This window comes from Carcharodon carcharias, chromosome 10, assembly GCF_017639515.1.
Source record: "Carcharodon carcharias isolate sCarCar2 chromosome 10, sCarCar2.pri, whole genome shotgun sequence".
NCBI lineage: Eukaryota > Metazoa > Chordata > Chondrichthyes > Lamniformes > Lamnidae > Carcharodon > Carcharodon carcharias.
The window spans coordinates 128,199,996-128,257,819 of NC_054476.1; the positions used below are offsets into that span (position 1 = coordinate 128,199,996).

The following is a 57,824-nucleotide window of genomic DNA, read 5'->3' on the forward strand; positions in this document are numbered from 1 at the left end:
ATGCAAAATAAATCTAAAAACATAATTAATGATAAAGGCTTCATTCAGCAATGTTATTTACAGGGAGGTGGTGGTATAGTGGTCTTGTCAATGGGCTAGTCCATAGATCCTAGAGATCCTAGATCCTCTAGATGCTCTAGATCCTAGAGATGACAAAAGATATTCGCTTAACAGAGTTGTTAGAAAACATGCTTCAGAATTGCCGGTTCTATGTTGAACTAGGTGGGAAGCGCAGCAGGTGGTGTATTCAGAAGAATGGTCTTCCTCAGGGAAGCGTGCTTGCACCGCTGCTGTACAACATCTACACGAATGACCAACCTATTGACGGTCTCACACACTGTTTTATATATGCTGATGACTTATGTGTCACTGCCCAAAGCACTGAAAGAACGGTATCCAGCAAGAAAGAGTGACTCCATCAAACATCAGATGAGAGGCACCCTCTGTATGGTCATACACCTACACCCAGCCGTCTAAAGTCAAGGAAGAGCTTCATGAACAGTGTTGTTCCATTACAATCAACCCCAACTGAAGCCTGTATCGCCTTGTGGAAAGACCGGCTCGCCAGCCTCGAACAACCCCCAGCGATGGAAATTCTATCAGATGAAAGCCTTCCCCCAGGAACTAATTGCAACTGGGCAACCCGGAAGTCCCTTAACAGACGTGGAATGGTGTAGGTTGTTCAAAGGTGTCACTAAGCAAATGGGGATATACAACCCGCCCGACAAGTTGTGAATGTGGAACTGAGCCACAGACTATGCAATATCTCCTGCAATGTCTATCGTTAGAGGAACCCTGCACTGTTGCAGACCATGGCCGAATTCAACAACAAGGTGCAAAAATGCGTCCAGTCCTGGCTGGGCCATGTATAGACTGTCCATGGACATGATAAGAAGAATGGGCTAGTATTCCAGAGATGCAGAATAATGGTCTGGGGACCTGGCTTTGAATTCCACCATCATAGATGGTGAAATTTGAATTCAATAAGAATCTGGAATGAAACGTCTGATGGTGACCATTGTTGATCATTGTAAAAACCCACCTGGTTCACTAATGCCTTTTAGGGAAGGAAATCTGCTGTCCTTACCTGGTTTGGCCTACACATTGCTCCAAAACTGCATTTAGGGGTGGGCAATAAATGCTGGCCTGGAATGAATTAAAAATTTAGCTGGTGTGCTAAACTTTTCTGACATTGATACTTTCCAAATACTTTTCTGACATTGGCATTCACCCCAAAACATTGACCCAAATCTTCCAGTCAGCATCAGAACCACTGCATCCCACTTACCCAGATACCCTTAAAAAGGCCAAACCTCCAATGCAGGATCCCCTCAGCACAGGAATCCACGGAGAGACCTGTGAAGAGAATCTGCGCAGAGAACACACCTTTTTTTCATGACATCAGCTCCCATATTCAGGTAAGTGTTTCAAGATCCCAAAGCTTTTTGGTGTGTTAGGAAATGAGCTTGTGAGTGAAAATATGCATGAATGGGTGAATGAATGAATGAATAAAAGGGGGAGTAAGTGAATGCATAGGTGGATGAGGTCTTAAGGTGGGTAGGTGGATGAGTGGGTAACTGGGTCAGGAAGGTTTTCTGGTGGCTGGAGGTCAATCAGTTAGCCAGGAGGGCAGCGAGCTGGTTGGGGAAGAGAGCATTGATAGGGAGGAGTGGGGTGGGGTGTTGGTTATGGAGTTACCCAGCTGTTAGACTGTCTAACATTTTCTGGGGAACTATTAAGGTAAGTCATGCATAGCTGTCTAAAATCTCCAACTGCATCTCAGAGTCAGAGGCATTAGTGCAGGGTTCCAAGCAGCAGGAATTGCCCATCAACAGTTTAAACTTCCTGGGCAATTTCAACGTAAATCGGCATGTCAAGACCTCTGAAGAGTCCTGACATGCATCTTCGGTCTCCGATGATCCAAGACCAGTAGATTTGGGCCAATGTTATGATACACAGGAGAAACTTTAGTCCAATTTAAACCATGTTATATTTAACTTGAAAATGTTCACGGCTGACACTGGGTTGAAAAGTCAAAAAATTTACGTTCCTCAATGTTGATGTCATTCAATTGAAGACAAATTCTCCAAGCATGTAAAGTTAACAGTCTTGTTTAATCACTTAACAGTTTTCCTAATGTAAAAATGACTAGAAGATTGTTTATGATGAAACTTTCTGTTATTATTCTTTGCTGTAGCCCCCATTAAATATGTACAGGTGAAGACCATTTTTTTGGACTGCACAGATCAACTGGATACTGACCTGGGGTCATTTTGACTTTGTGTGCTAATGTGGAATGGGTGACAGTGTATGGAGAGAGGTAAAATAGACTGCCAATTCATTATAAACCAGCCCAAAAAGTCAAAACTTCCTCTGATGAGTTCCAATTCAATGCTGGTAAAATGAAATGTTTCTTTCTTTGAACTTCTGTTGACTTTTCTTCCTCATATATAACTATAAATAAAACAACTAATGAACCAGAGTATGTTTGAACCTGACATGTCATTCATAACATTCCTTACTAGAATCATCTGAAAATCCGACAAGATAAAAATAAGTCTTTTATACTCTCACAATATTCACCTAAGGAATGTAACATGTTGAGATTTTTAATCAAGTCCATCTCTTTACCCTCATTATGTTTTCATTTTCGTGTGTGGAATGTTAATCACAATAAGAGTTTGTTGTGGAAAAATTAATCCAGGCTGGTCTCTTGGTTAAAATTGGTTTACTTCCTAGTAGCTTTCACACAAAGTGTTCCAGTTGTACCTTTTTATTCTATTTAAATTGGATAATTATTGCCCATCACCTATTTAACCAACAATTGGTTTTAACAAGATGATTGCCATATTAACATGGAACTCACCTTGTAGCTTTGTGACAATGGTGCAAATCAATTAGGAAGAATTTTCTCTCTGCTTCTGTTCTTTTGGAAACAAATTCAAAAGTCATTTTTCACACCTAAAGGCACAGTAAATGGCAAAGAGTAGAGAAATGACCAGCTAGTGGCACAAAATGTAATAATGTGGCAAAATATAGACAAGAGATACGTTGCCATGGTGCAATGTTAAGATGTGTTATGTGAATACAATACAGGCAACATCTACATAGCTTTCTACCTGCCTATACCTATCATTGCTGTGTGTGTCCATGCTATTGTTGGTTGCAAGTAGGAAGGGGAAGGCCAACATTGGGAAGCCAGTTGAAGACGACCAGCACCTGTTAAAGGCAGTGCATTCTGCTGGGAAGAGCTGCAGTGTTACCTCATAAGCTAATAGCTGAAGCAGGGAGAAAGCAAGCACCAAGGTTCACTGACACAACACTAAAGACATTGGTGCAGGAAGTGGAGAGGACAGCATCATCCTTTTTGCTAGGAGCTTGGGGAAGGCGGAAATGGCACACAAGGTGTCAGTTTGCTGGACCATGAGGTTGCAGAGGACTCAAATATGGACTGTGGTCGGCCAAGATGCCAAAAAACCGGATGGACATCCATCAGAGACGGCTGGTACACTGGACAGTCTGCCAGACTGTTTGCCCACAATGTGGTGGAGCATAGAGGAGTTTATTTCCAACTTGGCACTTCAAGCTTGCTCTGTCATTCAATAAGATCAAGGCTGACCTTTTATCTCAAACTCCACTTTCCTGCTCTATCCCCGAATCCCTTGATTCCCTGAGAGATTAATCAAATCTATTGATCTCAGTCTTGAATTTACCTAATCAGTGAACATCCTCAGTCCATGAACCAAATGATGTGAGGAAGGAAATACTAAGTGAAAGAAGTCATTGAGATGGAGGTTGTAAGAAGCTGTGGACTTTTGGAACTTGGTGAATGGGGAATGAGGGATTTGACAGTGGAACTGTTCTTTGATTAGTTGGCCTCTGAGAGCTCGGCAGATACGGGTTTTCTTGGTTGCTGACACTCTTCCCGCTCTTCTTATTCACTCTTTTCATCCTCTTCCTGTTCCACCTCCTGAATTTCTTGTTTCAGGGATGATTATAAGGGCTAAACCCTGGTGATAGTGAAGTTGTTGAGCTCAGGATATGATGAAATATCTGAATGACAGCAGTCTGGGCTTCCATCAGAACTGTAACCACAGATTCCATAATTAAGGATCCTGTTTACTGAGTACTGATCAACCATGATCAAACAGGCTGAATGACCTATTCCGTTTCTTATTCTATTTTCCAACCTCCTCTCCAAGATACCTGCCAGAGTTTCCTGTAGCGTGGGACAGACATGTACCCAAGATGCATGTGATGTAGGTGTTTGCCAGACATATGCAAATAAGGTGCTCACCCATTGACCCCACAAACACCAGCAGGACAATTGTTAAAAACTACCGGTGGGTTTAATCCCACTATTACGCTTGTTAATTTTGACCCCACTATGTTCAATAATATTTCCTCCTATTGAAGCTTAGGATCCCATTTCATCACAGCTAGATGCACCTCTCTCTCTCTTCAGGTACCATGTTGGTGACCATGGACCTCCATATTTTGATCCATGTTTATGTTTGCCAGTATGCCTTCTGTAGCTGCAGGAGACTTTCCCATCCTTGTTGCTGCCACAGTGTATTGGAAGAATTTACAGTCTAATAATCAACCTGTTTGGCTGTGGTATGAGCGCACCTTCTGTGGTTACCAAGTCCTGGAGTGAGACTTGAACCCAGAGCTTCTCACTCACAGGTACAGACACTATCCACTGCACCACAAGACAACCCAGATGTGCCTTTATCTCTTCCAAGATACTATAATGGCATATTTTTTTCCATAAGGTTTTTTAACTGCTGGGGAAGTCTTTGCATGTATAAACTGAATGTTACAGTGTCAGTCTATATAGTTTCCACCAACATTTTCAACATTAACCTTCCCTCATTATGCTTACTGTTTCAGAGTCTTTAGCTACAAACCTTGGTTCCGTCACAACAGTGGTTTTGGCACTACTGGAGCTGGTTGAGATGAAAAATAGTTGGAGTGCTCCTGTTTACTTGCAGTGTGGCCCATGCCCATGCCCATCACCATGTTTTGAGGTCGATAGAATGGGTGTCATGTGTGTGCATGCAGGAAGTATATAGAATGGGCAGACTGTAATATCAATCAACATCAAATGCTGATTTAATGCCTGACCTATCATTTTTGATCTCACAGGTGCTGTCAATGCCCCCATTTAAACACAGAGCTGAACACATGAGGCATCCCTCACTATTTAAAGGCATCACTATTCAGCTTGCAGATTAGCAGCTTTAGACTATCTACTTGCTGTTACAGACTAATGGAGGTGCTGGGTTTTTGAGAGTAGGAAGTGTTGATCAGTAAATAAGAGTAAATCAATAGGAAGTGTTGCTGGATGTTGGGAAGACATCTGTGTGCTTCTGAGTATACTACTTGCTCCCAGTCATGGAGGCTATATTTGCAGTTTTCCTAAAACTGCAGCATCAGAGAGAGATGAGGCAACAAAGACAATAAGCTGCTCACAGAGGAAGAAGAGAGTGGATTTTCAACTGGAAGCCTTACCCACCTAGGGCCATCAGGAAGCACTTCTACCTGCACCTAAGCCAGAGCAGTACATTCATTGGCTACATTTCACTAAAGGTGCACTCCCAGAACTGTGCCACCTCTTTGATCTGGATCTGCAGCCTCAGAGTAGGACAAGGACAGTGCTGCTCGTGGTCATCAAGATGGTCAGTAGATCCACTGAAACATTTTGCGGTTTATGATGCATCGCTGCTCCTGGGAGGTCACAGAGTCCAGAGGGGATGGCACTGCCTTCTCTCTCAATGGAAAAGCGAGATGGTGGAGTGTCCCATGGTGCAAAGAGCCATCAGCTGCATGCACATGATCCTGAGAGTGTGACACCTCAGTGGGGAGATGTACTGAAACTGCCAAGGTCACCGCTCACTCAATTTGCATTTCGTGTGTGACCACACCTAGAACATCCTCTTGGTAAATGTTTGCAATCCTGGCAGCAGTGATGATGCTTTCATCTTGCTTCAGTCTGCAATCCTGTAATTTTCCAGCCAGAAGATGGCCGCTTGGTGACAAGGTCCATCCGTTGTATACATGGATAATGATTTCCGTCAGCAACAAATGACCAGCACTCAAACAAGAGGCCCATGTTCCAATGAGGAATGTTGTTGAATAGACCATTAGGGTGATGAAGCAATGGTTCCGCTCCTTGCACTGCTCGGTGGAGCCACCCAGTAGTCACCAGATTGGGTGACCCAATCCATGGTGGTCTGTTCCATCATCCACTACCTGGGCAGCATGAGGGTGCAGCCCTTGCCACTTAGGCTTTGATGATAGGAACATAGGGGCAGCAGTAGGCCATTCAGCCCATCGAACCTGCTCCACTATTCACTTAGATCACGGCTGATCATCTGCCTCAAGACCGCTTTCCTGCGCTATCTCCAAATCCCTTGATGTCATTAGTCTCCAGAAATATATTGATTTCTGTTTTGAACATGCTCAGTGATTGAGCTTCCACAGCCCTCTGGGGTAGAGAATTCCAAAGATTCACCACCCTCTGACCGAAGATATTCCTTCTGATCTCAGTCTTAAATGGCCTACCCATTAACCTTGAGATTATAAACAAAAACAGAATTACCTGGAAAAACTCAGCAGGTCTGGCAGCATCGGTGGAGAAGAAAAGAGTTGACGTTTCGAGTCCTCATGACCCTTCGACAGAACTTGAGTTCGAGTCCAAGAAAGAGTTGAAATATAAGCTGGTTTAAGGTGTGTGGTGGGGGGTGGGGGGGTGGTGCTGGGGGTGGAGAGAGAGAGAGAGAAGTGGAGGGGGTTGGTGTGGTTGTAGGGACAAACAAGCAGTGATAGAAGCAGATCATCAAAAGATGTCACCAACAATGGAACAAAAGAACACATAGGTGTTAAAGTTGATGATATTATCTAAACGAATGTGCTAATTAAGAATGGATGGTAGGGCACTCAAGGTATAGCTCTAGTGGGGGTGGGGAGAGCACAAGAGATTTAAAAATATTTAAAAATAATGGAAATAGGTGGGAAAAAAAAATCTATATAATTTATTGGAAAAAAACAAAAGGAAGGGTGAAGCAGAAAGTGGGTGGGGATGGGGGAGGGAGCTCAAGACCTAAAGTTGTTGAATTCAATATTCAGTCCGGAAGGCTGTAAAGTGCCTAGTCGGAAGATGAGGTGTTGTTCCTCCAGTTTGAGTTGGGCTTCACTGGAACAATGCAGCAAGCCAAGGACAGACATGTGGGCCAGAGAGCAGGGTGGAGTGTTAAAATGGCAAGCGACAGGGAGTTTTGGGTCATTCTTGCAGACAGACCACAGGTGTTCTGCAAAGCGGTCGCCCAGTTTACGTTTGGTCTCTCCAATGTAGAGGAGACCACATTGGGAGCAACGAATGCAGTAGACTAAGTTAGGGGAAATGCAAGTGAAATGCTGCTTCACTTGAAAGGAGTGTTTGGGCCCTTGGACGGTGAGGAGAAGAAGTGAAGGGGCAGGTGTTGCATCTTTTGCGTGGGCATGGGGTGGTGCCATAGGAGGGGGTTGAGGAGTAGGGGGTGAAGGAGGAGTGGACCAGGGTGTCCCGGAGGGAGCGATCCCTACGGAATGCCGATAAGGGGGATGAAGGGAAGATGTGTTTGGTGGTGGCATCATGTTGGAGTTGGCGGAAATGGCGGAGGATGATCCTTTGAATGCGGAGGCTGGTGGGGTGATAAGTGAGGACAAGGGGGACCCTATTATGTTTCTGGGAGGGAGGAAAAGGCGTGAGGGTGGATGCGCGGGAGATGGGCCGGACACGGTCCCCTCCCCTTTCTGCTTCCCCCTTCCTTTTGTTTTTTTCCAATAAATTATATAGATTTTTCTTTTCTTTTCCCACCTATTTCCATTATTTTTAAATATTTTTAAATCTTTTATGCTCTCCCCACCCCCACTAAAGCTATACCTTGAGTGCCCTACCATCCATTCTTAACTAGCGCATTCGTTTAGATAATATCACCAACTTTAACACCTATGTGTTCTTTTGTTCTATTGTTGGTGACATCTTTTGATGATCTGCTTCTATCACTGTTTGTTTGTCCCTACAACCACACCAACCCCCTCCACTTCTCTCTCTCTCTCTCTCCGCCCCCCCCCACACACCTTAAACCAGCTTATATTTCAACTCTTTCTTGGACTCGAACTCAAGTTCTGTCGAAGGGTCATGAGGACTCGAAACGTCAACTCTTTTCTTCTCCACCGATGCTGCCAGACCTGCTGAGTTTTTCCAGGTAATTCTGTTTTTGTTTTGGATTTCCAGCATCCGCAGTTGATTTGTTTTTAACCTTGAGATTATGTTCCCTTGTTTTAGACTTTCCAGCCAGGGGAGACATCTTTTCTATATCCACCCTGTCATGCCATGTAAGAATTTTGTAAGTTTCAAACAGGTCACCCCTCATTCTTCGAAACTCTAGAGAATACAGACCCAGTCTCCCCAATCTCTCCTCATAAGACAGTCCCACCATCACAGGGATTAATCTGGTGAACCTCCATTGCACTCCCTCTATGGTAAGTGTATCCCTCCTTAGATAAGTAGACTAAAACTGTACACAATACTCCAGGTGAGGTCTCACCAAGGCTCTATACAATTGTAGCAAAACATTTTTACTTCTGTACTCAAATGCCCTTGTGATGAAGACCAACATACCATTTGCCTTCCTAATTGCTTGCTGCACCTGCATGCTAGCTTTTAGTGACTCATGAGCAAGGACACCCAGGTCCCTTTGAACATCCACACTTCCCAACCTCTCACCATTTAAGAAATATTCTGCCTTTCTATTTTTTTCTACCAACGTAAATAATTTCACACTTAGTCACATTATATTCCATCTGCCATGTTCTAGCCCATTCACTTAGCCTGTCCAAGTCCTGTTGAAGACTCCCTGCATCCTCCTCACAACTTATATTCCTACGCAGTCAACCCAGTAGAAAAAGGAAGAGGAGGAGGAAGAGAAGAGGCAGCCAGCATATCCGTGGTCCGGGTGGGCTGTCAATGAGTTTATCATCAGACTGTAATTTCCCAGAATAAAACCCCAGATGGCCACTGCTCAAAACTTGCCCACCTTCCCATCCCCTGTTACAGACCATCACTGCATCCTCTTGGCACAGTCCTGATATACAAACACCACAAACAACTAGTCCACACTAACTTTATTCAATGACACATCCAATACTCAATATAATAATCAATTTATCACCCATGTACATTCCTTTAGTGGCTGCCTTGCGTGGACCTTTGCTTGGCTTACTTCTCCTGCACATTGCCTCCCCACAGGCTTCAGTATGGCTAGTGGAAGGCTACTGATCCACTCACCCTATATCTTTACTTCCTGCCCATCAGCAAACTTTCTACACACGCTGCTACATTTGCTCATATCCTTAGTTGGATTATGAATTGTGACCCTGCCACCTGGGCATTAAAAACGTCCTGGTCTCTCAGCATAATGTCCCATGGCCCATTAAACCACAAACATATAGTAAAATGCATGAAGTAACAGACACATAGGGTGGAATCATCGCAGATTTACACTAAGTGCAGAAGCGGTCGGATAAGACACGCCAGCCGCAGTGTCGTGTTTCATACCATCTCATTCCAAACCTGTCGGATTAATTATGCGTTCCTGGGAAACACACTATTTCCATGGCAGGCGGGCTCTCATTTGTCCACCACAGCATCACCTCACTGCTTCATCATACCGGGCACCATATTTAAAGTGCAGCCACGCACACACATCTCAGTGCTTCCAGCCCACAACTACTGCAGGGAAGATGTCCACGAAAGGCAAAAAGACTGCAGCCCCCAGGTTTAGTGACGCGTCAATGGAATGCCATTTGGATGCCATGGAGGCCTGCCATGATGTCCTTTATCCCTGCTCTGGCCACAGGATGGGCAACGGCGTGATCAACTAGGCTTGGGAGATGGTGGCAGTGGTGGTCAGTGCCAATGCTGCACAGAAGAGGTTGGCCATCCAATGCAGGTAGGATGAATGATCTCATCCATGCAGCCAGGGTAAGGCAACCATCTCATCAACCTAAATGCACACACTCAAGCTCATCACACATTCACTGGCATCTCACTCACTGTCAGCTCAAGGGACGTCGCCACCCATTCTCTCACACACACCCTCACATCTCCATCTAGCCACATCTCCTCTGGAGACTGCCTCCTCAGCCCTCACCATCTTGCAGCCACTTGCACAGATCAATATGTGCCCCCACACACACCCTGGGATACCCTCCTTCCCCAGTACAGCACTCGTCCTTTAGCCTCTTCCCTTGCCTGAGACCACTTCTCCCCCTTCACCAAGCAAGAGCTTGCTGTGCAGCCATTGCTGATCTGGTAGGTAGAGTCCTGCTGTGAGTCCCCTTAAAAGTGATGTGGTGCTGTCTGTAAAGCCTGGTGCTGATGACTACGAGTGCTGAACGGAGTGAGGTATGCAAACAAACCTTGAAGTCCTGAGCAAAGTGAAGCCCACCAGGTGCACATTGCTTATGTGCTGTTGTGAAGCACATTGGTGTGTTTTCCTGCCAGCATTGGCAGACGATCCGAGGGGGTGGGGCAGGAGGGGTGGGATGGTGGCAAGGGGGTGCAGTTCCGGCGGGCGGGCCTAATAATATTACAGTGAGGTTCCCGATATCTGACGGTGGAGAACACAGTCCGCCATGCGTGGACTGAGCGGACAATCACGAACTGGTTTCACACCATTGTGAAACCAATCACACCATCTTGTCCGCTAACGCCACTGAAGACACCTGACGCCAGCAGGCACAGAAAATCTGAATGCTTACACAGCCTTAATAATAAAGCACATCAAATCAGAATATAATGTGCTCCATATTTTCACAGAGGCGAACAGGGGGAAACCCTGGACACTGATCCAGTAGGCCTTTCTGATAATTCAAACCTGTTTATAATATTTCCTGCAAATTTTCAACAAGTCTATCATGCTACATTTTATTCAGCACCAGAAAAGTCCATAGAACATCTTGTATTCAGAACCATTGCCCTGTATTCACACTCAGTCCTTGTCTTGTGGATCACCGTCATTGTGCTCATACTCAGGCTTATTGTTGAGGCTCGCCAGCCTTGTATTGAGATCACCACATTTGTATTCAAACTATTTGTTGTACTAGAAAATCAACTCCCTTGTAACTCTTTCGAGTACAAACACATTTCCATCTGTTCCTATTCAGATGAAGTTACATTGTTTCATAGTTTGCCATTGTGAGATTTGAACTCTTGATGTTACAAGCCCAGTACCATAACCACTTGGCTATTTAGGCCATTCACACTCTGTTCACAGCTTCTGATTTTGTTTTTCTTCTCGTGTTACATAAGCTGGGGTGTTGAGCGTTTGAAGAAAATGAAAATAGTATCACATATGCAACTGATAAACTGCCCATTAACTCTGTGTCTTTTTTTACAAAAGCAATATATTAATAAATATGGATGACACACATTAAGGCATAACAACATAAAACGAGATTAAATTAGCCTATCTATCTTACCTTCAATTTACCCTGCATTAGAATTGTATTCATGTTGCTCTCTTCTCTCCTCAAACTTAATCATTGATTCCTTGTGCGACATGATCTTTTTCATATGTCAACGACTCCAGAGCAAAGGAATCAAGTGATACAAAGTCGTAAAGTTCTCAGTTATAATCACATCACTGCATAACTGGTTTTCTTCATCTAATACTCCATGAGGGTTATTTTTGCCACATATTAAGGCACTAAATGGGTGTAGTGTTAATATGACGAATGTTTGAAAGTTGGGATTTAACACGTGATTTGGGTCCTAATTGCAGATTTGAACTTGCCTGGGAGTGCTAACCAGAAACCTGCAGGTTTAGTACTCAAATGCTGACAAGGCATAGTTTACTTGGAGTATCTGTACTGCTTTATCTGACACACAGCAGCAGGTTGCTAGATGGCTCAGGGGCCGAGGGAGAGGGCGAACAGGTTCTTGGATGCTGCACTGGAGGCCCTGGTGGAGATAGTCCAGCGAAGAAGAGATTCCTTATACTTGCAGTGGGATGACAGAAGCCACCTCATCCTTCAGCCCTCTCTCCTGCAGCAGCTGGTGCTGTTCTGTTGACCTCATGTCCTCCTCCCATTCCTCATCCAGACCAAAGGGGACCGGTCCCAAGCAAAATGCTCTTGACCAAGTATTCCCTTTCTCCTGGTGACTCCCATGAGGTGTCCAATAAGGTAGAATAACACACCACTAACTCTTTTTAGGTAAGGTACTCAAAGAACTTCCAGAATAAATGCTGTTCGAATGTTGGTGAAGTTTTGACTAAAGTGTCCCAGTAAATCTCCCGATGGGTTGCAGAGGTTCTCTTCACAGCTCCAGCTGTGAGCGAACATGAAATGGTGAGTGCCCCTTTAAGTAGAACTTGGAAATCAACATTGATACTGTGTTCACTCCCAACCAGCAGGTCACTGTGAGGAGAGCATTAGATCATAAGACCATAAGACCACAAGACTATTTTTAGTGGAAACTACCAAAATTCGACGCATCCTCTTCAATGGATTCCAGCAGGCATTTCAAGTGGCAATCAGCTATTTAATAAGCCTCTGGATGGCTGTCCACATCCCTGATATAAACGGCTCTATAAAGATGGCCCCTTGTGCCAAATACAGGCTAAACCAGCATTTCAGCTCAAGACTCAATCTCGGCTACCTGGTTGCTTCTTTAATTCCTAAAGTATTGAGTGATGATTTCCACCATGAATCCAACCATATGCTTCCCAAACTATTTATTCCAATAAGAGATTTCACTTCTTAGTCATGTGTGTGTGAGACAGCAAAAGGTGTCTGGTACCCTGAAGCTGAGCAAATATCAGCCAGAGATAAAGAGAAGAATGGGAAAAATATAGTAATCATGACTGCAGTGCTTAAAGGGTTAATCAGGCATTCTAGTTTAAAAAATGTTTAGCATGTTCTGTCCCAGTGTCAATATCAAATTACTAAATATCTCAAGCATGTGCATCGAGCAGGCTGCTGGAAGTACTGTGTAGGTGTGTCTATGCAAATATATTCAATGCTGCTACACACTGGGTTCCTTTGGAAGTCCTGACCTGTACACCGATGCAGTAAATGCCAGAGTGTCAAAGGCTTGGGCCTTCTTTGTGATACTTACCCGGACACTTATCCTATATTGTCCCGCTGTTAATTTCTGTTATAGGTCAGTGACTATCGGCAGAGCCCACCCCACCACACCACCTGCACACATCCCCCTCCCCACCACATATACCCAACCACCCCGCCAAACCCCAAGCTGACTATCCATCCACCTAACTAGGCTGCAAGGACAAAAAACGTTATGGCCCTAATTATGCAATATTGACAGGGGTGGGTTTTCTGAGCAGGGATGCAAGTTTTCTATCTGGAAACCCAGAAGACCAGGTTTCCCCGCATGCTGCCAAGCCTGGAAGACACAATGTGAATATTCTTTTGTCAGGAATCCCTGCTCAGAAGTTAGGATGATTGATGGACGAATATGAACACACAAGTGGACATATGAATTAGGAACAGGATTAGTCCTTTCGGCCACTCGAGCCTTCTCCGCCATTTGATAAGATCGTGACTGATCTGATTGTGGCCTCAATTGTACTTTCCTGTTACTCTATATCCTATTACTCCCATGTCAATCAAGAATCTATCTAACACTGTCTTAATTTAAACATTCCAGTGAGATAGGGAGCCTTCCAGAGCAAGCCACAGTTGCAGGTATGGAGTCTGCAGCTGCTCATGGGAGTTTTGGGGGAGGTCGATCTCATCATTTGTAATGCTGTCTCATTATTTGTAATGCTGTTTGTTTTGTAAATCTCAGGTTGTGCTTTCACTGCAATCATTTTTCTTGCATTGGGTGCTGTAAAATGTGAAGAGGAAATTGCTAACATGCATGTGTTGCATAACGAAGAAAGGTTCACCCAAGCTCTCACACCAAGACCTGGATCTGGTTAGTATTTGAGGTCAATATTTTCCCTTATGATCTCTGCTAAGAGTTAATCACCAAACTTGGCTGGCTTGATCCAAAAACTAGTTGTGAGAATAGAGTCAGGCTCCATCCCTCTCCCTGGCAACAGCCTGAGGTTAATTCAGTTTGTTTGCAATATTAGTGTCACTTTTGACCCCAATATGAGATTCTACCTCATATTCATGCCATCACTGAAACCATTTATTTCCACCTCAGTAACACTGCCTGACTTGGCCTTTGTCTCAGCTCATCTGCTGCACAAACTCTTAGTCACAGTGTTACCCCTAGAGTTGACAATTACAATGTACTCATGCTGGTCTATCCTCCATAAACTTGAGTTCATCCAAAACTCTGCTGCCCATGTCTTAATTAATACCAAGTCTTGATGTTAAAATTCTCATCAATATTCCTCTAAGCCTGGTCTTGAGCATCCCCAGTTTTAATCGCTCCGCCATTGGCTGTCATGTCTCCAGTTGCCTAGGCCCCAAGCTCTGGAATTCCCTCCCTACACTTCTTTGCCCCTCTATATCGCTTTCCTCCTTTAAGACACTCCTTAAGTCTTATCTCTTTGGCCAAGTTTTTGGTCATCTGTCCCGAAATCTCCTTAAGTGGTTCAGTGTCATACATTATTTTATAATGCTTCTGTGAAGAACTTTGGGACATTTTATTACGTTAAAGGAAATATATGAGTATAAATTATTGCTGTTATTGAATAGATCAGAAGTACATTGCTAATAGCTCTACTACTGCAAGACATTAGAATTACACCACAGGATAACATCGTATGAAAACAACACAATTGAAATCCCTGTCCTCCACTATTAGGCAAGATATAACCCATGCACTCTAAATAGGTTAATACCTCCATTAAAATAGTGAATAAAGACTTTCAAACAAATGCAAAAAGTTTTTCTACTTAATTATCCAACATTTCAAAGTTGACTCTTCAAAAGACATTACCAGATGATAATGACTCTTTGTAGCTCTTTCGAGTACAAACCCGTTTCCATCTGTTTCAGATGAAGTTACATTGTTTCATAGTTTGCCATTGTGAGATTTGAACTCTTGATACTCCTTTGAGTAAACCTGTTTCCATCTGTTTCAGATGAAGTTACATTGTTTCATAGTTTGCCATTGTGAGATATGAACTCTTGATCTTGGGGTTACAAACCCAGTACCATAACCACTTGGCTATTTAGGCCAAGCATGACTCTTTGTAGGCTGCACTGCCATGTGTAGTACACTAAATAGCTGCAGCTGTCAAACATGCCAACGAATGCTGCAGTGCTGGTGTCTCATACTAAATGGAGCAGAAGAAATTAGAGAGATAGACCATCACTAGCAAATGTCAACATCTTTCTCAAATGGTTGAAAACTACAGTGACAAAGCAGAATTTCGAGTACTTAGGCTCCCTCCAGTTCTCTTTGAAATAAAGGACAAGAACAGGAATGCACTGCACCCAAAAAGATCACTGCTGTTCACATGGAGTGATCCCAACTTTCAGAAAATTGGATCCTATCCTAAGCTGTTAATCGAACACACTGTAGGAGAGAGAGGAGTGATTATTGAAATGTTCTCCAAATTGAGGAATGTGACAGTAAGTTTCCCTTGGATGAAGGAGTAGTGAGTTGGTTATCCAAGTTTGCAAATGGCCCTAAGCTATGTGACACAGATTGCTGCAGCCACTGTGAAAGATCCCTGGAACTTGAAAAAAAAATCAACCACAGTGAAAACCTTGGCCAGAGGTGGGTTTGTGAATATGAAACCATGGCGTACCACATTGGTGATGCACAAATTGGGTCCTAGTCCTTCAGTGAAATCATTCACTGGCACCCATCTCCCTACTGAGGTCCAAACTAATACTGGCAGCCCCTTCCCCTTTAATTAAATAGGCTGCAGATTGTTGCTGAGGTAGACTCTCCCTTTCCACTTTCACCTCTCCTCCCTTGGTCACCTCCTACATGCTATTGCCCTCCCCTTTCCATTTCAACTCACCTCTCTTCTCATTTTCCCCATTCCACAATCCTTTCTGCCAATTCCTTTGCTCAGCCATCCTCACCATTCTATGTTATTCCATTTTCCTGTTCTATCCTCCTTATCCCCGTCCCGCATCACCCCATTCTTTCCCCAATCCCTGTTCTTCCCTCCTGTCTTGGTTCCAGCCAACCGCTCACCCTATCCCCTTTACTCTTCCCCATCCCTCATTCCCTTAATTCTGCCCTCATTTCCCCTTCAACAGTTTTCCTACCCTTCATGTGCTACCTGTTTCCCTCCACCCTGATCCTGTCCCTCTTTCTGTACACCGATCCTCTTCATTTACCATTCTCTCCCCACCCCATTTTTCTTCCTCTTTCTCCCTTCCTTGGTCATCTTTCCCTATCCCTTCCACCTCTTAGTCTGTTCCCATTCCTCCTCCTTTTCTCCCACACTTTGTGACTTTCTCACCCTCCACAACAGCAACACCCCCACTCCCGACTCCCGGCTTTGCCTTTTCTTCCTCCTTACCTTGTTCCAGTCATCTCCAGTCTCGCACTTCCTTCCATTCCTCTGCACTCTCCTCCTCATCATCTTTCCACAACCCTTTCTCCTTTCAGCATCAAATCAATAAAACAATCTTACATATTGCATGTTATCCTAAGGATTGCAGTGGTGTCAGTGGTAAAAGCGGACCTCACATTATCAAACCTAACGGATCCCCCCCACTTGTTATGTATTGCGACATGAGTACAGACGGTGGTGGATGGACCATGATTCAAAGGAACAATCAGCCTACAGAAATTAACTGGGCAGAATGCTGGACAGCCTACAAGTATGGTTTTGGCAATATCCTTCGGGATCACTGGCTGGGAAATGAATATGTATACAAGATCATAAAGCAGAGAAATTACAAAATAAAGTTTTTGCTGAGGGATAGGTACAATAGACTGCGTATTGCTAATTATGACTCATTTGCTATCGGAAATGAAGTAAGTGGTTACAGATTGAGATTAGGTAGATACTCAGAAAATGCCGGCAATGCTATGGTAGGAAATCAGAACACCGTTGTACATGATAATATGAAGTTTTCAACATTGGACCGAGACCAGGATAGGTCATCGTCGAACTGTGTAAAATCTTGCAAGGGCGGCTTCTGGTTTAATAATTGTTACAGGGTTAACCTGAATGTAAAGACATCAATCTACTGGTATGGCTTGTGCAATGGCAACTGCAAGTCTTCCCAGATTCTGATCAAACCTGACAATGTGTGTAAGCAGTATAATTAACACAAGTGACATAGAACTGATGAGTTCCAGATGATCCTTCATCCTGATGATTGGAAAGAAGTCCTGAGTGCTTTACACAGGCATGGCTCTCAACTTTATGTCTGTGCATCACTCTGGCCCACCTTGGTGCTCTCCGTTTGAAAATTATTTCTGGCCTGTCTTCAAAACAAGAAAGCAAAATAATTGGGGTAGATTTTTCTTGTGTATTTGGATTTACCTAAATTCTCTTTTGGGGAGCTGAATTTGTGTGTGAAATGCCTGATTTAGAATGAAGTGAAATCAAACCTGTGAACTGACAGCTAGCTGTAAGTATAATTGCTCAAAAAATCAGAAATCATCACAAACAAAACAAATTCGAAGGCTACTCTCAGGTTTCTACCAATTTGGATCTTTGTTATAAATGCAAATCTGTAATTTCTCAAAACTATCTTCAAATGTTTTGACACATTCAATGAGCAGTGCAATTTTGTGATGGTTGTTTGACTGTGTTCATTTTTGTCACCATAAATACCAGCTGTGGGCAGGAATAAGATCCAGATTGAAGATCAGATGATGCGTGAAAATGTAGAGCTACAAGTCTGACTATTTACAGAAATTGGTGTTTCATTCTGTATTTAATACTGATTAAAATGCTTATGGTTACAATAAAATCGACTTCAATATTTCCGCAGGACTGGGGTACACGAATTAACTAGTTAAAACTAGTTAAAAACCATTCATTAAAAGAGTGCACCCTTCTTCTGGCATTAAATTGGCATTCCCACTCAAAGAAGGCACTGAATAGCTGATGTGAGAACTGGAACCAAATCACATTCAGAGACAGCCTTGGGATTTTTGTGATCCCAAGTGGGATTAGACATGTGATGTCCCAGGTGACTGTGTGGAGTTTGCATGTTCCCCCTGTGTCTGTGTGAGTTTCCATCGGGTGCTCCGGTTTCCTCCTACTGTTCAAAGACGCACTGGTTCAGTGGACTGGCTGCAGTAAATTGTCCCCCACTGTGTGCTTGTGAGTGTGTGCCCTGTGATGGACTGGCGTACCGCCCTGGGTGTACCCCGCCTAGCACCCATTGCCTGTCAGGATAGGCTCCGACTCCCCGTGATCCTGAATTGGATGAAACAGTTCTGGAAAAGCGAGAGTGTCCCAGGTGAACACTGCCCAATTCCATTCTGTCACACAAATTATTTTTATGCAACTCAACATACAACATCACACCAAATACTGGACATATATTCATCCGCTAATGGGAAAGTAGTAGAAAAGGTGCTGGAGAAAAAAGCAACATCTCACAGTTTGCAATGCACTGCTAAATAAGGGAGGTCACTGAGGTTCTCTCAAAGAGACACAGCTTTCTCTCATTCCCTCTTCCCAGAGACAAGCATGCAAAGCAAGCACCAGAGTTTGCAGATTGCAGGCTTTTCAGTAGTGTGGAGTACCACTGACTGCATGCACAATGCATGCACCTGTATCATTAACTGAAAGGGATTCTATTCCCTCAATGTGCTGCTGGTGAGTGACCACAGGCATTGCATCATGCCCGTTACACTGAAGTCACAATGCCCCCATTTTGTGATAGTGCTCTGTGCATTTGAAGCACCACAACAAGTCAAATCCTGGCTATTGAATGACAGGTGTTACCCCTGATGATAAGGCCATGATTCTGGTCTAGAATCCACACACAAATATAATGAAACTTCCCTCACATGTGTCCTGGAAATCTACATCATGTACAAAAGAAGTGAAAATCTTGCATTTTAGCTTCTATTCCTCTTTTCCCATGCACTTTCATCCCATGAATTGGTGCACATTGGCATAAGGACACAAAGTGACCGTTGAACTCTGGACTGCACTGAGATATCATTTGTTCGCATCTCACAGGTCAACCAAGAGACAAGCCTTACTATTTCACATACAATTCTTTTCTATTTTTCTATATGACTTCTTGTGAATCAATTCTAATTTCATTTTTTACATAGCTGCTACTCAGCATGCTAATCTATCCTTTTTGCTTGCCTACATTATGTCTTCTGTAAATTAACTCATCCGTGTACCCTGCACCAATTGACTTTTTTTTTCCAGATTTCAAAAGACATGTGTGGGCAGTTTGTCCCATATGCATCAAATCTAATGAATCAAGGTTGTTAAACTTGGGCACATATCCCAAATATGGTATAGAAATGGTTGCTGGTTTCCTTCATAGCAGACTTGCACTGTTTATGAACATTACTTTTACTGTGACTACAAGACAGAAACATTTGAAAAAGCTACAAGTCATTCAACAAGCCTTGGCCTTGTCCTGCAGGTTGATTTGAGTAGGAACAGATTTGGCCTGAGAGGAAGAAGTTGGTCTTGATTTTCCTCGATCTGAATTATTTCTTTCTCACTCATTTTGGAGTAAATTTGGTGCAGTAAACAGAGTAAAATATGTACTTAAAGAGAACCATCTTGAATTTTTTCCCAGCCCAAAAAAATTGCCGCCATATTCCCTCCACAGATTCCTTTAAGGCCCTCTGGGTGCCAATTCTACCCTTAAATGAGGCCAAGAGTAACTCCTTCATCCCATTTCCTTCCACTTGCATCCCAAACCATTACAACTGCTATATCAGTTATCCCTGAGGCAGACACCATGTTAAGGAGGCTGTTTAAGTTGCTGCTATTGAAGGTTGGTGTTTCTTTGCCTGCATAGTGATATTTTAGGCATTAAGTCAGTACTTTTGCAGCTTTCTTTACTCAGTTCTACTCAAAGTAGAGCTTTGTACCTTATTCATGGATTTTTCAATGGAATAAGATTACTTTGATGTTATGCAGAGGAGAGAAAAATGCATGGAACAGACAAGTTTAGATACTCAAAATCAGGCGCTACCAAAGTTGTCCTCCCTATCATGGTTTATAGACCAAATAATTCTTACTTGGGCCCATTTACAGTTTAATAAAGGAGCATAAGCAAGAGAAGAAGTGGAAATTAGGAGTCAGTACAACTTATAGTCAGGTTTTCAAGAGATAAATGTTGACAAACCAAATAAAGTCACTTCCCTCATGCATGTGCTTCTCTCCGCTCCCTTGAACAAGCTCATATACTCCAACTGTGTGTGATCAAGCTTCCTTCATGTGAAAGCATTGGAAGGGGCACAATGGGAGACAGTCAATTGCCACACTTTGGAGAGACAGCTAAATCTGCACCCATTCCTTTTAGTCCATTTATGAGGGACACAGGTTCAGAGATTCAAGTGGCTGAATTATCACAGACCAAATGGTCCCATTCAGGCCTTGGAAGCCCTGTGCAGGTGAAGCTATCCCTCACCCATAAGGCACCTACTGAAGAATGAATAATGTTCCTTGAAGTTTTTCCTGCTATCTTGATGCTGCAGCAATTTCTCAGACTGTCAGCATCTTAAGGAGGCCTGCTTGTCCTGAGGACCATGGAGCAATGTGCTGTGGATACATGTAGTAGACTCCTCCTATTTGTCCATATACGTGGGAATTGTAAGAGGTTCTCATTCCTTCTTTACAAACAGTTCTTATGCCCACTAAATCCCTAGTACAGATACCTCTACAATTCGTTGAAATAACACAGAAACCACACCCTCCATAAAAATAAACAATCCCTCCCCAAAACGCCCTGGGGTTTGATTGTCAGACCACAAGCTCACAAAAAAAGACCTTATACAAAAATTCCCTAAAATTAATGCAAGTACCCCATTTCAAATCCTCCTGCGGCTGGTGGAGTTAGCACCTTCAATTCCCAGCTGAAACGTTCTGCGAGTTGACCGCTGTCCCCCTTTAGCAAAAATGAAGTCACTACGATTTGTTTAAATCTGGTAAAATGCAGCCAAAAATGCTACGCTTTTGCCCCAGAACCTTTCAAAACCCTCAGACCAATATCACTATGATTTGGGTGCAATAAAACAATAAACTTATGGTTGAGCCAAATCTTGTGTCTGTGTATTTTTGTTCTTCATAAATCCTAAAGTCCAAGAACTGCGTGTAAGGAGGAATAGGGACCTCTTACAGAAAACCCTCCACTGCTTCCACAAGAAATCAATGTTCCCAATTCATGGACCTCTTGAAAATTGAGCACTGAATACTGGGTCCATTGGCACCCCAGCTGAGGGAAGTAGTTTCTCCCCACTTGTGGAGGAACACTCTCTCCTTATACTCACAGTGCTCACTCATCCACAGAAACTCCTCTGACTAAGTCCTCACTAGTGGGTGTTGCTGTGCTGATCCTTGGCAAAGTAAAATGCCAGGACAGAATTGGTGAGGACATGGCAGCAACTTTGAAGCTGGAAGTGCTTGGGCAGTAATTAGAGTGGTTGGCCTCTTGATCTCAAAGACAGGAAAGTTTGTTTAGCTAAGTAAGCAGGGACATTTCTCCTTGAATAAACAGAGGTGATTGAAAGGGCATCATAATTCTTCAAGGTAGGCCATGAGGCTGAAACTACGTAGGAATATTTTCAAACTGTACCAACTGTTTCTTGCCAGCACACATCCAACAAGTCAACAAATGCCAAGTGAACTGGGAGAGGTAACTGATTAGAGGAGATGTGCAAGTTTTTGGAGAGATGGCCCTTTGCAGAGTTGGGTTTGCCTGACACGCAGAACTGAGATAGAAAATTGTTTTTTTCATTCTTTCACAGGATATGAGTATCACTGGCAAGGCCAGCATTTAATGCCCATCCCGAATTGTCCTGGAGGTGTGGAGATGAGTCACCTTCTTGAACCACTGTACTTCATGTGGTGTAGGTAGACCCACAGTGCTGTTGGGTAAGAACCTCTAGGATCTTGACCAGGTAGTGATGAAGGAACAATGATACTTTTCTAAGCCAGTTGCAACTTGGACCAAAACTTGCAGGTGGAGGTTTCTCCATTCAACAGTTGCCCTTGTTTATCTAGGCTGTAGAGGTCACAAGTTTGAAATGTACTGTTGCTGCTGCATATATTGTAGATGGTACACATGCTGTGATTGCCCCAGTCTTGGAGGGGGTGAAAGCTTAATCTGGTGGATGGGGCACCAATTAAGCAGGATGCTTTGTCCTAAATGGTGTCAAGATTCTTGAGTCTTGTTGGGGCTTCATTCATCCAGGCAAGTGGGGAGGAACTGGATTAACGTGCCCCTGTCAGGCCTGTTTTCCAAGGGGTGGGAGGCAGGTTAAATAGAGCGGGTGCCTACACCAACACTTGCCTGCGAATCCCTGAGCTCTCCCCCATAACACAGTATGTGGACGGGTGCTGAAATTAGCAGCCCATCCGTCATATTTAAATAAATAATCAAGGGTTAATTGAGTTTGTTACAAGCCAATTGAGCCCAATAATATGCTGCCCACATCATAATATGGTTGGCATGGACATTGGGTGGGAGTGGGCAGAGCATTTTTATTAAAAAGTTTATAAAAGGATGGGAAAGAAGGAGCGGGTACTATATTTCGGTGTTGCCCTTTGCGCATCGGCGGGGGGGGGTGGGGGGGCAGCCCCCCCTAAGATAGTATACCACTTTCTATCTTACCCACCTGGTCTCTAAAACCCAACCCCCAAACCTCTGCCCCTCCCTAAACTGGCAATCACTCCTCACCCTGTACCCTGGACTTACCTCATTCTGGGATCCATTGGGTTTTTATCTTGGAACTGATTGTAGTCCCAGCCACGCCACTGCTGAGTATTGGCTCTGCTGGAGATGTTGGCCAATCGGATAGGACAGCAGCTCCTGAGGCCAGGGCTTCCTCCCCACTGAGGGGCAGAAATCCCACTGTGAGGTAATTTAGGCCACCCACAATGCGTAATGGCTGTGTGGCAGGCTAGCGTGGAGGGAGTCAGCCTCCAGCCAACTTTACTTCCAGGTGGTCAAGTCGTCACAACTCCCCCTGTAATATACAGCCTGGGGAGTTAGGAACTGATTAATTCACTGCAGAATTCTCAGCCTCTGACCTGCTCTTGTAGCCACAGTGTTTAAATGACTGTTCTAGTTAAGATTCTGGCCAGTGATGACCCTCAGAATGCTAATGGCATGGAATCCAGCGGTGGCGACATCGTGAAAGTCAATGGGAGCTGTTTAGTCTCTGTCTTAGTATAGGTGACCATTACCTGGCACCTGTGTGGCGCAAATCTCACTTTCTATTTATCAGCCCAAGCCTGGATGTTGCTCAGGTCCTGCTGCAAGTTTGCACAAATTGCTTCATTATCTGAAAAGTTGGAAATGGAGCTGAATCTCATAACATCTGACTTTCTGACAGAGACAAAGCCATTGATGAAACAGCTGAAGTTTGTTGGGCCTAGGACACTGCCTGAATTCCTACAGTAACATCCTAGAGTTGAGATAATTGGCCTCAAGCATCTTCTCCAAACATCTTCCTTTGTGCTAGGTATGACTCCAACCTGTGGGCAGTTTCCCCTGGTTCCCAGTGACTTCAAGTTTATCAGGGCCTCTTGATGGCACATTCAGTCAAATGCTGCCTTGATGTCACAGACAGCCACTCTCACAATTGGAATTCAGCTCTTTTATCCATGTTTGAACCAGGACTGTAATGAGGTCTGAAGCTATGTGGTCTTGGTGGAACCCATTCCCCGCAGTAGTGAGCAGGTTTTCGGTGAGTAGCTGCTGTTTGATAGCTCTGTCAACAATATCACTTTACTGATGATTCACAGTAGATTGATGGGATGGAAATTGACCAGATTGGTTTTGCCCTGCTTTTTGTGGCAGGACAGAACTGGGCACCCACATTGTCAGGTTAATGCCAGTGTTGTAGTTGTGCTGGCTAAAAGCGGGACTTATTTGTTTTTTATTCATGGATGGGATGTGGGCATCACTGACTAGGCCAGATTTATTGCCCATCCCTAATTGCCCTTAAAAAGATGGTGGTGAGCTGCCTTCTTGAACCACTGCAGTCCCTAAGGTGCACTAGCAATTTTCCACATAGCCGGGTAGATGCCAGTGTTGTAGCTGTACTGGAACAACTTGGCTAGGAGTGCGGCAAGTTCTGGAGCACAAGTCGTTAGTAATATTGCTAGGATATTGTCAAGGTCTAATTCATTGGTTGTGGAATCACTTAGCTCTGTCCATCACTTTACTGTTGGTAATCAGTACTATCGTCAGAATATTGCCAGGGCCCATAGCCTTTGCAGCATCCAATGCTTTCAGCCATTTCTTGATATAACGTGGAGTGAATTAAATTGGCTGAAGACACCTTGAGGTGCTGGGGACCTCTTGAGGAGGCCAAGATGGATCATCCATTCGACACTTCTGGCTGAAGATTGTTGCAAATGCTTCAGCCTTATCTTTTGCACTGATGCGCTGGCCTCCACGATCATAGAGGATGGGGATATTGGTGGAGCTTTCTCCTCCAGTGGGTTATTTAATTGTCTACCACCATTCACGACTGGATGTAGCCAGACTGCAGAGCTTAGGTCTGATCTGTAGGTTGTGGAATTGATTAGCTCTGTCTACCACTTGCTGCTTATGCTATTTGGCATGCAAGTAGTCCTGAACTTTAGCTTCACCATGTTGACACCTCATTTTTAGGTATATCTGGTGCTGCTCCTGGCATGCCCTCCTGCACTCTTCATTGAACCAGGGTTGATCCTCTGGCCTGGTGGTAATGTTAGAGTGGGGGATGTGCTGGGCCATGAGGTTACAGATTATGGTCGAGTGCAATTCTGCTGCTGCTGATAGTCCACAGCATCTCATGATTGCCCAGTCTTGAGTTGCTAGATCTGTTTGAAATCTATCCCATCTAGCACAGTGGCAGTGCCACACAGCACGATGGAGGGTATCCTCAATGTGAAGATGGGACTTCGTCCCCACAAGCGCTGTGTGGTGATCAATCCTACTGATACTGTCATGGACAGATGCATCTGCGGCAGGCAGGTTGGTGAGGATGAGGTCAAGTGTGTTTTTCCCTCTTGTTGGTTCTCTCACCACCTGCTGCAGACACAGTCTAGCAGTTCTGTCCTTTAGGGCTCAGCCCGCTCAGTCTCTGATGGTGCTACCAAGCCACCCTTGGTGATGGACATTGAAGTTCCCCACCCAGTGTACATTTTGCATCCTTGCCGCCCTCAGTGCTTTCTCCAAGTGGTGTTCAATGTGAAGATGTATTGATTCATCAGCTAAGGGAGGGCAGTAGGTGGAAATCAGCAGGAGGTTTCCTCATCCATGTCTGACCTGATACCATGGCACTTAATGAGCTCCCAGGGCCACTCCCTCCTGTATGTACACACTGTGCTGCCATTTCTGGTGGGGCTGTCCCGCCAATGGGACAGGACATCACTAGGGATTGTGATGGAAGGATCTGGGATATTGATTTGAGAAGCTTGATGCTGTGGATATGAATATGTCAGGCTGTTGCTTGACTGATCTGTACGGGAGCTTTCCCAATGTTGGCACAAACTTGCAGATGTTAAATGAGGAAACTTTGTAGGGTCAACTGGGCCGGGCGTACCTTTGTCATATCTGGTGCCTAGGTCAAGGCGGGGTGTTCCATCTTTTTTTTTAGAGTTTGTATAATAGTTTGACACAACAGCTCAGCCATTAAAGGACAGTTAAGAGCAACCGCATAGCTGTGGGCCTAAAGTCACTGAAAATCCAGGGGAAGGGCGGCAAATCTCCTTTCCTAAAGGAAATTCATGAACTAGGTGAGCTTTTTAACAATTCTGTCGTTTGTATTCTTACAGCTGCTGCTACTCATGGCTGTTTCTCCTTCAGCCATCTTGCTGAGAAGTGATGCTGCTTGTTAATCAACGAGGGTTCTGGGAGGAAATTGCCATTTCACATTGGTGAATTTCAGGATTATTCCCCCAATGAGGTGAATCTAGCTAGATATTGTTGTGATGAAGCTCTATGTGATAGGTGACTCTCATCATCTTATGTTGCAGGCTTCAGATTTTAGATTATAAGAATTGATAGGGGAACGCTGGGATTGTGAGACAAGGAAAGGATCCAGTGTCCATGGCAGAAAGCAGGCTGCAAGATGCAGTTGTATATTGGCAGGTGAAGAATTATAGACGAACAATTTGGGAGTTATGATATTGACCCCTGTATCAGGTAGCTTTTTTTTCTCAAGAGCAGGGTAAAAGTACATCAGAGTTAGACTCCGAGGTAGGACAAAGTTAGAGGTGAGAGAGAAAAGTTTGAGACAGTAGGTGGTGGCTTATTGTAGAATAGTACGGTAGGATTGGCCACACTGCTACAATCAGTGACACTGAAATGGTAAATCCAATGAGAGGAGAGCTGGGAAAAATGGAAATGGAGAAGGAGAAGAAGAGAAGTGAAAGAGAAAGAGAAGGGCAGAGAAGAGAAGTAGAGTACAGAACAAGCAAGGAAGAGGGGGAAGGTACAAAAAGGGCGTAGGGGAGTGAAAGAGGGGTAAATTACATAGGTAAATGCATAGATTAGATGTGGCCAGGGTGACTACAAGGATATCAAGGTTTAATGCAGCCAGCCGAGGGACGGAGCAGGGGAGGGGGAGTTACTTGGAAACCAAAACCGCAGCACCAGCTGCTCCCTTAGTTTACAGCACTTTCTATTTCTGATCATTGCAGCAACACCAATGGAGAAAGGTCTTACATCAACACAATGATAAGCAACTGGTTCCATGGTAAGTCATTAATGTTTGCAAATCAGGAAACAGTTAAAGATATTAGATACAGCAAAGGCCATGGGCCTTCACAACATCCTGGCTGTGGTACTGAACACTTGTGCGCCAAAACTACATTCAACTGTAGCCAAGCTGTTCGCGTACAGCTTTAAAATCAGCATCTGCCTGACATTGCGTGGCATTGCCCATGTATGTACCGTCCTTTAAAAGAATAAATCCAACATGGGGAATTACTGCCCAAGCTGTCAACTATCAATCATCAGTAAAGTGATGGAAGGTTCCGTCAACAGTGCTATCAAGCAGCATTTACATAACAATAACCTACTCATTGATGCTCTATCTGGATTCTGCCTGGGCTATTCAGCTCCAGATCTCATTACAGCCTTGATCCAAGCACAGACAAAAAAGCAGAATTCAAATGGTTATGTGAAAGTTACTGCCCTTGACATTAAGGCAGCACTTGACTGAGTTTAACACAATGAAGCACTAACAAAATTGAAGTCAATGGGAATCTGGGAGAAAACTCTCCACTTCACTGGTTGGTGTCATACCCAACACAAAAGAAGATGATTGTGGTTGTGGAAGGCCAATTGCCTTAACCTGAGGACTTTGCTCCAGAAGTCCTAAGGGTGGTGTTTGAGTTACACACATCTTCAGCTGCTGCATCAATGACCTTATCCCCATCATAAGGTCAGAAGTGGGATGTTCACTGATGATTGCACAATGTTCAATACCTTATTCACAATACCTTAGATAGTGAAGCAGTCAGTGTCTGCATGCAGCAAGACTTGGACATTGTTCAGGATTGGGCTGTTAGTGGCAAATAACATTCACATCACATGGTGCCAGGCAATGACCATATACAGAAAGAATCTAGCCATGTCCTCATTCAATGCCATTACCATTGCTGAATCCCACCCCCACCCCACCACCACCAACCACCACCCCCCGCCCCCCCCACTCCACACACACACACACATCCCCCCCCCCCCCCCCCCCCCCCCCACCGCCCCCCCCCCCCCCCCCAATCTATATCCTGGGAGATACCATTGACCAAATACTGGACCAGCCATATTGTGGCTCCAAGGGGTCAAAGGTTGGGACTTCTGTGGCAAGTAATTCACTTCTTGATTCCCCAAAAACTTTCCACAATCTACAAGACATGAGGCAGGTGTGTGATGAGTGAGTGCAGCTCACAGTCAAGAACCAAAAAAGCTGAAACTGCTCAGCAGGTCACGCAGCCTCTATGGAAAGAAACAGAGTTAACATTTAAGGTTGATGACCTTTCAGTCCTGTTTCCCTCCACAGATGCTGCCTGACCTGCTGAACTTTTCCAGCTTTTTTTGCTCTTACTACTTATTGCCTTGAGGTCTATTACTCGAGAGACTAATCATTCTGAGTCCGTTACCTTCGGAACAATTGACCTGTAATCCATTTATCTGACAGTCATTGTCTCAAGGCCCATCAACCTCAGTCCCACTGATCTGAGACCAGTTGTCCTCAGATCAGTTGACTCAATTATCAATCAGAGACGCATTATCTGGGGATTCACTGACCTAAGACTGATTATCCCATGATCCATCATCCTGTAGTTGTTTCACCAGAGACATCTTGAGATGACTGATCAGAGACCCATATCCTGAGATTGGCTCATATTAATTAGAGTTAATTGTGTTTGATTTTAAATGTGTCAGAAGATTCATTTCCAGGGCATTCTGGTACTCTGCTAATGACTACTCCTGCAGGAACATTATTTGATCACTTCATAGAATTGAACGGGGAGTGCGAGAAGGGGAACCTGAGACAAGCAGTCAGCACCACCTAGAGGAGAGTGTGAGAGGAGGACCCCAAGTCAGGCAGTCTACAGCACCTAGAGGAGGGTATGAGAGGAAGATCCTGGGACAGGCAGCCAGCAGCACCTGGAGGAGAGTGCAAGAGGAGGACCCTGAGCCAGGCAGTCAGCAGCACCTTGCACCTGACATCACAGGAGAAACATAAATTAATTGGTCTGTGAGAAACTGTGTTAGGATGTTCATCAAGTAGCTGAGAATTAAAAAAATACATTCTTTTCAGTAAGAAACACAAGCAATAGGGAAAGAAGGTTAAGTTTAGGCCCGGTAAAATTAAGTTACGTAACTAAACCAAAGTAAAAAAAAAGTTAACACAAAGGAAGTAAATTGAAGCCATGACAGGACAGCTAAGTTGTGTGGAATGCGTGTCTTGTAATATGTGGGAAATTGTGTATGCTACCAGTGTCCTAAATGGCCACATGTGCAGGAAGTGTCACCAGCTACAGAGCCTTGAGCTCTGGTTTTTAGAGCGTGAACAGTGGCTGGGGTCACTGTGCACATCTGCAAGGCTGAGAGCTATGCAAATAGCTTGTTCAGAGAGGTGGTCACATTACAACTTAGGAGCCAGGAGGCAGAAAGGGAATGGGTGACCGCCAGGAAGTCCAAGAAAATTAGGCAGGTAGTGCAGTTGTCCCCTGGGGTCCAGCTCGCCAATCGGTTTTCCATTTTGGATACCGGTGAGGGCGTTGGTTCCTAGGAGGACTGCAGTCAGAACCAAATTTGTGGCAACACAGTCAGCTCTGCTGTACAGGCAGGGAGAAAGAAGAGGGGAAGAGCACTAGTAATAGGGGATTTGTTAGTTAGGGGAGCATTTGGGCATTACTGTGGCCATGGATGTGACTCCAGGACGATGTGCTGCCTCCCTGGTGCCAGGATCAAGGATGTCACGGAGTGGCTGCAGGGCATTTTTCTGGGGGAGGATGATCAACTGGAGGCCATGGGCCACATTTGTACCAATGACTTAGGTAGGAAAGGGGTTGAGGTCCTGAAAGCAGACTTTAAGGACCTAGGAAGGGGACTGAAAAGCAGAACCTCAAAAGCTGTAATCTCATTCCCAGTCCCACATGCAAGTGAGTATAGAATTGGGAGAATTGAGCGATTAAACACTTGGCTGGAAAGCTGATGTAGGAGGGAGGGTACCAGATTTCTGAGGCATTGGAATTTGTTCTGGGAAGGTGGGACCTGTACAAGCCAGACGATCTACACCTGAACAGAACTGAGGTGAATATTGTCATAATTGTGCTATAATATCAAGCCCCACTGCTCCCCGAGCCACGACAAATGTGAAAAAATTTGATCAACCCACCTAATTGTTTAATTTATGTTAACAGAATACGAGCACCAGGTTTGTAAACTTAATAAGTAAATAACTGTTTGTAGGACAAATTGTCTTTAACCAGTGGCAAAAGAAAGAAATATGAACTGCTAATTTCTAACTCTATAACCTAAACACTACCCCTTCTTAAATCCCTATACGCACACATACAAGACACATAAGACACATAAAAACATGGATTTTAAGGGTGAGATAAAACAGTTCAATAGCACCAATTCCGGAGAACAGGATTCGATGGGTTGATTTTGATCGATGTCTTCTGAATTCCTTTCTGTTCTTTCTTGATGACACAAGTTGGTCTTCCAGCACTTTCAGTCTTTAGTTCACCGATTGAACACATGCTTTTCAATGTCTCTAACAGTGATTTTTTCCCCTTTGTCTCTTGACAGGGGTTTTCAGAGAGAGAGAGAAGGTTATAGAGATATGAGGAGAAAAAAGCCAGTTAGCTATTATTCTAGAATTACTGGAATCTAACACACACAGAAGCAAGAGGTTTTGGGCCTTTTCCCTTTTCAGGCTAGGAGCTATTTTGCTACACTACTGTCACACAAACCCTGGTCACTTGGTCAGGAGCCAATTAAAACATTGTTGTCATATAGTTCCCCATTAGATCAGACACCCTTTTGGCATGATCCTGTCTTTCATGGCACACTCTGTTCCAGGACAGCAATATTGTATATATCCCTCACACTGTTCCAGTAGACAAGCCCTTCAAACAGCAGCTATTGTAATTTTAATCCACAATCCAACAAAACTAAAAAGATATGTTTTTTACAATATCCTCGCAGGGAGATTTGCTAGTGCTGTTGGGATAGGTTTAAACTATATTGGTAGGCGATAGGAACCTGAGGGCAAATTCAGGGCAGGGACTGAGAGACAGGGAATTAGTGAGTGACTCTGAAAGACAGAAGCAGCACAGGTTAAAATGTGTACAACATGGGAACTTGGCAGTGTTAAAAGGTATATATGTAAATGCAAGGAGCATAGTAAATAAACCCGATGAGTTGAGGGCACAGGTAGACACATGGCAGCATAACATCATCATTATAACGGAAACTTGGCTTGAGGAAGGGCAAAACTGGCAGCTCAACATCCTGGATATAGAGTTTTTAGGCAGGATAGGGTGGGGAATAAAAAAGGTGAGGGTGTAGCATTATTGGTTAAAGAATCAATTACAGTTGTGAGGAGGGATGATATACTAAATTAACAACATATGGAAATATAGAAATTCTAAAGGCCATTTGCATTATGACACATACAACAGCCCCAATATGGATTATCATTATTGTCCCTTCCTGTTCACGTCAATATCCTTTCTATCCTTAATATGCACTGTTCCAGCTCCACTTAGGCAGCAACAGCAGCAATGGGCTGATGGGGGGGAGCCCTTCTGCTGGCTAACTAGGCTCATTATGGAGCAACTTAAAGGCCAACATCCCTGAGCCCACTGGGATTAGTGGGCTCAGGGATTTCACTGGAGTTATGATTAGTGAGCTCAGGAATTTTCCTGAGTTATGTGGGTTTCCCGTGCCTTCTGAAGGCTGCCCAGGAAATGCTATTGGGTTTGCCAGCAGCCTCCAGGAGTGGGGTCCCTCTTTCAAAGGCATGCAGTGCCCAATCGATCGACCCAGCATCAAGAGGGGAGTTCCCGCTGAGAGCTACCCCCTACATTGCATCTGACTCCCCCCTCTACTCTCACTGGTGATCCCTTCACAACCCACACCCCTCACCTATCTCCAGGGACCCAACAATGAATGGTCCCTGCTGAAGCCTCAGAGCATTACTGACAGCAGCCTTTGCTCCCAGTGGTGCTGATTGTAATGTAGGTCTGCCAGCCTCTGATTTCCAAGCTATTTTTGTGGGAGGCATGATGCTGCCCACTTAAGCCCTGATTAAACTTAAGTAACACCCATGGGGCGGAATATTTCGTGCCCGCTGGCGTCGGCCATGCTTGGCAGCATGCGGGGGCAATATGGCGAGAAATCAAATATTGGTTTCATGTTTTTGTGAAACGTGTTTTGCAAGCATTAACTCCACCCGTCAATGGCGGGCTGCGTTTCCTGCCACCAGACATTGGGAACTTCATTGTAATACATCTGCATATTATTATAAAACCAGCCCGCCAGAATCATCCCACCCAATGCTGATGTGCACGTTGATGTGATTCATAACATTTATCAGGCACGCAGCTGGCGAGCTGCACTTCGAGGGGAACTCAGAGGTGAGTGCACATTAACGTTGTGCAGCCCTTGCTAGGGTCGCCTGTTGGGCCTCAAGGTTGAGGTGCCACGCATTCAAGCGAGAGCACAGGGAAGTTGCTTTTTCCCGACTGGCTGGCAATGCAGTGCCGGGCCAAGGGCAGGCCTGTGGTTGGTGAGTTGGGAGGGGGTAAGGCCTGCACGCTGGTTGAGGGGATGAGGATGATGAGGAGGACTTCGACAGGGATGAAGGTGAGGAGGTCCTCGAAGGTGCCAATGATGGCGACGAGGCCATCGCACTGGCCAGATGAGGCAGGCATAATCGGGAGGCCCTCAGAGCTGCTAGATTCATGGAGGATGATGATAACACGCAGTGAGGACCCCTCCATAGATCTTCACATAGCCTCTGTGAATGTCTGACTTCTGTCTGGCTGAGGGCAGCTTGCTTGCGCTCCATGATCAAGGCCATCTCAGAGACGCAGCCATGAAACTTTAGATGCACTGATGCTGTGTCCACCTTTAGCACCTCTGCCCTTCAGGAGCTGGTGGACAGCATCACTGGTCACATGTTGGTGTGATGGGGGCCAGCCCCACCTTAAATGTGCCTAGAGCACACAGAGAGTACGAGAGAACTCTGTGGCGCCTGCCCACTACATTTTGGCAGCAATGACTGAGGTGCAGACATCAGTAATGTTTCCAGGGAGTGTGAGGCTGGACCGTCACTGTGGTCTGAAGGCCACACAGAGCACAGGGAAGAGGCCCTGGACTGTGACACCTGTCCTTATCTTGTGCAGAAAGATTTCACATCTGACTGACAAGAACACTGCTCATCAGAACAAGGGGCCATAGTCAGGGAGGAGGTTGTCGGGATTGGTTCTACGCGGGCCAAGCATCAGGGTGGTCCTTTTGGCTTTTGCCGATAATGTGCTCCTTAGGTTTAGTGACCCGGCTGACCTGCGGAGGATGCACAAGTGCCAAGATTTCTACTCTGCCGCGTCTTCTGTCAGGATCAACTGGGGTAATTGTTCTGGATTGTTGGTTGGACAGTGGCAGATGGATCCCCTACCCGAGGTGCTCAGGCCTTTCACCTGGAGCAGGAACCAGCCTCCTCTACCTGGGGGTCCACCTCTGCCCTGCTGAGGAATCCTGGACGGCGAACTGGCAGGAACTGGAGATGAAAGTCACCGCTCGCCTGCGGCGCTGGACAGGACTGCTCCGAATGCTTTCTTACCGGGGTCGAGTTCTGGTCATAAACCAGCTGATTGCTGCCATGCTGTGGTACTAGCTGGTCACTTTGACCCCTCCCCCGGATTTTGTCACAAAAATCCAGAGAATGCTTGTCGACTTCTTCTGGGACAAAAGGCTACACTGGGTCGCTGCTGAGGTTCTGAGTCTCCCGCTTAGGGAAGTCGGTCAGGTGCTGGTGTGCCTACGCACCCAGGTGGCAACTTTCCAACTTCAGGCCCTGCAGCAATACATTTATGTTGAGCCTCCTCTGAGATGGTGTGTCCCGGCGACATATTTCTTCCACCAGGTGCACGGCCTGAATTATGAAGTGCAGCTCCTGTTTATAGAGCTGAGGGGCCTTCATGGCTCCTTGTAGGCATTGCCCGTCTTTTACCAGGACCTGATCAAAGTCTGGAACATGGTCACCATGTGACGTAGCTCTCCCCCGTCAGGAGTAGCAGCTATCATCAGAGAGCCGCTGCTCAGGAATCACCCCTCCGTCCTTTTCAGTGGCTGGAGGGGAGGAGGGCTGTGGCTGCCGGGTTGACCAGGATGGGGGACGTGCTGGGTGGTGGAGGGGTGGGCTGGATGCTTCTGCAGGAGTTGGCGCATTGCGTGTCTGTGAGCGTCCGGCTCGCGGCCGATGCCATTCAAGACCTTAGGACAGTCGTGCTCGGCCCCAACGTTATACTGGGTCTCGAGGTGGCCCAGGTGCATGGTGGTCTTCTGTCTGAGCGTTCCCCTGTTCGGACGGAATTCCACATTGGCCCCAAGCCCCGAACCCTCCCTCGGACCCCGGTGCTCCACAATATGAGCCGCCTCGCTGAAATGCCCTCTGTGTCATTTAGCATGGAGCAGAGGAGTTTCCTGTATGGGCTGCTGCCGCAGTCCCTTCACTTCCTTGCCCTCGCCTGCCGCTCGGACACACCCTGACATGCCTTGTTGCCATCCGGCGGTGGAGGACCCCATTGGGCGGCCCTCTATTGAGGTGTCCTCCCGCTTTCCATCGGGGACCTGGGGTGGAGGGTGTTGCACGCAGCAGTCCCCTATAATCGTAGGATATGTCGGTTGTCGGACTCCCAGGATACCTGCCCTTTTTGTGGTCTTGTGGAGTCTGTAGACCATGTTTATATAGGATGTTGTAGGCTGCACTCCCTTTTCAGTTATTTAAAAAACCTTTTATTACTGTTTTGTTTGCACTTCAGTCCCACGCTCCTGATCTATGGGCACCTGGTGCAGAGGAGGGGCTGGGAAGGAGGAGGACCTCCTCGTGAACCTGCTCCTGGGCCTGGCCAAGTTGGCCATTAACAGGTCCAGGCAGCGGGCGATCGAGGGGGGAGTCACACCTGACTGTTTGTCCCTCTTCCGCGGCTACGTTCGCAGCCGGGTGTCCCTGGATAGGGAGCATGCGGTATCTGCCAGCACCGTCAAGGCTTTCCGGGCCCGGTGGGCACTGGGGGGGCTGGGGTGTTTTATCAACCCTCTTAACCACATTTTGATTAGATGTTTGTAAGTTTTCTTTAAACTTTGTCTTTGGTTTTACAGCGGACCCAACTTAGGGGCTGTGTTTCCTTTATCCCTTATTTTGTTAATTTAGTTTAATTGTTTGACTCTGATAGAGTTACACCTTCTTAATCTGTCTGGTGTGCGTGGAACTCGTTCCATTCCGAGCTCGGACGGGATCCACGTTCTGGCACTTTAACAACCTGCTGCTGGAGGATAAGTGGTTCCTGGACTCGTTCCATTGTTTATGGGCCGGCTGGAGAAGGAAGCGGGGAGGCTTCCCCTCCTTGAGGCTATGGTGGGACGTGGGCAAGACTCACATCCACGTTTTCTGTCAGGAGTACGCGAGGGGGTCGACAAAAAGGCAGAAATCCAGGGTCGAGGAGTTGGAGAAGGAGGTGCTCGATCTGGAGGCACGTCTCCGTCAGCCCGACGCGGACCCGGCCCTGCGGCTGGTTTACGACGAGATGAAGGGCGCGCTGTGGGACCTGCAACTCGCCAGATCCCGGGGTGTGTTATGAGGTCACGGATCCGGTTCCTCCAGGACCTGGACCTTGGCTCCCCCATCCTCTACTCACTGAAAAAAGGCACGGGGTCCGTCAGCAGCTCCTTACGCTGCTGGCCAGCGATGGATCCCTTGTCTCGGATCCGGAGGGCATCAGGGCCATTGCCTGAGACTGTTACACTGCCCTGTTCTCTCCGGATCCGTCCAGCGAGGATGCTCACAGAGTTTTGTGGGAGGACCTGCCACAGGTCGGCCTGGAGGGCGCCGGAAAGCTTGACTCCCCTATAAGTCTGGGGGAGCTGACCGGAGCCCTTGACAACCTTTCCAGGGGCAAATCCCCGGGGCTGGACGGACTGACTGTGGAGTTCTTCAGGGTGTTCTGGGACTTCCTGGGGAGCGACTTCACGGGGCTCCTGGGGGAGAGTATTGCAACTGGGGAGATGCCGCTTTCATGGCACAGGGCAATCATTGCCCTGCTACCTAAGAAGGAGGATCTCCACCAACCTAAGAACTGGCACCCGGTCTACCTCCTCAGCATGGATTACAAAATCTTTGCCAGGGTCATGTCTTCTTGCCTTGGCACCATGCTGGACCACACGATCCACCCTGGCCAGTCCTATACCGTCCCGGACCGCACCATTTTTGATTACATCCATCTGGTCCAGGACATTATCCATTATTCCCAGAGGACTGGTCTGTCGAGTGCCTTCCTGTCCCTTGACCAGGAGAAGGTGTTCGACAGGGTGGATCACGAGTATTTATTCGGGACTCTGCAAACATTCGTCGCCCAGATCCAACTTCTGTACACTGCCGCAGAATGTCTTGTTAAGGTTAACGGGTCCCTGACGGCGTCCCTTCTCTTTGGGAGAGGTATGCGTCAGGGCTGCCCCCTGTCTGGCCAATTGTATTCTATCTATGTGGAGCCTTTCCTGCGCCTCTTGTGGAGGAGGTTGTTGGGATTGGTTCTGCATGGGCCAGGCATCAGGGTGGTCCTCTCGGCTTACGCCGATGATGTGCTCCTTATGTTTAGTGACCCGGCTGACCTGTGGATGACGCACGAGTGCCAGGAGATCTAGTCTGCCATGTCCTCTGCCAGGATCAAATGGGATAAATGTTCTGGACTCCTGGTTGGACAGTGGCAAATGGTTCCCCCAGCCAAGGAGCTCTGGCCTTTCACCTGGAGCAGGACCAGCCTCCTCTACCTGGGAGTCCACCTCTGCCCTGCTGAGGAATCCTGGCCAGCCAACTGGCAGGAACTGGAGACGAAAGTCACCGCTTGCCTGTGGCACTGGACAGGTCTGCTCTGAGGTTGAGTTCTGGTCATAAACCAGCTGATTGCCACCATGTTATGGTACTGGCTGGTCACTTTGACCTCTTCCTCGGACATTTTCATGAAAATCCAGAGAATGCTTGTCAACTTCTGGGACAAAAGATTGCACTGGGTCGCTGCTGAGGTTCTGAGTCTCCCGTTTAGGGAGGGCGGTCAGGTGCTGGTGTGCCTAAGCACACAGATGGCGACTTTCTGCCTTCAGGCCCTGCAGTCATACCTTTATGTTGAGCCCCCTCTGAGATGGTGTGCCCTAGCGATGTATTTCTTCCGTCAGGTGCACGGCCTGAATTATGACGTGCAGCTCCTGTTTATAGAGCTGAGGGGCCTTCGTGGCTCCTTGTAGGTGTTGCCTGTCTTTTACCAGGATCTGATCAAAGTCTGGAACATGGTCACCTCGCGACGCAGCTCTCCCCCTGTCAGGAGTAGCAGCTATCGTCAGAGAGCCACTGCTCAGGAATCTGCCCCTACACCTGTTTCAGTGGCTGTTGGAGAGGAGGGCTGTGGCTGCCGGGTTGACCAGGATCGGGGACGTGCTGGGTGGTGGAGGAGTGGGCTGGATGCTTCCGCAGGAGTTGGCACATCTTTGCAGGGTCATGTCTTCTTGCCTTGGCACCGTGCTGGACCACATGATCCACCCGCGCCCCGACGTTATACTGGGTCTTGAGGTGGCCCAGGTGCGCGGTGGTCTTCTGTCTGAGCATTCCCCTGTTTGGACAGAATTCCACTTTGGCCCCAAGCCCCCAACCCTCCCTCGGGTGCCGGTGCCCCACAATATGAGCCGCTCCGCGGAAATGCGCTCCGTGTCCTTTAGCACGGCATTGAGGAGTTTGCTATACGGCCTGCACACCCTTCACTCCCTTGCCCTTGCCCGCCGCCCGGACACCTTGTTGCCGTCCGGCAGTGGAGGACCCCGTTGGGCGGCCCTCTACGGTGGCGTCCTCCCGCTTTCCATCGGGGACCTGGGGTGGAGGGTGTTGCACGCAACAGTCCCCTATAATCGTAGGATGTGTCGGTTCACAGCCTCCCAGGTTACCTGCCCTTTTTGTGGTCTTGTGGAGTCGGTGGACCATGTCTATGTTAATTATTGTAGGCTGCTCTCCCTTTTCAGTTATTTAACAAAGCTTTTATTACTGTTTTGTTTGCATTTCAGTCCCACACTCCTGATCTATGGACACCCGGTGCGGAGGGGGGCTGGGAAGGAGGAGGACCTCCTCATGAACCTGCTCCTGGGCTGGGCCAAGTTGACCATTAACAGGTCCAGGCAGCGGCCGATCGAGGGGATTGTCCCACCCGACTGTTTGTCTCTCTTCCGCGCTACGTTCACGGCCGAGTGTCCCTGGAGAGGAAGCGCATGGTGTCTGCTGGCACTGTTGAGGTCTTCCATGCCCGGTTGGCACCGGGGGTTGGGGGGGTGGTGGGGTGGGGGGGGTGGGGGGGGTGGGGGGGGGGGTGCGGTGGGTGGCTGCTGGGTGCTTTGTCAACTCCCTTAACCACATTTTGATTTGATGTTTGTAAGTTTTCTTTAAACTTTGTCTTTGGTTTTACAGCTGAGCTAACTTAGGGGCTGAGTTTACTTTTTCCCTTATTTTGTTGATTTAGTTTAATAGGTTGGCTTTAAAAGAGCTACACCTTCTTAACTTTCCTAACCATGCTGCTATATCTTTGTGCTCTCTGGACATCCACAGCAGAGGTGGAGGCAGCCTGCTGACTGCAACACCCTGTCTGTGGTGACCTTGGCGGACATCCTCTAGAGGGCCGAGACCTGGAGGGCCCTGACCTGCTTTAAGGGGTCTTGCTGTGTGGCAGTGGCACCTCCTTGGCCAGTGGAGCTGGAGATGCTGGGGTCACAGGGAGATGGGCCGGACACTCCGAGAGTCACCTGGGTGGATGGCCCCAGGATGTGCACCTGCTGATCCTCCTGCCTATGCGTGCCCAGGGGAAGCTGGAGTGGGATTGAGCTGCCCCACACCCCTTTCACATTGACACTGTTAGAGGCCAACTATGGCGACAGCGATGGAGTTAAGCCCGAGCAGCAGTGCAGGACCGATGTCCTGGACCAAGGTCTCCATGGCGGCCTCCATTTCACCAGTGTTGACCTCAGTGTGTTGGCATGCCGGCGCTATCACCTCAATCTGAAGGCAGGCGGACTCTTCCATTGCGCCTTGCAATCTGAGGAGTGCAGCGGACATCCCTTCCTGTTGTTCCTGAGCTTGCCTTTGCAGCTCCAGCAACTGTGACATGACCAAGTCCAGAAGCTTGTCATTTGTCTCAGATTTCTGACCTCCAGCTGTCCTCAGAGTGCCAGAAACCTGAGAGGTCCCTGCTGCTACCTGCTGTGCATCAGAAAGTGTGACGTACTCACCAGATTGTGGTCCCAAAGCTACTCTAGAACTAGGTCCCACCGAGGTGTGTGTCTCTGCACTGGTGGAGGGTGTGAGTGAGTGCTGTGATGGGACTTCAAATGGAGTTTCAGCAGATTCCTCTTCCAAGGTGTACTTGGGGCTTGATTGGAGGCCGGGGTCGTGGACTCCGTCGGCTGTTTCCCAGATGTGCCTGCGAAAGCAAAGGGAGATAATTAGTGCATGGCAGTGGCCTGTGGACAGGACACATCACCCACAGCATGGTAATAGCAAAATACTGCGAATGCTGGAAATCTGAAACAAAAACAGAAAATGCTGGAAAAACTCAGCAGGTCTGACAGCATCTGTGGAGAGAAACACAGAGTTAATGTTTCGAGTCCGTATGACTCTTCTTCAGAGCTCTGAAGGACTCGGAATGTTAACTGTGTGTTTCTCTCCACAGATGCTGTCAGACCTGCTGAGTTTTTCCAGCATTTTCTGTTTTTGTTTCACCCACAGCATGGCTGTCTGCTGGATGTTGCACTGCTGTGTCCTCACTTCGTAGTACCATGCCATCAGCATAGGAACAGTCCAGATCTTTGCTGGCAAGCAGTATGACTCTATTTTCAAAGTGTGTTAGAACCTTGATATCGGGCATTCCTCCATCAGTCTGCTACCCCTCCTTCTTTTTGTGTTGCAGCTTGTCCTGCATGAATACAGATAGAGAGAGCATAAGCAGGACACCTGCTAGGTCAGATGATAAGTATGCCTGGCACGTGTGGGTGGTGAGTGGTGCCATGGACGGGATGAGGACAATGAAGATGTGTGTAAGAGAGTGAATAGTGATTTCCCTTGGACCGGCAGTGAGTGAGATCTCTGTGGATGTGTGATGGGTTTGTGAGTGTGTGAGTTGAGAGTGATGAGAAGAGTGACTTACCCCGGCGGAATGGAGGAGATCATTCATTCCCTTTCGGCACTGCGTGGCTGTCCCCTTTGCAAGACATTGGCAATGACCACCTCTGCCATCATCTCCCAAGGCAGTCTGGTCATGTTGTTGCCCCTCCAGTGGCCAGAGTGGGGGTGGAGGACATCACGGCGGGCCTCCACAGTGTCCAAAAGGCGCTCAAGGAATGCATCACCAAATCGGGGGGCTGCAGTCTTCTTGCCTTTTGGGGCCATGTCTTCTGTGTGGCAATACTGGGCGCGTGGCTGAGAGGTGCGCGCGTGGCTGCACCTTAGATATGGCGCCCGCATGAGGAAGCGGCGAGGGGCGGTGTGGTGGACAAAAGAGAGCCTGCCCACCATTGAAACGGCATGTTTCCCGGGAATGCATGATTAATGAGGCAGGTTTGGAATGATACGGCGTGAAAAGCGGTCATTTTAACCAGCGGGTAAAACATTCTTTTTCCCACCCACTACTGCACAGGGAATGAGCAGAGACCAGATTTGCACTTTCTGGCTTCTGAGTTTTATGCTGATTCCTATGCTGCATTGCTGCCCTCTGCTGGCTGTGTGGATATTATCACCTTGTCACTAGCAGCAACTTGTATTTGTCTAGCCTCTTTAACATAATATAATGTCCCAAGGTGTCTCACAGAGACATTTTTTTTAAATGACAATAAACCACATAAGGAGATAATAGGGCAGAAGCTTGATCAAAAATATAAGTTTTATGGAATTTTTTAAAGGTGGAAAGTGCAGTAGAGACTTGTAGGGGTAGTATGTCAGAACTTAGTGCCTAAGCAACTGAAGGCATAACCACCAATGGTGGAGCAATGTTGGAGATGCTCAACAGGTTAGAATTAGGGGAGTGCAGATATCTTGGACAGTTTCAGCAGCAGGAGAATTGGGGCAGGGGTGAAGTCAGGCGATGCTACAGAGGTGGAAATAGACAGTCTTGATGATGGCCCGAATAGGTGCCCAAGCCCAGCTCAGGTTCAAATATAACACCAAGGCTGCGAGCTGTCTGGTTTGGTCTCAGATAGTTGACTGGGGGAGGAATGGAATCAGTGGCGAAATAACAAAGTTTGCAGCAGGGATTGAAGACAATGTCTTCAGTCTTTCCAATATTTAATTGGAGGAAATTTCCACTCATCCAGTACCGGTAAATGTAGAAACTGACCTTGTGTTTTCGGGTGATGTCACCGAGAGGCAACATGTCAATGAGAAATAGCTAGAGGCCAAGGATAGATTCTTGGGGGACACCAGAGGTAACAGTGTGGGAATAGGAACCAAGAGGATTTCACTGCACCACCTCCTGGTTCTGCATCCCTAATATTCATTCTGTTTCTCCATCTTCGTACGTGTTCTAGCCTCACTTCCCACCGCTGTCTGATTCCCCATTTCTTTCATCATTTGTGCCCAATCTTACTCTCTACAACTTTTGTTGCCTACCTGGCCTTTATACATCCCTCCTCTGTCTCACAGAAACTATTTCTCACAGCCTTCTGTTGTGCTGTAATACTGGGCCATTTGCAGTATCTCCTCTGTCCTTTAGTATCTCCATTTACTCCTTTCATATCAATCATTGCTCCTATTCAGCCTGATTGTTAGCTTCATTAATGTTCAACAATCCACTCATTGTGCTGTCTCATAGACTTCTCAATTCCAACATTTCTCTTCATCACTATTCTCAGCCTTCTCCTGCAACCCACAATCTTCATTTAACAGCTCGTCATCTTGATCCCTGCCTCTTTTTATCCTTTTTAATTCTTTCCCATCCATCTTTCTCCTCCAAGCTTCATCTTTTCCCACAGTTTATAACCCATCCCTACTTCTCCTCTTACTATGTCAAGATATATGTTATGACCAGGAGATAATGAAAGACTTGGTTTGCTTTCACAATTCAGCTCATTTGTTCTTGTTTAAAAAGAAAATGAAATTAGAACATAAGAGGTAGGCGGAGGAGTAGATCACACGGCCTCTCAAATCTGCTCTGATCATGGCTGACCTTGGGTTTCAAATCCACTTTCCCATCCAATCCCCATTTCCCTTGATTCCAAGACCAAAAATCTGTTCTTCCCAGCTTTAAATGTACTCAACGATGGAACATTCACAACCCTCTGGGATAGAGAATTCCAAAGATTCACAACGCTTTGAGTGAAGAAATTTCTCCTCAACTCAGTCCTAAATGATCAACCCCTTATCCTGAGACTGTCCCCTTGTTCTAGGTTCCGCAGCCAGAGTAAACAATGTCTCAGTGTCTACCCTGTTAAGTACCTTCATAATTGTCAATGTTTCAATAAGATTATCTGTCATCCTCCTATCCCCCAGAGAATATAGGTCCAATTTACTCAGCATCTCATCGCAGGACAATCCTTTCATCCCAGGGTGCAATCTAGTGCTAGGGTTGCCAACCTTTTCTTTAATGAGAGCTACTTCTGATGAATGAAAAATATCCCGAGCTACTAAAACATATATTGAGAATATACGGATTGATAAGGGTACATCTTAAGCCAGGGATTGCCAACCCTGCTTCTGGAGAGCCCCAGTGTGGCAGGTTTTATAGGTCACCAATTTAAGACTTGGATTAATTTCATTGTGATCAATTAAAAGATGATTTGTTAAATTAAAAAATTTAAAGATCATTTGGGACCAAAATCTGATGGGGAACACCAGTAAGTTCAGCCGTCAAGGACCAGAGTTCCCTTAATTGAACAAATTACTTAGTTCATTGAGCAATAACTGACAGGTGTCCGCAGTCTTTAGACACAGGTGACCTATACGATGAACTGGATTGGGGTTCTATATTATTAAGGTATTAAGCTATTGCAGTTGAATTACAAAAATGTATATTTAAAGTGAAGAAAATTGATCCTTAACCTTTATTTCAATGTGAAACTTGACACTGCCTGGTGTCCGCCTGTGCTGTGTAATCTGGTGTGTATCCTGAGAGGGCAACTCTGATGGAGTCACTCAGATGCTCGTCGGTCAGACACATTCAAAATTTGGATTTGATGAAGTTCATGTTGGAAAAGGCAGATTCGCAAAGATAGGTAGAACCAAACAGGGAAGCACTTTCACTGCTGCTGTGCAGATGTCACTGTACTCCTTGGTATATACAAGACTCCAGAAATTAATGGCAGGTATCCTTGATTTCAGCTGAATGTCATTTTAAAAGCTGACAGTCTCCATTTCCATAATCACAATCAAGGTTAAACAGCACACTAATTTGTTCAGAAATGTCACTAACGTCAACTTCCATGAAGGGGTTTGAGGTAAGTATCACGCAGGGCTCCAGCTGCTCAAAATCACTAAATCTGTCATTGAACTCTTGGCTAAGCCTGGTTGGGAGGTCACTGTATTTGTCATTGTCCAGGAGCCTAACAGCAGCTTCATTTTCTGCCAGTGTTAGGAGCACAGAAGGAAAAGGTTGCATTTTCCTCTTTTGCACCTGCTGTACCAAAAGGTTAAGTTTCAACTTGAAAGCTTTCACAGCACTAATCATGTTAACAATTGTTTTTCCTTTCCCTTGCAATTCACAGTTCAGGCTGTTCAATTTCTCTGTCACTTCTGTTAGAAATGCCAAATCAAACAGCCATGCAATGCTTGATAATTGGGTGATATCTTCGTTTCTTGGCTTCATGAAAGCTTTGATTTCTGGCAAAAGTGAAAGAAATTGACACAGTCTTTTTCCTCTGTTAAGCTACCGTCCATGTGCAGCAAAAATGGCCATACTCAGCTGACAGTTTGTCGAGGAATGACTTGAAGCTTCGGTGCTGTATGGCTTTTGCACAAATCGAGTTAATGATTCTAACAGGAGACATCACATGATCAACCCCATTGCTCTGGCGCACATTGCCTGTTGATGGATGTTGATGGTAGTTCAAGAAACGATGGAAATCAGGGTCTGCTTTACAACTTGCAGTGAAACGGGCATGATGCCCAGTCTTTGCTGGTGTGCCATCGGTTATTACCACTACCTTCTCCAATGGCACATTCTTTTATTCTTTTTTGCAAAATAATTCTTGACATTGCAGATATCAACTCCCCTGGTTGTGGATTTCAGAGGCAACAATGGTGAAGTCTTCAAACACCATTTGAATGAACACTGCCAACATACTCAAGCAGTATTGCTTGTGTCAACTGATTCATCCCATTGAATAGAAAACCACTTGCATGTACTTAAATCCCTCTCTAGCTGCTCCATCATGTCGGCCCATAATGCAGATACCCTTCTTGCCATGATGTTTGCTCCTAACTGCATGTCTGAAGTAGCAGACATAGGGCTGAATTTTGCACCCCGTCTGGGGTGGTTGTACCAGGGTGGGCGGAAGCGAGAGCGAACCCGATTGGCACCCCAAATCAGGTGCGCTCTGCCATTTTACGCGGGTGGGCCAATTAAGGCCCATCCAGCATGATGCTCGCCTGGAAGCGCTGAGCGCTGCCTGTGCAGGCAGTGGGGATTCCCTGAGTCTAGAGTGCCCTCTTTCGAGCATGCACGAGAAAGAGCGCAGAAATCCCTGAGGTGCCTCAGGGAGATTTGTTTAAGTTTAAAATTTCTAAATAAAGTATTTGAAAACTTTTAAAACATGTCCCCTCATGTGACAGTGTCACATGAGCTGGGACACATCAATGATTTTTTTAAAAGTTTTATTGAATTTTTAAACACTTCATGAAACCTCATCCCACCCACCCATGGATGAGGTTCCATGAAAAATGTGAAAGCCGCCTGGGCTCTTCACCTGCCCGACAACCTTAAGGTGGGAAGGGCAGCTCATTTAATTATTTTAATGAGTTTTTAGCTGGCCTTAATAGGCCTTTAACAGTTCGGTGGGTGCGCAGCCAAGTCGGCTGTGCGTCTGCCGAACTGAAAATCTAAATGACTTGCGGTGACGTCGGGACACCCGCTCAACATCACCGAGCATCTTTTTACACTTCGGCGAGCAGGCCCCACCCCCGCTTGCTGACCGGAGATTTCAGCCCATAATTTCAAGGCTGTTTTTGAAATCTTTGAATAAGGACTCAACCATCAGGGTCATTGCACCCTTCACAATCACACCGTCTATAAATGTTGCCTTGTTCTTGGTCAAATAATGAGCAGCTTGAAAGGTGCCCCTGTTGCTGCACTCATTTGCTTGGTTGGTTTCGTAAAAATAGGTTGCTGCCTCTGCACTGCATCTTTTAGTTCAGTTACGTTTTGTGACCATAGACTATTTCCTGTAGGAAAATCCCTCTCAAAATGCTTGCGCACTGTTGCAAAATGCCTCCCGACATTTGCTCTTTTATCACACTGCAACCCTGACAGTGCAGATTAAACAGGCACGCTCATCTTTAATGCTTGAAAACAAAAAATCATTCTTTCACTCTTGGTGGAAATAGTAGGTCTTTTGCCTTTTATTGGATGGACCTGCCTCTGGACCCATGATGTCAAAAAGGGTAGATTATTTTTCCTGCCACACATGAGCTAGCAGGGCTGTGCTAGTATAGATGGTCCTTGACTTATATCGATCCTCACTTACAGCAGGTCGCAATTGCCACCCATGTTATTACTTACAGCAGTCGGACTGGCACTTATGGCATGATGCTGACTCAGGCACCAGTGTCCTTTACAAAAGTTGGCAAACTAGTTAGCTTGCAGTGGAAAAATAATTATACGACTTGAATCTTTTAATACTATTGGTTATTTTTCCAAATCTTAATATGAGCTACTCTTTGGCAGGTGGTGAGCTATCAGTCGCTCGTGAATGATGTGTTGGTGGCCCTGCTAAACTGCCTCCAATGCAAGTATATCCTCCTTTAAGTATGGAGACCAAATTGGCATGCAATATTCCAGGTGTAGTCTCACCAAAGCCCTGTACAATTGTAACAAGACTTTCTTTGTTTTTGTACTCCAAACCCCTTGCAATAAAGGCCAAATGCCATTTGCTTTACTAATTGATTGCTGTATCTGCATGTTAACTCTTTGTGTCCCTTCTACAAGCATGCCAAAGTCTCTCTAAACATCAACATTTAAAAGATTCACACCTTTTAAAAATATTCTGCTTTTCTCTTCTTATAATCAAAGTGAATAACCTCACACTTGCCCACATCACACTCCATCTGCCACCTTGCTGCCCGCTCACTTTGCCTATCTATTTCTTTGCAGCCTCTTTGTGTCCTCCTCACAGCTTGCATTGCCACCTGGCTTTGTATTTTCAGAAAACTTAGATACATTACTCGGTCCCTTCATCAGGCTGTTGCTAGATGATTCTGTGGGACAGCTCTCCCAATTTTAGCCCCCAGATGTTATTAAGGAGGTCTTTACAGGGTCGACAGGGCTGGGTGTGTTGTCATTTCTAGTACACACAGGCTAGTCAAACAGCAGCCTGACACAGAATGTACCTTACAGGCAATGTTGCAGACACCACCATCATCATCCCTCTATACATCCTGTCCCACCCACAGGACTGACCTACCAGAGGTTTCAGCACAGTGGTATACGGTCAGTGGGGGAGTTACCATGGCAGTCCTCAACATTGACTCTGGACCTCATGAAGTCTCACGGCATCAGATCAAACATAGGTAAGGAAGCCTCCTGCTGGTTACCACCTACATCCACCACCCATCCTCACCCCCCCCACCGTTCCCCCCTCCCCCCGCAACCCCTGCCCCCAGCTGATGAATCAGTGCTCCTCCATGTTGAACACCAGATGGAAGAAGCACCTGAGGGTGGCAAGGGTGCAGAATGTACTCTGGTTGGGGAACTTTAATGTCTATCAACAGGGGTGGCTCAGTAGCACCTTTACTGACTGAGCTGGTCAAGTCCTGTCATCACATTGAGGATATCCTCCATCATATTGTGTGGCACCACCATTTGCTGAATGGGATAGATTTCGAACATATTTAGCAACCCACAACTGGGCATCCATGAAGCACAATGGGCCAACGGTAGCAACAGCATTGTACTCAACCACAATCTGTAATCTCATGGCCTGGCATAACCTCAACTCTACCATTACCAACAAGCCAGGTGGGGGGATCAACCCTGGTTTAATGAAGTGTGCAGGAGCACATGCTAGGAACAGCACCAGACATACCTAAAAATGAGGTGTCAACCTGATGAAACTCCAATACGGGACTACTTGCGTGCCAAACAACATAAGCAGCAAAGGATAGACAGAGCTAAGCGATCCCACAACCACGGATCAGGTCTAAACTCTGCAGTTCTGCCACATCCAATCAAGGATGGTGGTGGATAATTAAACAACTAACTGGAGGAGGAGGGTCCACAAATATCCCTAAATTCAATGATGGGGGAGCCCAGCACATACGCACAAAATACTAAAGCATTTACAACCATCCTGAGCTAGAAGTGCCGGCCAGATGCTTCATCTCATATAAGATCCTGAGGGGTCATGACATGGTGGATGTGGAAAAGATGTTTCCTCTTTTGGGAGAATCTAGAAGAAGGGGTCACAGTTTAAGAGAGAGATGATGAAAAACATTTTCTACATTTTCTCTCAGAGGTTTGTGAGTCTTTGAAACTCTCTTCCTCAAAAGATGGCAGAGTCTTTGAATATCTTTAAGGCAGAGGTAAATAGGTTCTTGATAAGCATGGGGCTGAAAGGTTATCAGGATTAGACAGGAATGTGGGGTTGAGGTTAAAATCAGATCATCCATGATCTTATTGAGTGGCGGAGCAGGCTCAAAGGGCCAAGTGGCCTACTTCTGCTCCTAAACTATATGTTCATATCACAGCCTCCTCCTGAGGCCCCCAGCATCACAAATGCCAGTTTTAAGCCAAGTCGGTTCACTCCACGAGATATCAAAAAATGGCTGAAGGCACTAGATACTGTAACTGCTATGGGCCCTGACAACATTCCAGCAATAGTACTGAAGACTTGTGCTTCAGAACTAGCCGCACCCCTAGCCAAGCTGTTCCAGCACAGCTTCACCACTGGCATCTACCCGGCTATGTGGAAAATTGCTCATCTATGTCCTGTCCACAAAAAGCAGGACAAATCCAACCCAGCCAATTACCACCCATCAGTCTACTCTCAATCATCAGCAAAGTGATGGAAGGTGTCGTTGACAATGCTATCAAGTGGCACTTACACAGCAATAACCTGCTCACTGATACTTAGTTTAGGTTCTGTCAGGACCACTCAGCTCCTGACCTCATTACAGCCCTGGTTCAAACATGAACAAAAGAGCTGAACTCCAGAGGTGGGTTAGAGTGACTGCTCTTGACGTCAAGGCAGCATTTGACCAAGTGTAGCATCAAGGAGCCCTAGCAAAACTGAAGACAATGGGAATCAGGGGGAAAATTCTCCACTGGTTGGAGTCATATCTAGCATAAAAGAAGATGGTTGTGATTGTGGGAGGTCAATCATCTCAGGCCTGGAACATCACTGCAGGAGTTAATCAGGGTAGTGTCCTAGGCCCAACCATCTTCAGCTGCTTCAGCAATAACTTTCCCATCAACTAAGGTCAGAAGTAGGGATGTTCGCTGATGATTGCAAAACATTCAGCACCATTTGCAACTCCTCAGAAACTGAAGCAGTCTCTGTCCATATGCAGCAAGATCTGGACAACATTCAGGCTTAGGCTGATAAGTGGCAAGTAACATTCGCGTCACACAAGTAATGACCATCTCCAACAAGAAAGAATCTAACCATGTTCTTATTCAAAGGTGTTCCCATTGACCATCGCTGAGTCCCCCACTATCACCAACACGGGGTTATCATTGACCATAAACTGTACTGTGTAGTATAACATGTTAATAGATGGGATATGCTAATATATGACGTAAATGATGAAGTATTACCGACATTAGTCAGTCATGCAATAGAGCAGGCTTATCCAATCCATGGCCTGCTGGCCGGATGCAGCCTGCAAAGCAATTCAATGTAGCTCCTGGAGCCAGTTTTCAAAATGCCGGTAAGTGGAATGGAAGATTCTGGAATGAGTTGCTTCTCTAATCACAGGCTGTTCCTCTCCCGTGTTTACTGCTGATCGACTCACAAGTGAGCCAAGTCTTCGTTCTCCTTGCAGTTCAATCATCCTGCGACCTACATTTTGCTACCAGGTGCTAAAGAAAACTCTCATGTCTCCAAGACGTCTCCCCTAAGGGCTGATAATACTGTGGGAAATTGAATCCTGCAGGGCTGTGACTTGGGGAGCGGAAGAGAAGGAGTTGGAGTTAGTTAGAATCTTTGGTTGTAAGAAGGGGAGTTACAGAAATAAAGTAAATGTAAATAGTTAAAGACATAGTTTCATGTTGTTAAAAAAGTAGGATAGTATATTGTACTTGGGATGAGGTGTAGTATAAAGGGTTAACAGCTGGGATATGCTAATGTATGATGTAGATGATGATGTTTCACTGTCACTAGTCAGTGACAGACTCATGTCATGTGTTAGACTCTCAAGAGAGAGGTTGGTATCATGTCTAGGAGCATGCCTACTTTGTAACCTGTTTAGATGTAGTCCTAATAAACAAGTGTTGAGCAGATACCAGAGTATGTCTACAGCCTGTCTAAGAATCAAGTCCTATGCCTAGAGTCTAAGACAGAAGGATAAAAACAAAAAAACTGCGGATGCTGGAAATCCAAAACAAAAACAGAATTACCTGGAAAAACTCAGCAGGTCTGGCAGCATCGGCGGAGAAGAAAAGAGTTGACGTTTCGAGTCCTCATGACCCTTCGACAGAACTTGAGTTCGAGTCCAGGAAAGAGCTGAAATATAAGCTGGTTTAAGGTGTGTGTGTGGGGGGCGGAGAGATAGAGAGACAGAGAGGTGGAGGGGGTTGGTGTGGTTGTAGCGACAAACAAGCAGTGATAGAAGCAGATCATCAAAAGATGTCAACAACAATAGTACAATAGAACACATAGGTGTTAAAGATAAAGTTGGTGATATTATCTAAACGAATGTGCTAATTAAGAATGGATGGTAGGGCACTCAAGGTATAGCTCTAGTGGGTTTTTTTTTATCTAATGGAAATAGGTGGGAAAAGGAAAATCTTTATAATTTATTGGGGAAAAAAAAAGAGAAGGGGGAAACAGAAAGGGGGTGGGGATGGGGGAGGGGACTCACGACCTAAAGTTGTTGAATTCAATATTCAGTCCGGAAGGCTGTAAAGTCCCTAGTCGGAAGATGAGGTGTTGTTCCTCCAGTTTGCGTTGGGCTTCACTGGAACAATGTAGCAAGCCAAGGACAGACATGTGGGCAAGAGAGCAGGGTGGAGTGTTAAAATGGCAAGCGACAGGGAGGTTTGGGTCATTCTTGCGGACAGACCGCAGGTGTTCTGCAAAGCGGTCGCCCAGTTTACGTTTGGTCTCTCCAATGTAGAGGAGACCACATTGGGAGCAACGAATGCAGTAGACTAAGTTGGGGGAAATGCAAGTGAAATGCTGCTTCACTTGAAAGGAGTGTTTGGGTCCTTGGACGGTGAGGAGAGAGGAAGTGAAGGGGCAGGTGTTGCATCTTTTGCGTGGGCAAGGGGTTGTGCCATAGGAGGGGGTTGAGGAGTAGGGGGTGATGGAGGAGTGGACCAGGGTGTCCCGGAGGGAGCGATCCCTACGGAATGCCGATAAGGGGGGTGAAGGGAAGATGTGTTTGGTAGTGGCATCATGCTGGAGTTGGCGGAAATGGCGGAGGATGATCTTTTGAATGCGGAGGCTGGTGGGGTGATAAGTGAGGACAAGGGGGACCCTATCATGTTTCTGGGAGGGAGGAGAAGGAGTGAGGGCGGATGCGCGGGAGATGGGCCGGACACGGTTGAGGGCCCTGTCAACGACCGTGGGTGGAAAACCTCGGTTAAGGAAGAAGGAGGACATGTCAGAGGAACTGTCTTTGAATGTAGCATCATCGGAACAGATGCGACGGAGGCGAAGGAACTGAGAGAATGGGATGGAGTCCTTACAGGAAGTGGGGTGTGAGGAGCTGTAGTCGAGATAGCTGTGGGTGTCGGTGGGTTTGTAATGGATATTGGTGGACAGTCTATCACCAGAGATTGAGACAGAGAGGTCAAGGAAGGGAAGGGAAGTGTCAGAGATGGACCACGTGAAAATGATGGAGGGGTGGAGATTGGAAGCAAAATTAATAAATTTTTCCAAGTCCTGACGAGAGCATGAAGCAGCACCGAAATAATCATCGATGTACCGGAGAAAGAGTTGTGGAAGGGGGCCGGAGTAGGACTGCAACAAGGAATGTTCCACATACCCCATAAAGAGACAGGCATAGCTGGGGCCCATGCGGGTACCCATAGCCACACCTTTTATTTGGAGGAAGTGAGAGGAGTTGAAGGAGAAATTGTTCAGCGTGAGAACAAGTTCAGCCAGACGGAGGAGAGTAGTGGTGGATGGGGATTGTTCGGGCCTCTGTTCGAGGAAGAAGCTAAGGGCCCTCAGACCATCCTGGTGGGGGATGGAGGTGTAGAGGGATTGGACGTCCATGGTGAAGAGGAAGCGGTAGGGGCCAGGGAACTGGAAATTGTTGATGTGACGTAAGGTGTCAGAGGAATCACGGATGTAGGTGGGAAGGGACTGGACAAGGGGAGAGAGAAGGGAGTCAAGATAACGAGAAATGAGTTCTGTGGGGCAGGAGCAAGCTGAGACGATCGGTCTACCGGGGCAGTTCTGTTTGTGGATTTTGGGTAGGAGATAGAAGCGGGCCGTCCGAGGTTGGGCAACTATCAGGTTGGAAGCTGTGGGAGGGAGATCCCCAGAGGAGATGAGGTCAGTGACAGTCCTGGAAACAATGGCTTGATGTTCAGTGGTGGGGTCATGGTCCAGGGAGAGGTAGGAGGAAGTGTCTGCGAGTTGACGCTCAGCCTCCGCGTGGTAGAGGTCAGTGCGCCAGACAACAACAGCACCACCCTTGTCAGCGGGTTTGATGACAATGTCAGGGTTGGACCTGAGAGAATGGAGTGCAGTAAGTTCAGAGAGAGACAGGTTAGAATGGGTGAGAGGAGCAGAGAAATTGAGACGACTAATGTCGCGCCGACAGTTCTCAATGAAAAGATCGAGAGAAGGTAAGAATCCAGAGGGAGGGGTCCAGGTGGAGGGAGAATATTGAAGATGGGTAAAAGGATCCGTTGAACTGGGAGAGGACTCCTGCCCAAAGAAGTGAGCCCGGAGACGAAGACGGCGGAAGAAGAGTTCAGTATCATGCCGAGCCCGAAATTCATTGAGGTGAGGGCGTAAGGGTATGAAACTAAGTCCTTTGCTGAGCACTGAACGTTCAGCATCGGAGAGGGGAAGGTCAGGGGGTATAGTGAGTACACGGCTGGGGTTGGGATTGGAAGAAAGGGTGGGGACGGAGGGACAGGCAGGGGTGGAGGGTCCTAGATGGGTGTTGGTGTCGATGAGTTGTTGGAGCTTGCGTTCCTTAGCACTTGAGAGAAAGAGAAAAAGTTTCTTGTTGAGGCGTCGGATGAGCCGAAGGATAAAATGAAACTGGGGGCACGCGCAGCTTTGAAAAAGGGTACGGCGGTGCTGCTGGAGGGAGAGGTCGAGTGTGTTCATATGGCGGCGCATGGCACTGAGAGTGGATTTCAGAATGTGACGGGAACAGCAGTCCGAGAAACGTTTTATGTCCCGGAGATACCTGTAATCCTGGGTGGGTTCGAAACATGAGGGGTGGAATTTCAGTTGAAATCCATGTGGGGTAAGTCGGAGACGGAGACAGTCACTGAGAAAGGAGATATGGCTGTGAAAGCGGGTTTTAGTAAACACCTTGTCAAACACTAGGAGAGAAATGGAAAGCAATGAAGGTGAACAAGGCAACAGAGAAATCAGGAAATCTTGTCGCAGAGAGGAACAGAACTTCTTCAAGGAGGTAGGCATTTCTTGAAGAGCAGTGGCAGTCAATTAAACACAGAGATAAAAACAAAAAAACTGTTTCTCTGTTGCCTTGTTCACCTTCATTGCTTTCCATTTCTCTCCTAGTGTTTGACAAGGTGTTTACTAAAACCCGCTTTCACAGCCATATCTCCTTTCTCAGTGACTGTCTCCGTCTCCGACTTACCCCACATGGATTTCAACTGAAATTCCACCCCTCATGTTTCGAACCCACCCAGGATTACAGGTATCTCCGGGACATAAAACGTTTCTCGGACTGCTGTTCCCGTCACATTCTGAAATCCACTCTCAGTGCCATGCGCCGCCATATGAACACACTCGACCTCTCCCTCCAGCAGCACCGCCGTACCCTTTTTCAAAGCTGCGCGTGCCCCCAGTTTCATTTTATCCTTCGGCTCATCCGACGCCTCAACAAGAAACTTTTTCTCTTTCTCTCAAGTGCTAAGGAACGCAAGCTCCAACAACTCATCGACACCAACACCCATCTAGGACCCTCCACCCCTGCCTGTCCCTCCGTCCCCACCCTTTCTTCCAATCCCAACCCCAGCCGTGTACTCACTATACCCCCTGACCTTCCCCTCTCCGATGCTGAACGTTCAGTGCTCAGCAAAGGACTTAGTTTCATACCCTTACGCCCTCACCTCAATGAATTTCGGGCTCGGCATGATACTGAACTCTTCTTCCGCCGTCTTCGTCTCCGGGCTCACTTCTTTGGGCAGGAGTCCTCTCCCAGTTCAACGGATCCTTTTACCCATCTTCAATATTCTCCCTCCACCTGGACCCCTCCCTCTGGATTCTTACCTTCTCTCGATCTTTTCATTGAGAACTGTCGGCGCGACATTAGTCGTCTCAATTTCTCTGCTCCTCTCACCCATTCTAACCTGTCTCTCTCTGAACTTACTGCACTCCATTCTCTCAGGTCCAACCCTGACATTGTCATCAAACCCGCTGACAAGGGTGGTGCTGTTGTTGTCTGGCGCACTGACCTCTACCACGCGGAGGCTGAGCGTCAACTCGCAGACACTTCCTCCTACCTCTCCCTGGACCATGACCCCACCACTGAACATCAAGCCATTGTTTCCAGGACTGTCACTGACCTCATCTCCTCTGGGGATCTCCCTCCCACAGCTTCCAACCTGATAGTTGCCCAACCTCGGACGGCCCGCTTCTATCTCCTACCCAAAATCCACAAACAGAACTGCCCCGGTAGACCGATCGTCTCAGCTTGCTCCTGCCCCACAGAACTCATTTCTCGTTATCTTGACTCCCTTCTCTCTCCCCTTGTCCAGTCCCTTCCCACCTACATCCGTGATTCCTCTGACACCTTACGTCACATCAACAATTTCCAGTTCCCTGGCCCCTACCGCTTCCTCTTCACCATGGACGTCCAATCCCTCTACACCTCCATCCCCCACCAGGATGGTCTGAGGGCCCTTAGCTTCTTCCTCGAACAGAGGCCCGAACAATCCCCATCCACCACTACTCTCCTCCGTCTGGCTGAACTTGTTCTCACGCTGAACAATTTCTCCTTCAACTCCTCTCACTTCCTCCAAATAAAAGGTGTGGCTATGGGTACCCGCATGGGCCCCAGCTATGCCTGTCTCTTTATGGGGTATGTGGAACATTCCTTGTTGCAGTCCTACTCCGGCCCCCTTCCACAACTCTTTCTCCGGTACATCGATGATTATTTCGGTGCTGCTTCATGCTCTCGTCAGGACTTGGAAAAATTTATTAATTTTGCTTCCAATCTCCACCCCTCCATCATTTTCACGTGGTCCATCTCTGACACTTCCCTTCCCTTCCTTGACCTCTCTGTCTCAATCTCTGGTGATAGACTGTCCACCAATATCCATTACAAACCCACCGACACCCACAGCTATCTCGACTACAGCTCCTCACACCCCACTTCCTGTAAGGACTCCATCCCATTCTCTCAGTTCCTTCGCCTCCGTCGCATCTGTTCCGATGATGCTACATTCAAAGACAGTTCCTCTGACATGTCCTCCTTCTTCCTTAACCGAGGTTTTCCACCCACGGTCGTTGACAGGGCCCTCAACCGTGTCCGGCCCATCTCCCGCGCATCCGCCCTCACTCCTTCTCCTCCCTCCCAGAAACATGATAGGGTCCCCCTTGTCCTCACTTATCACCCCACCAGCCTCCGCATTCAAAAGATCATCCTCCGCCATTTCCGCCAACTCCAGCATGATGCCACTACCAAACACATCTTCCCTTCACCCCCCTTATCGGCATTCCGTAGGGATCGCTCCCTCCGGGACACCCTGGTCCACTCCTCCATCACCCCCTACTCCTCAACCCCCTCCTATGGCACAACCCCTTGCCCACGCAAAAGATGCAACACCTGCCCCTTCACTTCCTCTCTCCTCACCGTCCAAGGACCCAAACACTCCTTTCAAGTGAAGCAGCATTTCACTTGCATTTCCCCCAACTTAGTCTACTGCATTCGTTGCTCCCAATGTGGTCTCCTCTACATTGGAGAGACCAAACGTAAACTGGGCGACCGCTTTGCAGAACACCTGCGGTCTGTCCGCAAGAATGACCCAAACCTCCCTGTCGCTTGCCATTTTAACACTCCACCCTGCTCTCTTGCCCACATGTCTGTCCTTGGCTTGCTACATTGTTCCAGTGAAGCCCAACGCAAACTGGAGGAACAACACCTCATCTTCCGACTAGGGACTTTACAGCCTTCCGGACTGAATATTGAATTCAACAACTTTAGGTCGTGAGTCCCCTCCCCCATCCCCACCCCCTTTCTGTTTCCCCCTTCTCTTTTTTTTTTTTCCCAATAAATTATAAAGATTTTCCTTTTCCCACCTATTTCCATTATATAAAAAAAAATAAAAAAAAAAAACCCACTAGAGCTATACCTTGAGTGCCCTACCATCCATTCTTAATTAGCACATTCGTTTAGATAATATCACCAACTTTATCTTTAACACCTATGTGTTCTATTGTACTATTGTTGTTGACATCTTTTGATGATCTGCTTCTATCACTGCTTGTTTGTCGCTACAACCACACCAACCCCCTCCACCTCTCTGTCTCTCTATCTCTCCGCCCCCCACACACACACCTTAAACCAGCTTATATTTCAGCTCTTTCCTGGACTCGAACTCAAGTTCTGTCGAAGGGTCATGAGGACTCGAAACGTCAACTCTTTTCTTCTCCGCCGATGCTGCCAGACCTGCTGAGTTTTTCCAGGTAATTCTGTTTTTGTCTAAGACAGAAGGACCCATCTCAGAACAAACTGGACCAGCCATATCAATACTGTTGCTACAAGAGCAGGTCAGAGGCTAGGAATCCTGCAGCAAGTAACTCAACACCTGACTCCCCAAAGCCTGTCCACCATCTACAAGGCACAAGTCAGGAGAGTGATGGAATACTCTCCACTTGCCTGGATGAGTGCAGCTGAACAATATTCAAGAAGCTTGACACCATCCAGAATAAAGCAGCCCACTTGATTGGCACCACACCCATCACCCTAAACATTCTCTCCCTCCACCAGCAATACTTTGTGGCAGCAGAGTGTACCATCTACAAGATACACTGCTGCAACTCACCAGGACTCCTTCGATAGTACCTTCCAAACCTGTGACCTCTACCACCTAGAAGGACACGGGCAGTCGATGCATGGGAACACCACCACCTCCAAGTCACTCGCCATCCTGATTTAGAACTATGACCCATAATTTCGGTGGAATGGCACTCAGAGTCGGATTGCGGATTGCCACTCCACTCATAGATTTTTACCTTGAAATCCAATCGCTCCTTTCTCTCCCAACCTTCTGACTCAAGCTGGGCGAGAACTGTCTCGTGCAGTGAGTTCCCAAGGCCTTCTGTTGAGGGCAGCAGACTCAGAGCGACACTAACTGCTACAAAGCAGGTAAGGTTAAAGGTCTGACCAATTTGAGAAGACAGGGGAGGGTAAGTGTAAATGGTAAGTGGGTAAGATTGGGGGCTGGGAAGTAGGGGGGTGGTGCTTGGATGGATCAGGTGGTCATTGGGAGTTAGGTGGACAATGGGGATGGGTTGGCTGGTTGGGTGGTCAGTGCTGGGTGTCAGGTGGTTAGATGGTTAGTAGGGAGTGGTCGTGTAGTCAGTTGCAGGGGTCAGGTGGTCAGTAGGGTGGGGTCAGTTGGTGCAGGTGTCAGGTGGTCAGTGGGGGGGAGTTGGGTGGTTGAAAGGGGGTTGTCAGTGTGGGATGTCAGGTGGTCAGGTATTCAGTTGTGGTATGGGGGGGTCAGGTGGATCAGGTGGTCAGGGGTGGTCAGTGGAGGGGGTGGGATGGAGCAGTCAGGGGGTCCTGTGGGGAATCGGGGGAGTGGAAGGGGGTCCTGTGGCGGGTCAGGGGCGTGGGGGGGTCTGTGGTGGGTTGGAGGGAGTGGGTCAATACTATAGATACCTAGAAATTCAAAGTAGCTTTAATTCTTCTAACTTTTCCTGGATAACTATTACTGTAGGACAGTCGGAACCATCTGAAGTTTGCGGTTTAAATTGGAGTATCGGATGGTTCCCATTGCAGGGCAATTACCAAACGGAACTTCCCGGGCAATAGCTGTGCAATTCTTACTTGCGGATTTCTGGATCGGGTGGGTGGGGTGTGAGATTGGTAGTGGATGGGGCTCCCCAGCGCATCTTTGGAGTATCCCCCAGTTATGACAGCCCGGAGCTCAGAAGTTACAGGTCTATATCACCAGTAGTACATTGTCGCTGGGTCAAAATCTTGGAACTCCCTCCCTAACAGCACGGTGAGTGTACCTACACAACATGGATTGCAGCGGTTCAAGTAGGTGGTTCACCTTCTCAAGGGCAATTAGAGATGGGCAATAAATGTTGGTCTAGCCAGTGGTGTCCACATCCCATGAAGCGATAGATATTTTAAA

At 46.7% G+C, this 57,824-nt stretch overlaps 1 protein-coding gene across 1 annotated transcript; it reads left to right on the top strand.

The window, feature by feature from the left end:
* Window positions 1-3,393: 3,393 nt before the first annotated feature.
* Window positions 3,394-17,317, top strand: LOC121282877 (fibrinogen-like protein 1-like protein). The gene is made up of 3 exons (XM_041196689.1): window positions 3,394-3,505; window positions 4,894-4,952; window positions 16,604-17,317. Exons 1-3 carry the CDS (start codon window positions 3,394-3,396, stop codon window positions 17,270-17,272), a joined length of 840 nt encoding a protein of 279 aa, XP_041052623.1. The 3' UTR covers window positions 17,273-17,317.
* Window positions 17,318-57,824: the final 40,507 nt, after the last annotated feature.

Coding starts and splice junctions, on each gene's coding strand:
- LOC121282877 (XM_041196689.1), top strand. CDS start 3,394: ATGGCACACAAGGTGTCAGTTTGCTGGACCATGAGGTTGCAGAGGACT. Junction 3,506..4,893: donor ACATCCATCAGAGACGGCTG/GTACACTGGACA, acceptor TTACTGTTTCAG/AGTCTTTAGCTACAAACCTT. Junction 4,953..16,603: donor TTTTGGCACTACTGGAGCTG/GTTGAGATGAAA, acceptor TTCTCCTTTCAG/CATCAAATCAATAAAACAAT.